The sequence below is a fragment of the Thermobia domestica genome, chromosome 7 (genome assembly GCF_964235325.1).
Source record: "Thermobia domestica chromosome 7, izTheDome1.hap1.1, whole genome shotgun sequence".
Classification (NCBI taxonomy): domain Eukaryota; kingdom Metazoa; phylum Arthropoda; class Insecta; order Zygentoma; family Lepismatidae; genus Thermobia; species Thermobia domestica.
In genome coordinates this window covers 297,663,855-297,735,943 of record NC_137460.1, presented here as the reverse complement: position 1 = coordinate 297,735,943, position 72,089 = coordinate 297,663,855, and the positions used below count along the sequence as shown (strand labels likewise).

The window sequence follows — 72,089 nt, the reverse complement described above, 5'->3', positions numbered from 1 at the left end:
ACATCATTAGGTTGTCTTATTTGATTATACAGTTTCATATCATCGGCGTACAATAAGCACTTTGAAGTTTTGGGAACAAACGGCAAATCGTTGATAAATAATACAAAAAATAAAGGTCCTAAGTTAGATAATAAAGAATAGAGAAAATAAATAAATAATGCAAAAATAAAGTTCCTTGTGGCACACCTGTGTAAACATCATATAAAGTAGATCTTTGATTATTGAACACCACATATTTTCTGTGTTTTAGGTAAGATGAATAAATAGAAGCAATTGTTCTCAAAATCCAAAACTAGACAACTTCATAATTAATATATCGTAATCCAATTTGTCGAAAGCTTTTGAAAAATCTGTATAAATTGTGTCAACTGAATCATTATTATTAAGGGAATCTGTCATGTACTGAACAAATGTAACAGGATTTGTAGCTGTTGATCTCCTGGGATAAAAACCATGTTGATAATTTGATATATACGGTTTAATATGATTAAAATTATTATAAAGTATGTGTTCAAACCTTTAGATATTGTAAAAATTATGAGATTGGTCTATAATTTTCTATTGCTGTAGGATTTCTCTTCTTTAATATAGGACAGACTTTGCTAATTTTCCAAACACCAGGATAGAGAGAAGTTTTAAATATGAGATTATAGATGTGACATAGAGATATCTCCAGAACTTCCCCACATCCCTTAACAATGTACGAAGGAATTAAGTCAGGACCAGAGGATTTAAACGATTTTAACTTTCTAATGGCATTCACATAATCCCGTTCAGTAACGTAATTGATCACAAGACAGTTAGGAACATTTAAGATGGGAGAATAATACCCATTATAATTTGGGCGACATGAAGAGGAAACGCTTTTGAAATATTGAGCAAAATTATTGGCAATGGCAGAAGAAGTAAGGATTTGATTGTAATATACCATATGACTAACTTCTAAATTATTACTTGTTTGCTCTTAAAGAAATTCCAAAAGCATTTAGGGTTTCTTTTTAAGTCGTTCTCTCATTTCCTTATATAAAGTTCGTAAGCCCTATTAATAAGAATTTTAGCTCGTTTTCGTATTTATTCAATTTATAAGGTGAAACATGCATATGTTTTCTATAGTATCTTTTTTTCTTTAAGTATACTAACAATTTCCTGCGTAAACCAACAGGGGTGACGGTGCCTTTTGAATATTGTCTTCTTGGTCACATTACTGTCGATAATAAGATTTAAAATATTAAAAAAGGAATTAACTGCTAGATTAACATCTTTTATAGCAAGTGATTCTGAACAGTTTTGTTGCCTTAAAGAACTATATAAATTAGGGAAATTAGCTTTACTAAAATTATATACAATACTAGTAGTATGCTAGATAAACGAAATAGTATTAAGGCAGAGCTGTCAATGTAATGAGGGATGATGTTTATCTTCTTCTAATAAGGGATACATATTTCTAGATACGTTAACTTCCAACTCAACACTAGAGAGTACTAGGTCGAGTTTTTCCATACGCATTCTTTACTGAGTTCATTGATCTTAAATTATGAAATGAGATATAGTTTTCCAAGGACTTACAGATAACGTTACCATCTAACAAATCAAACGAGCAGTCTATAATTGAAGGAATTTTAAAATCACCAACTATAACAATATTATGAAATTGTATATCATATATTTCTTCAATTTTTTCAAAGAATTCAGGGTATTTTTCCACTTTAGTATTCGGTGGAAAGTACACAACAAGACGTAAATATATTAAGGTGCTATTTTAACTTTTATGCATAATGCTTCAACATAATTTATAGCAATTGGAATTTCAGTAACAGTAAACTTGTTTGAAATTGCCTTAAGTGCACCTCCTTCATCTTTATGAATTCTATCATATCTAAATACATTATACCTTTCATCAATAAATTCGTTATTATATATACATGTAATTTAGTTCGAATATCCCTAAAATTTTTATAATTTAAAAATAACGTCTGATCATTGCTGTTCATATTTTACGTCAAACTTCTGACTTCATCAATAGTAGTGAAAGTATAGAAAAAAGATTAATCGGCCTATTTCCTTAACACTACACTGCTCGCGCGGATTACTATTGTAGTCCAGTAGGTTCCAGTTATCTGGTATCTGAGGGTTGGCAACACTTGTGACCTTGAGCGGTCGTCTACCTTCCTCCCCCATTTCTAGAACACCATTAGTCGAGTGATAGCACCCAAAGTCAACGCACTCGTGTTATACGGATTGTTATTTTCGCATGGACTACTATTGTAATCCGTGCGAGTACTGACGTGATAGTTTGTTTACTGTCTAACGTTTTAACTGTTCTTGTTTTGAATGTATTATTTCACATTATTCGCTCAAATATATGTGATATATGTTAGTTTAAAATGTCATAGCAAGAACAGATACGACAGTGGCTAACAGAAACTGAAAGTGACGACGAAAGTGTTTTGAGTATAGAAGACTAAGATGAAATAGAGAAAGATGTTGTCGAGTAGTGACTCTGAAGAAAGTGGTAGTGACGATTTGGAAGAAATAGAAGATAAAGAAAGGGACGGTGTTATCCAGGAAGACAGGTTTCACGGAGAATTTTACATTGGAATGGACAGATTTACCAGATGGTATATTGATCTAGTGCACCCAAGAAATACGCGAACACAGCGTCATAATCATACCCACACTGCATAGTTATTAAGATAGAACAACACTAAATTTGGAGTTGGCATATTGGACAAATTGTGTCGCCAGTGTGATACAGTCAGGAATTCGCGAAGGTTGCCCCTCACTCTCTTCTTCCACGTGTTGAACGTTGCTGAAGTAAACGCTCTCATTGTTTTTAAAGCAAATAACAATAATGCTATGATCAACCGTAGAGACTTCCTCCAATCTGTGGCTATGGAACTTATGAAACCATTTTGGGAAGATGATGAAACAAGAGTACCCGAAAAAGATGTTTCAGGTGCAGTACGTGGATCTGCTCTGACCACAAGCACAGTCTTTGTACTGACTCTTATGACTGAAACACCCAAAAGTTTGCTTACTTTTGACCTTGTTTTCAAGTGTAAAAGTTAAACTTACAAACACTTTAACAACTTCTTTTTATTTTTTGTAATAGTTTTTAACACTAAATGCAAATTTCCTCTTTTATTTCAAGTTTTAATCAAATAGTAAGAAAATAAACGAATATTTACAAAAATATAGTAAATTGCATACGCATTCTAAAGTTTTGTCTTCTAATTCTCTTTGTGCATTAAAAAACAAAATGTTTGCACTGAAATGTGTTCTTTATTGCTTGTGAAAACCCACAAAAATAATGTTAAAAATACCGATTGGATAATCACTAAGATATATATATTTATCAAATGGACTACAATCGTAATCCGCGCGAGCACTCTTGTTTCAACATTTTCATGCGAGTACTGTAGTGTTAATTGATATTACCCGCATAGTCAACCAAGAGGAAAGCAAAGTTTTTTTCTCTCTCAAACTTCCTCGCCTCACCAAAGATTATTCTACGGTGTAATATTAAACTTTGGTTGACGTAAATACTCCCACCCATTGACAGACGCAGATCTTTGCAACTGAGATTTCTTTTCACTTTTACTTTTGCAATAAATTTATCCTTATCTGATCTCTAACAAATCTAAAAATAATACCTGGTTCTGGTTGTTTGGGAGATTTCTTCAACCTATGACATACATCTATCATATCATTAGTAACACTCTTGTCCAATGCTGTACGTACTCTCTTAATTATATTATTAACATCTTTATTTGGTAAAAAGGGAGTACCTTGTATTTCAATCGAGTTTCTTCTACTATACTGGTCCAATTCATCTACTTGTACTTTTAATTTGGCAATTTGCTTTTTTGACGACAGATTTTGATTCTTTAATTCGTCAATTGTATTCATGCATTTATTCAATTCCTCAGTTTGATATTTGATGAGGTTACAATTCTCATCAAATTTTTCATGGATGGTGTTTAAGGAAGCGCCTAACTCATCCTCCAGTCTTTTATTAGAGTCTTTAATTTCGACGACTAGCCTTTTGATTGATAGTAACAAATTGTTTACTTCAGACAAAGTGGAGAGCTTACCAGCCTTATCCACTGAACTGTCACCAGACATGGATTTCCGTCGAGCCTTCTCACATCGCCATATATTATCTGAGGATTTAAGAAATTTCGCATCCTCTTCCTTCAAGTTAACCTAAACACTGTGATAAATATTGCTGCACTCCTTACACTGAATTTTTAAATTTACATATAGTCTAGACACTGATTTCGAACATTTACCGCAGATGCCCATGATGTGCCACTCAAGAGAAAAGAGAAGAGAGAAAACGATGTGCACCCGAATAATGTGCTCCCAAATTCTTCTTGTACTTAAATAATTGGGTTTCTGAGATGGAGTAAGAAACTAACGTTTTTTGAAATATTTGTAAATATGCAGATTATGTAATATTTGCTTTCAACCAGTATTTATTTTCACTACTTGAATTCAAAGTTATTGGTTGCATATGACCTGGTACTGCACACTTGTGGAAATTACCGAGAGTGAGTTAGCAATACTGAATAGTTTGTTTATATTCGATGCTAGATTATAACACAAACTGATAAGTGGATTTTATAATGACCAGTGAAATAAAATGACTATACCATATTTGTCGATCACACTGGTTCTTACTTGTCAATGCAGATACATTAGTTTCCTCTCACATGCAGAATAACCACTGAATCACATCATTTAAACTGGAGCACATTTACAATCACATACTAAAAAGGGTTGCAAACTCACTTTTTAATTTTTGTTTGTGGTTGCAGGCCTTTTAAGTTTCTAGTTTTGCAACGTAGGAAACGATCGCGTATTTTGTGTAGTATTACACATTTTCGCCACCTGTGTTTTTCGTCAATTCATGGCGTAAGGACCATTTATTTTCAGGAATGTTTGGACTAGTGACATAACTTCCTTGATTCAGACCTTCGAAAAACTTGGATAAACAATGTATAGTTTTCAACGCTTTATTAATATTTTTGTTGACAATACCCACATGTTCCGATAACTCTAAAATATTTTCTTGTTTTGGAAGTGAATAACAATTATTATTCTAGGCCTAATAACTTTTTTTTTAAGAATGAATCAATTGTTACATTGAGCATTATTTAATTAAAGTCTCGTTTTTCACATGGCGAGCAGATGTCACTTTGACCTTATGGCGTACCGAATTTTGTTCGTTCACGCCAACGAAATCAGAACTCTTTTCTTGATTTACAGGATCATGCTCGTTTACTGGAATCACTATGAACGTCAATTTTCATATCTAAGTTTATTTTTTTATTCTTGGAAAAACGATTTTTCGTTCTTTTCTTTAAACACAACACAACACACTATTGAAAAAGGACATATAAGTGAAAACTTTATTTTGTATATATATTGTCATTTTATAATGTGTTTACACTTTTATTTATTTTACTTTTTTTAACTATCTTTATAGTTTTTGAATATATTTCAGTAATATCAAAATTTTGATAATAATGTTCACATTTCAACATGTTTTAGATTTTTACTATTTGTCTATTCACATTTTAATGTTTTAAATACAGATATCAGTATTTGTTTGAAAGAAAACATTTACTAATTTCATTAATATGTTTGATATTTCTTTAAGTCAATATTTTCATGAATAGTTATTGAGTTGATAAGAATTTTACGAAAAGTATTTATAAGTGTTTTTTAAAAGGTAAGTATTTAAGTAGCCCTCAAAACGCTTTATGCGCATTTTCAGTGAAGTTATCATATAGGTATGATATGAAGTTATCATATCATACGAAACGACAGGAGATAAAGAAACCCAAACACAGCTGACATGTAAGAGGATATCATTATTTCGTGGAACATTTCATGACACTGGACACAGCTCATGCAGGAACCTCATCATGTTGTAATGAGTGAACAAGTCGTTTAACAATTTTAAATGCCCTGTTTCATGTGAAAACCCATTGAACGTTTATGCACGTAAATCTCAAACCATATCACAGCGTTTCCAAGTAAACCATTTTAAATTTTTGGTGAAAAATCTAATTTTATTCAAATCTCATTAAACTAACAGGAGTTCTCAACCTGTCCATGCAGACACTTCACAGGTCATTCCTCTTATGAATTCCAACCTATAACCGCCACCAGCTTATAGAAGTATTTTTATGGATGCTCTGTATATTTTGTAAAGACAGTTTTTATTTTTTCGATTTATACGTTATTCTGCGACGCAAATAAGTCCTTTCTTCGGTGGGAATTGCTTCACTCCCACGCAATTGAACAAGACGTCTTTTATTGTTTTTTCATATATACATTTAAGACATTGCTTTGTGGTGAGAATATTTCAGCAAGCGACGAACCTTCTCAGTGTTTCTCCCTGACTTATTAATATGGACCGTATATATTCTACAGCTATTTGAAACTGAATTAAGGGCTTTCTTTAATCGTTTATGCAAATATTGCAGTACATTAGAGCAGATCAGAATAGACCAGATGATCGTACACCAATGTGACGCAAGCCACATCGTTTTACCAGTTCGTTATATGTACTTTCACACACCCGAGTTATCGCCATGTCTCGTGCATCGTGGTCAGTGGACTAATACGTATTAACGTCAACTCAGTTTTACGTTCAATTCCTGTATACATGCAGGTGATTTAATCTGAGTGCTTTTAAGAGTGAACTGCCAATATTATGGACCGATGCAGTTCGTATCACGAACCTCTTGGTATGGGAAGTATTACTCCACATTTGGAGGCAACAACCACGTACGTCGCGTCAAGCATCATATTGTGGTAAGGGCATAAGCTATTAGCCGGTGAAGGACGTTTTCTTATGGCTGGCCTCAATCAATAAGTCTAAGGTTCATTGACCTTGTGCGATAAAATTATAAACGCGCCCTCCAGCATTAGGATTCCACTTTGGAAACTATGTAATTTCGCTGAAGAGTCGTGTTAAGTCTTCAAGACTGTAGCAACTACATTATTACGAGCGATTATCCCGGCGACACTTCCCCCAGTGCAAATACCCCAAGTGCGTTAATGGTGCGATAAAAGCATTTATAGTGAAATCTCAATTATAATCTTCTATATATAAATCAAAGTGATAGAGGGCTACAGTATAGTGAAAAGTAAAGTGCGATTTTGATAATGGAAATGATTGTACATAGTCAGTGTTAGGTGATGTGATTCTTTCGTTATTTTTCTTTTTAATAGTATTCTAATAAATAAGTATAGTGTCGTTTAACCCAGTGTGTTTTCGTTGTGTCTATGAGTGATGTTTGTATGCGTTATGGTCTGGATGACCGTCTGATCGTCCGTGAGGTTTTCAAAACGAGACATTCGAACCTCTCGGTACCTAATGCTCATCTCATCATGTGACCAAGGAGTAATTTGGGAACAATTTTGTAATCCCTTCATCGTCCTACCCAGGTAAGTCCAGGTCTCAGGGGAATACTTATTGGCAGAACCACGGAGAACAGACCACGACCAGGCGATTACAAATAAATGGTACCCGAACTGTGACCCGACACAGTTGACGGTTACACTAATACGAAGACTGTGAACGTGCTGTTACCTTACCCATGACAGGAGGAGGTAATTTCAGAACAATATCTTGCAACTCAACAAAGCTAGTATCTGTTTGTACAGGACAAATAAACTTAGAACATCCGACACTTTTACGCATAAAATTCACTTCGCATCCATTGCTCTACGCACTTTGGACAATTCCTACATAATACACATCCCACTTTTTGATGTAAAATTTAAAAGTATAATATCATCGTTTTCAACAGTAACATCAGTGTGTTTTCGTTCATGGATAGACCAACATCACTAGCAGAACTACTAAAGGACACATTAATACCATGTCCTCGAGAGAAAGTACTATGTCTTCGATTGAGGACTCTCGGTTTCTATCAATCTTTCCATTACTTGTTGGAAATAAATTTTTATACCGACATCTCTTTCGCTTTCAAAAACTTCTTTTGGTTTCATCTTTCCTGGAGTAGCTGTTAATATTCTTATTCGACCACTACTCTTTTTCTTCAACGGTTGAGTTCATTAAGAGGGGCAGGCAGCCTTCGGATAAGGACAGATATTCTCAGGGAGTAGTAACCCAGTGGAAGATATTGCTGCAGAATATAACAGATATAGTTTCTTGGATAGCTAATGTCGTACCGGAGCCTTGAGGAAAAATCTCTGATAACCATGGTCCATATCTTGAGATATGCCAGCAACATTCCGTGTGGTGAGTTGATTTATAATTTTCGCTGGTGAAACCCCTTTCTGCTCAGCGAGGGGTTTGGACGGTCATTCACTGAAGATATATGGTGTTCGTGCTTTGTAAAATGAGCAGTATTGAAAGGTTAGGTTCCAGTCTTTTCAAATCCAGATGCGATATTCTGTTGTGTCACAGTACAAGGGTATACCATCTTTATAAGTTCACCAATAGAATCAGGAGAAATAGTTTTTCCTGGATTATTAACCAGCCAGTCATTGAACACCCGATTGTAGTGGGACTTCGGCAGTTCATAAACCCATACTTGCACCAGTTGCAGTTTGGGACTGCAATGCGGGGGGGAAATATGCATAACCACTCGATTTTGATACCCCTTCTCTATCATAGTGATATTTACGTGGTTGTCGAGGAGCAGTATGATTGGATTTTCTTTCTAATATTTTGAAATTTGGATAATGCGCTTTAAGCAAACACCAAATATATCAGCAATAATCCATCCAGTAAGACTTGCTAATGCCAAACTATGAGGTGGTATTTTCTTCAGGAAGAAATCCTTATACCATATTCTCGAATACAGAAAATATGGAGGAACGCTATTCCTAATTGCATTGACGGTACATAGCACTGTCAACTGTTCAGAATGTTCCACTGAAGTTACGTGTCCGACTTGTTTCTGTCTTCGTAAAGCTTTCACTCGTGTTTAAGTGTGCACGGTACTAAATCGAGTTTCATCACAGTTAAAACTACACTTTAGACTAGAGTTATAACTATCATATGCTAATTTCAAATTGTGTTAAAGTTGTACACGTTGTGTTTATTTAAGCTGGTACTACTTGCTAAACTTTTGATTCTAGACAAATGAACCTGTGTTCGGCGTAGGTTCAGCTCTATGTGATGATGAGAACAGGGGAAGCGAAATTGAGTAGGTGATTACTGTACAGGATATGACGGATGTAAGAGTGGAAGAAGCTAATGAATAACATAATCAGATATAATTAAAAACAACGAATCCCACTGGGGTAATGTGTGCTGATAGAGCGTAAACAGTAGAGACGAAGGGTATGGTAATAGCGATATGGTGTGGGATGTAAAGCGAGGCATTGGATACTGCATGAAGTAATGTGTTGGAATCGTTTGGAATCGTTTGTTAATATAGGTGAGAAATAGTATTTCGATATAGTCTGCAATGTGGAGAACATTATGCGTTGGTATAGCTTTTGGGTGGGACTAGGTTAACGGAGAAAGAAAGCTATGTGGAAACTTATCGTTTGAGGATCAAAAGCTTTGGACAGAATTTGGTTGATGTGGCTATCCACACCATAAATACTTATGTTAAGTTTGACGGTAAGAAAACTTTTTTCGTATTTCGGATTGTCTGTGCATTAAGCTGAAAACGATGGTATCAAAACGTAGGAAAGGTGACGTTCGTGCTCCTGTTTCAGAAAGAATATTTATGCTATCTATGTGGTTTATCATTTTCCTTATGAGACTAATAGTAAGGTTACGGCAAGAGTCTGTATCCGACAACGCAACGCACAATATCTCTAGCTCGAAATGCTGCGATATACCGTTATTTTTGTTGCTAACTTAAAATAATTTAGAATGCTCAATGCTGGTTGTAAGAAAACCGTGAGATTGACTTTGACAACGTGATTTCACGCAGATGTGTGAAAAATTATATTCTGCATTTAGTGTTGCTGTGTGGCGATGTAGAGACGAATGGTTGTCCAAAGTGCAATGAACAGAAAACCTACTAAAATATACAGTGAAAGTAAACTGCTAAGATATACAAAGCATTAAAAACAAACTTTAGGAGTGTGATATTAATATTAGTTGCTTGAATGTGGCTGTTTAATGGTGAGTGAATCATAGCTGAAAGAATTATTGAGGAACAGTGTAATGCCGTTTCTCAAACAATTCGCTTTATAGATAAACGGCCGCAAGACAAGGGAGCGATGTGTTGGTATGTATTAAAATAAATTAGGCAGCAGAGCACAGAACGATCTCGTACGTGAGTGTGAAATTATCTGGGCCGGGTAAGTCTCTCCAAAAACATAAACTTGGTCTCTTGTTTCTGCAGACCACATAGAACCAGTTCTCGAAGTTGACTTGAAACATGCCACGAACCACTTCCACAAGGTATCACAAGATGAAAATGTTACTATAACTTGGGCTTAGAACAGATCGACAGTAAACATTTGACACAATCAGACACAAATGGAACACCTTTGTCGAATGTTCTATTGAACGACTCCTTTTGGGATAGCACAATATGCATAACGCGTATAAAAATAGCAGCTTAGATTTTGTCATCTCTACTTTTTTACAGAATGTGTAATCTCATATAAAAAGTTGCTTCTCTCAGACCACGAGTTTTTAGAAATGACCTTCCGCCTTCCCTATCATACTCCCATCTCCCACAGCCAGTAACCCAATTCAAAACGAAAGCTTCTACCTCACTGGAGGAAGATCACTTGGGGTGAAACTTTGAAAGTAATATTCGTGTTACCGTGGACACTTTCACTAGAAGGAAGAATAGACGAGGCGCTGGATTCCTTCACCGATGTTCTTTATGCAACAGTAAAAGGTTTTTTTTACTGTTCAATAGAGCAAAATCAATGGAATATATATGTGTGTGTGTGTAATTTTCTGATATAGAACATTACACAAAAAAGCTATTGAGATGCAAATACCTTGACTATATTTCAGAAAATTCAGACACCAGCATCAACAACCCTAAACGATTTGGTCTTTTATCTGATCTAGGTGTAAAACTTCTACCATAATGTGCAATGATGTATCAAGGACAGAAGATGAGGAAAGAAAAGAAAATTTTAATAAATACTTTGCAATGGAGTCTCAAATGGATAAGCAACGTACCTCCCTGTTCAATCCGTTTGCTCATCCACGTTATTTCGTTTATCTATCACTTCTCCAGAGGTTGAGTTTCTCTTTATTTTTTCTTCGGCATCAGAGAACCTCTGGCCCGGAAAATATAAGCTAGAGCTTTCTGCGTTCGAAAACATTGAATAGATGCTTCAGGAAAAGCTGTTTTCCCTTAAAAAAAAAAAAAAACCGCGTCTCTCCCATATATAAATCTTTAACTGAACGATCGTATGTCATCGTAGGGTAATATCTCGCTCTGTTCAAATATATCAATCCTCTGCGAGAAAATTACCAAAGACAGATTTCTCAAATTCACCTTCCCCTATACTAACACAGCCCAACATAGTTTCATGTCTCCCTTGCCTCACTAACGTCATTCACATGCTTAATTACGGTGTGCATATTCCATCGTTGCACAAATTGACGCTACCTATTTCGATTTATCTTGTGCCTTCGATTCCATTAACCATACTTATATAACTTACAAAATCTTCAATAGATTCTGTGTTCATAGGTCACACTTACCTTTCCTTACAAGGTCGCACTCATAGAATCGTTTTGTTGGGGTCGATTTGTAACTCCCTACTGGTAACATCTGCAGTAGCACAGGGAAGCGTATTTGGAGTATTCTTATTCATATTGTACATGAATGATTCGACTAGTGGGGTCAAATCACATATTAGCAGAATCCTCTTAGTAACAGAAGACTGCAAAATCTTCAGATGAGTGTACCGAAATACTTCAAAGCGAAATTGATAATAATTCCTCCTGTTATAACACATGGCCCCTGAAAGTTCATTCCAATAAGATTAAATCCATAACATTTTCCGTAAAACAAAATATTGTACATACTTCATACCATATAAATAGTGTTCCTTTCACGAGAATCAATAATGTTAAAGATTTTGGAGTTTCTTTTGACACAAAACCATCTTTCACAGAATATACACTTTCACCAAGCATTCAATGCATCTTATAACACGTCTGTACAGATTTAAAAAAAAAGTACGGAACATTTAATCCTTAGCAACTACCTACAAGACAATAATTTCAAATAAAAAAACTGGAATATTGTTTGTATATCTGGACAATGGTAGTTCCTATGAAACCTATCCCGGATTACCTCAATTCCATATTTATTCCTTGCAATAGTACGCTTTAACGTCTCGCACACGTGCATGACAAAATGCGAATTATTACGAACAACAAATACACTACTTTGTAACACTCGTCATAAAATCAGTGATCTCAAATACGTGTATAAATTCAAACATGGCCAACTATGGTCTGAAACGCTACTTTGAGAATTTTGTTTTCGAATCTTCTCGAGGCAAACAAGTTACATACATACATATATATATATATATATATATATATATATATATATATATTCATAAAGTAAAAACTAGGCATTCAACAGTTCAACGTTCTCTGTTCTACAGACCTCCTAAACTATAGAACGAAAAGTCTCATACACTCTTAGAATAACTTCATTTTCGAGCAGCATATAACTCTGCACTACGATGTCATTTTAGCTGGTAAATTTTGTCAGTTGTCAACATTTTTGTTATCATTAACAATATTTTAATATTATTCTGGCGTTGTTATTTTATTATTACTATTACTGTGCCATCGCTGTTACCATCTCTCAGATTTGTAAACTTCGAGAAAATATCCAGCCACACTGTTGGCAAGTAAGAACTTCGTCATCTTCAATATTTGTCTTAAGCAACGTGATATTGAACGAATTTTATAGCACACTTTTGACAATTATGATGTTTCGAATTTAGTCACGATATAGTCAGGTTACTCCCGTGCAACTATGATGTTTCGAAGGATATAGTTAGGTTACGCACGTGATACTTGTTATCACGTGTGTAACCTGAATATATCCTTTCATGTACAAACATGATTTTTCGCTAAATCGTTTCATGTGTATTACAAAGCCTTTCCACTAACAAAATATGGAGTTTAAGTAAACGCTTTACACACTTTTTTACACCAATCTTTTCCCTGTATGGAATAACATGTCTGCCCGGCATTCAATTTCCACTAAATCATTCTTCATAGTCCTCCTCATCTGTATTAATATATATGTTGCAAAAGACGAGCTTTAACTACATCGTTCCTACATAATTAGAACGTTTTAGTTCCTTCATTCGTGTGTAGAAATATGATTTCCTCTGTGTTTCAAGGTGTGCGTTGCAAAATGTGAGCTTCATATAAATTTGATTTTCACCTGTGTTGCCATGTGTGTGAGATTTTCATGTGTGTTAAAAAGTGTTGCCACACTTTAACGTAGACCAAATACTTTTCCACACTTTTCGCATGTGTGATGTATTATAGTTATAGATATTAAAATTTGTCTTTCCAAGCTTGAACTCGAATCAAATCCATTTCACATTCTTTGTACGTCAAAATTTTGCATCTGTGAACTAACACCTATTATAAAACTTCAATACAAACTATACCCTTCTTCTTACGATTCGCATCTGTCTGGTTTTTCACCTCATTTAACATATTTTTCGGGAATATTCCCTGGGAAAATTCCGAAAAAAGGGAATATTCTGGGAATTTATGTACAAACAGAAAGAAAATTGAATTCTATTACTTTATTATGATCTTAAAGGTAAATTCGTTTGTTATCACCATATATTATTACTGTTATGTCCAGAGAAATCTTCAAAATGTATACTTTGAACGGCATTATTTTATTAATATTTTATTATATTTAGAGAATACGTATAAATGTGTATTTACATGCAAGTAAATATGTGGGAAAATGTATAGTAATTCCAGATACTTTTAAACCGTTAAACAGTTTAGATTTATATGTAAGTTGATTCTCTAAACTTGACTCCACTATTGATATTATAAACATATTATTTTTTTATATGTTATAAACAAATTAGGTTAGGTAACTGTCAGAAGACGTATGACTCACCATGTCTCAGAAGAGACATTTGCGCATACATATTAATGTTCACAATATTTGCAAGATAAGGACGTAGTTATAATTTAGCATGTAACATTGTAACACACGACCTTTCTTCCTACCTATTTCTCGAAATTTCATGCGTTAATTCACATGTAAGAGAAGTCTAAGCACCTTTTAAGAAATTTGAATCAGATCCAGGAGACAGACCGACGTCTATTACTAACGGTGGTTTGGAGTGTAATGAAAGTACTTCATTTCTATTTCTACATTGCTTTACAAATTGGTTCCTTTTCATCATTTTTAAATTAGTACGCTGCTACTTTTTGTGCAAATGGAAATGGAACTTTAAATATTGTATTATTAAGTAAAGTACTGTCAAAGAATTTTATTTTTTTAACCTTCAAATTATCAAATACCTTGAAGTAAACAATATTAAATGAAAATAATGTAATTAGACACATGGTTCTTATAATTTGGAAATTAAAAAAAAAACAACATGGAAATAAATTCTTTCCCGGGAATTTATATGCTAGGGAAAAAACCCGGGAATATTCCCATTTTTTATTTTCCTTCCCACCGGGAACATTCCCACTGCCCATCGCTAATTGTACGCTATTCGCACGTGTGGGTTTTCACCTATTTGTATTAAAATGGGTATCCCAAGGTGCGAACGTAGACTATATAGTTTGAAACAGCCTTCGTAGTTTTGAGTTCTTTCTCCTGTTTCCATTAACATGTGTGGTCAAACATGAACGTACACTGAAATCCTTTCCACAACTTTGGTATTTGTGAGATATTTTCCTGCATGGATTAATACGTAACTAGGCAAATACCTAAACACATAAAACCTGTTTCCACACACTTGATATGTGTGAGGTTTTTCCATTGAATAAACATTTGTGTAGACATATTCCAACGTACATAAAATGCAATTCCACCCTTGGCGTGTGTAAGGTTTTTTACGTTTGTGGAATAGCATGTGATTGGACAAATATGATCGTTGAATTATCCCTTTCACACTCCAAGCACGTGTGGGTTTTTCACCTGTATACATAAACATGTATAACCAAACGAGAACGACGATTAAGTTCACTTCAACAGTCGTCTTGTGTGAAGAATTTTTGGCGTGTTTCGCCAAATTTGAACGTCAATTAAATACCTTTCCCCATCTTTGGCATTTGCTAAACTTACTATAGACAATTCCACACTCATCTCACGTATGAAATTTTTCAAGATAGTGCATTAATGTGTATCTGGCAAATGTGAACGATATCTAAGTCCCTATCTACACGCCCAGAATATTTTTCGAACTTGCACAGCCACATTTGTACGATTAAATAGCTATACGGAATCCTGGCATGTGTGAAGTTTTTTTCATCTGTGGATCAATCTGTGCGCTGCAAAACTTTAACGTACATAGAATCCCCTTAGACATACTTGGCGCGTGTGAGGTTTTCCGAGATCGTGGGTTTAAAAAAAAAATCACGTGTAATAAATACCTTTCCCCACTTTTGAAATTTTAAGATTTCTTACGGATGTGGATATACGTCGGTCAAAACTTGAAGTTTCTGTTCATTCGCGTCTACACCTTTTGAGTGTGTAATGATTTTCTCCTTTGTAAGTTTACGTGTTTACACAAAAGTTAAAGTTGGTAAATCGCTTTTATATACTCGACATATATGAACTTTTTCGGGTATGTGAGCTAAAATGTAACTAATCCAATGTGGATGATCTCTAAATCACTTCCCTCACTTTTGGCATGTTTGGGATTCTTTCCTGTGTGTATTAACATATGTTTTACCAAATTTGAACCAAAAGTAAATCGCTTACGACATTCCGGGCAAGTGTGAGGTTTCTCTTCTTTGTGGATTAACATGTGTCTCACAACACTTGAGCGTGCACGAAATTTTTCTATACACTCTTTGCTGGTGTATGGCTTTTCCCCTGTATGCATCAACAGATGTGCTTATCTTGAATGTAACCTAAATGCTTTCCCACATTCCTGCCATGTGTGAGTTTTCTCCCCTGTATGGCTTAACATGTGTTTACTCAAAGATAAAGATTCTCTAAAAACGGTACTACACTCTTAGCATGTGTGAGGTTTCTTTCCTTCGTGGATTAACATGTGTCTCACAAGATTTGAGCGTGAACGAAATTCCCGTCCACACTCTTGGCATGGGTGAGGCTTTTGCCCTGTATGTATTAACATATGTTTTGCCATAGTTGAACGAACACTAAACTTTTTTTTACATTCTTGGCAAGTGTGACGTTTCTCTCCTGTGTGTATTAACATGTGTCTATTCAATGTGTAACGTTCTTTAAATCCTTTCCCACACTCTTGGCACGCGTGCGGTTTCTCCCCTGTGTGGACTAACATATGTCTACTCAATTTTGAACGTATCCTAAATCCCTTACCACATTCCCGGCATCTGTAATGATTTTCTACTTTGTGGATTAAAATGTGTCTAGCCAAACTTGTACCTTCACTAAATCCCTTTCCACACACTCCGCATCTGTGATAAATCTCTCCTGTTTGTATTAAGTTTTGACTTGATAAAGTTGAACTTTGGCTATAGCGTTTATCACTCTTTCGGTACGTATGTCGCTTTTCACATTTATTTTCTAATAAATGCCTTAACAAAGATGACCGCTTAAATCCTCTGTCAAACTCCTTCGAAGTATGAGATTTCTCGTCTGAATAAGAACTTGTTTCCTTTAATGTAATAAACGTATTCGCTTCTCTGTGAGGAGCAAATACGTTATCTCGCCTGTAACAAATTCAATAAACAAGGAAATGTGAATTGAGGTATTTAATAAGTAACAACGAAGATATAAAATCATTCATTACATTTCATGACAGAATTATGTTTATGTTTGTTCTATTACATGGAATCACGTAGAAATATGGAACCGAGAACAATCGAAGATTTTCCATATCTCTCCATTCTCAAAATGTGCTTTACTATATGAAATTTTGCATTACTTTAAAATATATATCAGAGTTAGCTCAAGTACATACCAAAATAGATATTTTGTGCTTGTCGAATAAGCATTTCATTCTTATAAGGGAAAACAGAAATTTGTCGTCACTAAAAATATTTATATATCTGTAATCGTTGTGTCAGAAAATTAAAAATCGCAAAAACTTGTTGCAATTGCAGCTACAAAAACTGTTATTCTTATGACAATGAAACAAAGGAAGAGCCTATCAACATTTAAAATTTTGCACAAAATACATCATTTCAATCAGTATATTAATCTCTATGTGCGTTTTTAAAATATTCTGATATTTTGAGACAGTACATTTTAATAGGTACTACAATTTTTGGGGTTGTTGACATATAGCTACATGGTTACGTCTGATACATATAAAGGCCCTCTTATTAGATAATTATATTTGAGATCTGTTGAGCTTTCAATTTCTTGTAATATTTATTTATTTGTAATGTATGATATTATGATTCCAGAAATCAACGGTAAGGTAATATGGACAAGCATTAGCAATTTCGTCACACCTCTATTATTACTAATGCTTGTACATTTGTGCTCAGATCATACAATTTAAATTTTTAAGAACATAGTGTAATGTTTTTCGGAGAAATCAAAATGCTACACTTGGTTTCAAATACTCCTATTACAGGTTTTTTTGTAAATGACGCTCTCGAGTGTCATTAATATCCTCAAACACTTTAAAAATTATTGTTTTCTACGTTTAAAGTAAAAACGGTGTATGAAGATAAATGCTACAATCTGAGTATCGAAAAATGGAAGAAATATCTTGTGCGTCAGATTATGAAAGACAGGAAGATGAACTGTTTGTAATAAATTATCTAATATATATGTCGATTGTCTGCATTAAAGTGGCATTTTATCATGTTACATTCATTGAAATGGGTTTCATAAGGAAAAGAGGAAGTCAAAACTATAATCTGACGAGTCACTCGTTAAGAGACTTGAGAGTTAAACACTAGTATTTTTTTTTTTTTTTTTTTTACTTTGAAAAAACTGTCGGGTGCACCAATGTTTTGGGAAATATAACTTTCCAGAGGGTGATGACGAACAAACTGCATATTATATCTCAGTGCACAAACTTGACAACCAGGTAATCAGGCACTAGTTAAGGAAATAGTTGAATCGATTGAAATTAAATGTTACACTGCAGTTACCCAGACCTGTATCTGAGCTATAAAACTTCCTTTTCCTTTATTTACGTTACTGTCATTAGACTGAAAATCCAACACGTAAGCGATTTAAAATTTACGCTAAAAGTTGACAATCTGACGAGTGAATTAGGATAAGGAAGTGAAACTTTACATACAAAAACTTTACTCAGTAAAAGTTAGCAAGTAATCTACGCCTTAAAGGATAGAAACAGTCAATTTCCATAGATTTCTTAACATATAAATTTACCATAAGATATAAAATTAATACTTAGTGTATAGAACTCTATTACGCATTATCTAATGAAGTTAAGTGATCACAATTTTGCAAGCATATAAGAAACTTTAAGAAAACTACTTTTCAAACGGATGTTGTTAACCAGGGATGGTCGACTGTTGATTTGTGACGCGAGCGGTCGACAGGTGAGCGCGGCGCTCACTTACAATAAAATCGTTTCTATAGCTGTTTATGACTTTATACGGAATTTATTTTCAACACATTTCTAAAAGTTGACACTTTTTGATCTATTATTATTACTATTATTAAACGAAAATCGGAAATATAGTTATGATGCGTTTATATAAAACCATTTCTTATTACAATTTAAAGTTATATATATTTTTATTATCAAATGTTTTTTATCGAAATCAATTTGTTATCTCATAAACAATACCATTAGTTGATTATCATTGTCGCATAAAATTATATTCTTATCATCATAACGTATATCACATAAAGATTACATTTTCTGAAAAAGAAATATTTACATAGAGCGAGGTTTCAGTACATGCTCTTCACATGTTCATACTATTCGGATTATCTGTTGGAAATTTCTAATGAAATTTAGGATGTAAATATCTAAGTGTAAACACTGTACTTATGTCTCTTGATTTATCGAGTAGGTATTTCAATAAGACGCTGTTCTATTGCATGTCTCATTACTGTACTGATGTCACTCACTGTACTTCCAGAAGATGCTGAAAGTGTGTTTCCCACAGATTAGCACTTGACAGGCAGCATATCCTACCCTTTTCTTCTGTTTTTCGCAAGCCGTAGTTGAATCTGCCCCTTCTTTTTGTCCATGATCTCGGAAAAATCACTCTGGCCGTCGGTCGACAGGTAAGCGTGGCGCTCACAAATTACGTCACATTTATAAAGCCAGTGCTACTCCAACAGAAGAGAATGAAAAGGTTACACTTGACTCAGACACAACACACATCAAGAGACAGCTAGACGGCGCCTCAAGTCTGTGACCCTACTACGGCGGATTTGAAACGAAAACATAAACATGGGTGAACGCTGCGCTCACCTGTGGACCGTTCCCGGGTTAAATTAAGCTGTAAACCCATATAACATCAAATCAATTTATAGAACTCATTAGGTGTTTTAACACGTTCCAAATCGAAACAGCAAAAAGCAGGTAGTACACGATTTAAAAATTTTTTGCAGCGAAACAAAAGTATTTTCATCATTTCTCTTTCAAATAACACCTTTATCCTTTCCGGACGTGCTTCTTTACCTGTATGGAGCATTCTACTTTTTGCGAAAAAAAGAATCACCGTCCTATCTCAGTAATTCGCATTAATATTACCTGTTTCATTCCCGCGTTACAATATTAAGTATTTCTACGTTGTTTTAATGGCGTTATACGAAATACACCTTCTTTAAACTTGGCGGAATAAAAATTACAGAATACTATGTGCCTAATGTTTTCATGAACACTGGAAATTTTAAACCCTTACAAAGTAAAAACTACAAAAAAAAAAAAAAATAGTTTTAAGAAAATCTTTTGCCTACTTTACCAACGCGTTAAGAAGAAAGTATACATTTCATTTATATCAACTCAATCAAAGTCTATTTTTTGTGGAAAGATGCGTTCCGAATCTGGTCCACATCTCACTAAAGTAAAGACTGAGATCGAGATCCTACACAAATCCTGATCCAGGGACAATAAACATAAGCTTGCCCCCGGTTGTAATTACTGAATGATCTGTGAAATTCCAAAGTTGAAGCTAAGTTTTGGTTTTATATACATTTTGTTGCGGACGTCGCACCCTGGTGATCAGGTTTGTCTTTCGCTGGTTACAAGGCTCTAAAACGTACTGAGCACACGTTCGCCAAATTATTAATGATGGCCGAGAGATTTAATTATTGGTAACAGATATGACCTTAACTTGAAGATTTCATAGTAATTTTAATTGTGTATTTTGAGCAGCAAATATTAAAAGCTCAAGAAAATAAAATATATACTTCACCTTAAACTGTAGTACACATTCAGAAATATACGACACTCATTCACCCAGTGATTAACCAAACCTAAAATCCCACAGCTCACAAATTTAACTTTTAAACTTAATATCATTCTGTACTAAACCGTGCCAACTTGGATTATTCTCACTCATTCTTAGAGTGTCATATTGTATAATATTATCTTACCGTTTTTGATATACCAACCTTTCGCAAAAATTTTACGGTTCCCATGCGTATTACTAACGCAGTGACGTGATGCGCCTATCGTAGATATATCGATTTAATTATTTGTGTAAAAATAGGTGATGTTTTACTTTTGTAAATGTTAATTATACATATTGCGACGTAAACTTTCTTTTCGTTCATCTCACCCTAAGTAAATTATTTAAAGTTGGTAATCTTTTTCCTGCGTGCTAATTACCCTTTCAGCCCTGACCTACACAATTCTACAGGTAGATGGTATCACCAATATATGCAGTAATCGCCGAAAATATACAATTGTGCAAGTTAATTTTTCCGAAACCTACTAGTTTAAAGAAAAAAAAATATATGAGGATAAGTAGATCGTACTAGATTAGGAAAAAAATTTTCTTTTTCTTTCTTTTTTTTAAATTTAAGAAAAAATCGTCAGGGTGGAAAGGGATATAAACGGATACCCTGGACCTGTAACAATTAAGTTTAATTGAAGATGAGATAGAACAGAAAATCACAATTTTCTCAATTTTGTATTTCTAAAGAATTGTTTAAAGTTTAGATAACATTTTGTAAATCAGATCAACAGATATTCTCTACTTGCTTATCGATTGCAAGTAAAACTGTAGCTGCGTGTTAGGCCTGTTCTAACAACGAAATAAATTCCCTAGATTACAGTACCAACCAACAAATACTTAAATTATTCTACATTTAAAGCAAATTTCTCCTACAATGTAATATTGCTGGTATTTACCCTTAGAATTTTAAAAACTTGTAAACTTTGGGGACACACATATTCATTAAAGTATAAAGAACGGGCGAAACTTTATTGACATAATTATTCGCGCACTAACGTATATAACATTATATACCAAAGCGGGAAAAATATTCCATACAAATGGAAATAAGGAAAAAAAGAAGTGTTTAAAAATCTCTCAGAAACATTTTGTTTACACTAAGACAAGTAAGTGTCAAAACGTTAAAAAATTTGTACAATATTTGTGTTTGCGAACAAGTGATACGGTGTTAGCGGGATGTACGAAATAACAAACGTAAATGTGAGAATGGTAAAAACTTGTCGTGGATAAAGCATGATGAAAGACGAACCAAATAACAGTATTACTTTGGACTAGGATAATATTTCAAATAAGGATAAAGGTTTAAATTAATAGCAGTGAAGGAAAAACTGTGAGAGCGACAGACTTTTTTTAAGTACTTACATAACTTCTGCCAAATATCTGTTCCATAGATACAACTTTTTATGTATGACTAACAGTATCAATCTGGTGGGGTGTAGTAACGATGTTACACATACCCAAGTTAAACAAGTAAATATGGTTTCACAGTGTGAAACTAATCTTCCAAAATATGCGAATTCAATACTGAAACTTGAAGTAGTACATCTACAAAAACAAGTTTCCATAGAGTCATAAAACCGAAGATAGAATCTGTCCGCTTGGTCCATCTCAGAAAGGTCTTACTTGCCACTTCTTACTCTTTTACATCTATAGAGACAAACATTGAAAAAATCGTTAATTTGAGGCACTTCCAATTTGAACAGAACGTTAAGGAACGAGGTAGAGCGCATTGTTGGGACGCCTACCCGATCGCAGATCTTCTCGACATCTTATTCAATTTTAACCTATGAAAATCAGATAACAGAAGTACCGAATATTTGCAAAAAAATTCCTGGATACCTGTTACAATTTTGGATTTTAATGATAAATGCTGAAACCGGAGTCGGATAATTTTAAACCACTTTTGGTTTGAATGGAGCTTCAACGAGCATGAGAGGCAAGCTGACACGATTCTAGGAAACCATATCTCAATACATCTTACTATTTTCGCTTGACAGACATCAGTATTGATATCGAAAGTAATAGTAAATTTCAAGCACTTGCGGTCCTGATATAGTGCTGCGAATAGTAAAGATATGTTAGAACGTGTTAGATGCTAAAACATTTGCACAAAACGCTTCTCACTATCTCACCGTGTTTGTTTTGTAAGAATAAACATCGAAACGAGAAATGGTTCATTATAACTACTTCCAGTTTGAATTGAATTACACCGGAGCAATAACTGATTCTGATTATATACTATCTTTTTTGTTCTGTGGCAATAAAGTTGAAACCGGATGTAATAGTAAACTTGAACAATGTTCGTTTCTGGTAGATTTCTGTGCGTAGTTATGATACTCTTAACTTAAACATTGAATTATTTGCTGAAATCCGCCTTTCGCAATCTGTTACCTTTTTCGTTGTCTAGGGATAAATGTTGAAACCGGAAATAGCTTATTTGAAGTGCTTACGGTTAGAACACAGTTAACGGAGGAGATGGGCCTATTCTTGAGGAGTTGAATCGATTGTACGGAACCGTATCTCAATATATCTTATCCTCCTTACTCTACAGATATCAGTATTGAAATTATGTTTAGAAACTTGCCAAAATCAGCAACTTAAGATTTTTGTAAAATGCTGTGTGTTGTTATATGTTCACTCCAAACCATGAATCGGTCGTAAAAGCAGTTTGTTATTGTCTGTTACCGTTTCCATCTCATGACGAAAAATATTGACACAACAAATGGTTAATTTCAAACCCTCAGCTATAAATAGGGGCTAGTAGAAAATGTGGAACCTTATCTTAGAGCACTCAGCTATAGAAACGCAACACAATAACTCTTACCGCCATATCCATGTAGAAATAAGTATCGAAAACTTAATATTAAATTTGAGCCACTTCCAGTTTTGGTAAAGCGTTGCCAAAAGTGATGTTACGTTTGACGCTCAATTGTTTGTTGAAAGAAGTCTTCTTGCTATCTTTCCGTTCTGTGGCAAAGAAGTTCAAACCGGAAGTGGCTAGTATTGACCAGGTTTGGTTTGAATAATATTTCAACGCAGAAGATGGAATGTATGCTTGAGATGTTTGTCCAATGAAAAAACTCGCTTCCAGATAGTTTTACAGTGTCCATTCTTCGGAAATAATTTTTGAAACCAGAAATACTAGTAATATCCAAGAAAGTAGCGGTATGCAGCTTTGAGACGCTGAATTCTTTGCAGCAAAACGTTTTTCCTTCCCTGTTACCGTCTTCATTCTACGGCAATAAACGTTGGAAGCGGTATTAGTAACAGAGAATTTGATAAACTGCCAGTTTCAGCAAAGCGTTGAAGACAGTCATTATGTGTTGTTTATAGACACAGGATCATTTTCAAACAATCACTTCTCGTTATCGGATACCGTTTCGTTTTATGGTTTCGTTCGCTAAGTCTGAAACTAATGGCTGGTCTGAAGAAATTTGTTTGAATTGAGGGTCAACGGCGAAATTGAATCTATTCGAGGAACGTTGAAATATATATATAGAAGAAACAGCATCGTGACAGCATTTACCGTATATTCTATATGGAAATCAGTTTTGAAACTGGTCGGGATACTAAATTTGAACTATCTTCGTTTTCAGTAAAGTACGTTGGATATTCGTGAAAGTTGTGTTAAGACGCTGAATCGTTTGGAAACAAGTACTTCTCGCTATATTACAATATTCGTTCTATACCGATAAACGCTGAAATTGGAAATAGTTAATATGAACCAATTAATGTTTGAAAAGAGAATTAAATAAAATGATGGAACCTATTCTTTGAAGGTTGAACCAATTGCAAGAAAACGTTTCTCAATATGTTTTTTAACCATTTTGCTCTGATACCTGTTCACAGACGGACGCAGGAGCAAATCCGCTCTAGAAGACTGCCCTCACTTACACACGGCATTGTTTTAGTCCAAAAGCTGCGTCTGTATTCATCTACGTTATGAATAGGAGCATACCACTAAGACCTATGTATATGGTTTAAAAAATTAGTCGTGATAATTAGCCAGATACGAAACGAGTTTTGATATGCCTGTTTTAAAATGTAGTGTAAAAATTTGCGCGTGTTCAAATAAAGCTAAGACAATTTTAATATTATTTTTTTTATCAGGCTTTCTATTTTTTATCAGGATAATAATCCATAGGTCATTTTTGAAACAGGTGCTAATACATAATGAGTGACCAAATACGTGATTGAACAGAGCGTGTACGTCCAGAAAACTGATGCCACCGGCACCAACAGTGAGTAAAATGTTTTGCTGCATAACACATTCGAAGTAATTTTGTGAATAAAGGAAAAATAATGCATTGCTGTGTAAACAGAAAGTGCTATGGCATCGTTCTATATTTTCTGCAAACATAGTCTTACCTAATCACCGCTAACCCATGATCCCCAACATTGGAATAAATAAATAATTATTAAGAAATTCGAGCATATAGAAATTCATTTTGAACATATGATACGAAAGTGTAATTATATATAACCTAACCTAAATTAACCTACCTTTATCGATGAACATATTATCTAACATACGAGAAATGCAAGAAAAAAATATTAATAATATATGCGAAGATACACAAACATATTTAGAAATAAAAATATTTCACCTGCCGACTTGAACCCGCGACCATTCATTCCAATGTCAAAGAGTTAACCATCTGACCATCGAGTCAACCATGCAAGTATTGGTTTGTCCATTGTATTTACTGTGCAAAAAGTCGAAACTAAATCAAGATGTCGTAAATTAGTACGTAAAAATCTACGTACTATACACGGTATAACCCATTAAAGACAACATTAAGGCCACAGGAATAATTCACGCAGTCTAAGAAACAGAAGGGTGAAGATACTTGAACAAACCTAGCTTCCACTAACCACTGGTCAACAAAATTTAATATATATATATATATATATATATATATATATATTACTAACAAAATAATTTGTTTTGAGAGTACAAAGTGACTTGTAGGAGCCGATATTTGAACGATGGTTAGTTCATAGAATAATACGACACCGTACCGACGTTCTCATGTGAGAGCTTGCAACTAGCAATTTCGAAGTTTTATTAACACTGCACGTATATTACGTAACAAAGCTACTAGATGTCATTCACACATGGATCAATGGTGAGAACACATCTCTCAAGAGCTGAGACTGGCTTCTCAAATTTATGAAATCACATTTCTAATCATCCTTGAAGAACTCGTGCGAACATCATGAACTTAGGAAATCACTCTTTAAATTCTCGATTCTTTCCTCTTTACCCCAACTATAGGTTGGTGGGCAACATGGAAATTTTGAAACTTTTCTCTCCCTTCGGAGATCAGTTTCAAACCTTGATAAGGTCTCTTCTTCGTAGCTGCCTATATTATGTATCCTTGGTCTTCCTCTTCATGATATTTCTATTGTCTTTCATTCTATCAGCATGGTGATCCAATAGGACTGCCGAATAATATGGGCCAACATGCTGTTTCTTCTTTTTCCTATTATTTTCATCATCTGTCGTAGTTCATTAGCTTCTTTTAATCTTTGTTCATTCCCTTTTTTTCGATCCATATGTGCAGAACTGTGCGCGAAAACGTCATTTCTTACAGCAAATCCTCGATTAGTCCTACATATATGTAGGTGCAACAGTAAGATCTGAAGATTGTGGATTAACTTTTGCCTAATCTTGATCTACTGATCTAATGTCTTTTTCTCTAGCCAGATGTTAACCCATAGATGTATAAAGAATGTAAATAAAATTCAAACTTCAAATGAAGGGGGCAACTCCATGATAGTGTGGAGTTTTATGGCAGATTTAAACATACACTTAAGTTGTGCACGTACGGGTACACCGCGTGAGACTCATTGCAAAGGTTCTCAGCTCGATTCGCAGCATGGAAGTAGAGATTGTTTCTCAGGAATTAAGCATCGTAAATTATGTTTGCGATTGTTACTAAAAGAGATTAATTCCACAAGGGAACCCCCCAACAAAAAAGATGGGGTAGGAGGGAAATGCAGACTGTCTATGCTTATGTGTCAAAATTTTGTTGTTCTCTCCGTACTTTCTCTGTCTCTGCATGATGTATATTATTATATACAAATTCTTTGCATTAATTGTCATTTCTCACAATTGAACGTGAATGCAATTTGTCCTTTCTATCTGATGGTTATTTAAGTGATTCCGAAATATTCATTCCTTCTTGCTTCATTTGGAGAAATATTCTGGCATGTTATGTATTAATACATGCATGTACTGTCATGTTCGGTGTCCAGCTATCAGACATACACTGAAACAAGTCAACTGGAGTAAGGAATTACCATTTCTTAGAACGTCAACCTCCTTAAACTTTAGTGGTTACCTGAATGGAATAAGAGGTTAAAAGTTGGATTTAAAAGAAGGAATTAGCGAACATTGTAGAAGTAATTGGAAAAATTCCGATTACTAATGTAGCTAAACAAAATCATCGAACGAAAATGCGTAACATGGTAAAACTTAACCAGAAAGAACAAATTGGAATAATATATTCCGACTATTATAGTTATGAAATGAAGAAGAATTCAACAAAGAAACAATGGAAATTGTTACATGTCATGTTTCCTTTAATTATTAAACTAAAAGATTAAATATCGAATATGATTAAACATGTTACTACATAGAAGACAAAACGCTGGAAGAAATCAGCGTCGGACCAACGTAGCAGCCCACGGCTTTCGCTTCCTACAAGCAACGGCGTTTGGAGTTCAGGCCCAAGTTTGCACATGTTTAAAAATTTTGTTCTTAAGCGACATTCTGCACATTTCACGTTGGTAGCACTGTTCTCCCGGATGTGTAGACCTTAATCAGAAATATTCAGAAAAATAAACACATTGCTGAACAAGACTGCACTTATTTAATATAAAAAACACATTTACACGTGTTTTTTATATTAATACATTTTTTTTATATTAAATAAGTGCAGTCTTGTTCAGCAGTGTGTTTATTTTTCTGATTTCATTCGCAAGACGTTGACTATGTTTGTGTGTCAGTCAGAAATATTCGATTGAACATTTCTTTTCAAACATAAAGGTTATTAAATGGCCTTAAGGCAGTCTTGATGATTCAGTACGGTACCTCTATTTCGACCAATTTCCAAACCTGGTACAGTATTATGGAATAGCTATCATTTCGCTGCGTTCACTGTCTTTGTTTTGGAAGAAGAAGGTAAGATGTATACTGCATAGAAGGTGTACCGTATAAGAGCTGTAGAGAGTAGTTACGAACCTTAGTTTTCAAGATATGTGTCTTTTCAAGATTCCTAAATGCAATGGTGTCATGGTGGAATTCAAGGTCAAAACGTAATAGTGTCTGAAGAAAGGTAAGATCATTAGGTCGCTTGATTAATTTTGTGCTTTCAAGTTTGTTAAAGTTGGGTTCTACGCTAAAGTACAGTTACTATTGAGGGGAATACAGTTGCTATTTCTCCGTATATTTCCGACTGCGCATATACTATACATTTCACTCAGTTTGCTTGTTTGGAAATAGTTCCTCAGGTGTAGGTTCGTTTTTCTAATGATTATACTAAGAAACTAGTACCCGAATCATATGCTGACATGTCATGATTGTTATTATTTATTGTCACATCACACACAGTTTTGATATTTCGTAAACTTCACGTCACAGCAAGTTAAAATATAAAGGAATTGTTTAACAAATTTTTCATTACGATAAACAAGTATTAAAAATTTCATTCAAAAGACCTTGATGATTCCCATAGTACTTGAAAACCACGTAATTAACGTCCAAAAAGGATACCAATATCTACTTCTCATGCAAAATGAGATTAAGATCAATGGATTGTGAAACGACAATGTGCGACGAGACTCGAGCCAACAAAGCACAATTTTCGTATTTTCGTATTACTCTGAACAGTGCTTGCGTTTTCCCGTAAACAAACTTACATAATCGAAATTGCTCGCTAAGCGAAATTTTTAACATTTCCTTTTTCCCACTTCAGGTAAACCAAATAAAGATATATATATAGTCTACCATTTCTTCAAAACTATGATGTGTTGCATAAAATTACTTTGAAGTACAGAAACTACACGATGTCAATTTGTATGCAAGATCAACCAATGAGCAAACATTAACTGGTCGAGATTTACAGTAAAATTTACAGAACAAATTCGTAATATCATTTTTAATAATACCGTAGTGTACATGTTATGCACGGATTCGCACATCAAGTAGCTAGTGACCACTGAAAGCGAAATCAAGTATCAAAATTCAACGTGCTAAAACATGACATGAAACTGGAAAAATATTTGAGAGTTAAGAAATTTACGTTCTTATTGAATTACTTTAGAACACAAATATGCAAGCAGTAAAAGCATTTCAAGATGTTACCAATTATAGATTTAGAAACGTGCAAATACATATTCAACATGTAAGATATGTAATTTTATGCTATATACGGTGTCTGACGCTATCCTCGTTAACGTGTATACTTATCTTCGGTGACATATCTCATCCGAAACGACCAATCCCTTTGCATCTAGACAGACCAACATCCTGCGCTCTCCCTTAAGTTACATAGGAATCTTGTTCTTTTACCGGGTATCCAGCACATGTTGGTTCGTGTTGATTGTACATTAATTCTTATATCGTGTACGTAGTGATGGGCAGTGGGAATATTCCCGGTGGGAAGGAATTTAAAAATGGGAATATTCCCGGGTTTTTTCCCTGGCCTATAGATTCCCGGGAAGGAACTTATTTCCATTTCTGTACTTTATCTTCCAAATTATAAGAGCCATATGACTAATTACTTTATTTTAATATATTATGATTTACTTCTAGGTTTTAGAGAATTTGGAGGTGAAAAAATTTAAAATTATTTGACGGTATTTTGTATAACTAATAATATGAGTTTTTAAGTTCCATTTGCACTAAAAAGTAAGGTAATTTTTTAGTATTGGGAGGCCAAAACTAGCAAAAGATAGGATGATTTACGGAAGAAATGAGTTGATAGTGATGTTCAAATAGTCAAGAAAGTATCGAACACAATTTTTTAGCTCAGTACGGGATTTATAGAAAACGGAAAGATAAGTAGAAGTGATTTATGTGAGAAAAGAAAGTAAATTGTTGGTAACCAAGATAGAAAACAACGTGCCATGCGGGGCTCTAACCCGAATTCATTCGCTAACGCTCGCTCTGCAATGCTGTCTGAATTTAATGTTGGTAACGTAATTTAACGTATGAAACTATAAAACAACCGCATCGGAATACAATATCGCAAAAAAAGTAGGTGCAAAAGCTGGCCCCCAGTGCTGAAGAACAGCCAAAATTAGCAAAGTACTAATTTACAAATGATGAAAAGGAACCATTTTGTAAAGTAATTTAGAATTATGTAGAAATAGAGATGAAGTACTATTAATAAACCCTGAACCACCATTAGTAATAGACGTCGGTCTGTCTCCTCTCTCTGACTCGAATTTCTGAAGAGGTACTCGGACTTCTTTTACATGTGAATTAACGTATGGAATTTCGAGAAATAGGTAGGATGAAAGGTCATGTGTGACAATGTTACGTGCTAAAATATAAGTAAGTATCTTGAAAATTTTGTGAACATAAATCTGTATGCGCAAATATTGATAAATTGGTGAGACATGTATCTTCTAGCATTTACCCAATGTAATTGGCTTATAACATTTATAAATTTAATGTGTTTATAATATCATTAATAAAGTCAAGTTGATCAATTCATCTTACATATAAATTTAAACTGTTTAGTGGTTTAAAAGTATTAATTTTTTTCACACATAATTGATTGATAGAACATATTGTAAATAAATATACATTTATGCGTACTCTCTAAATATAGTACATTGTTAACAAAGTAACATAGTACCGTTCAGAATATACATTTTAAAGAATCCTCTGTGGACAACAGTAATAATATTGTGTGATATAAAAATTAATTCAACTTTGAAATCATAATATAGTAATACAATGCAATTATCTATCAGATTGTACATAAATTCCCGGATATATTCCCATTTTGGGAATATTCCCGAAAAATATCTTCCCGGAAATTTACCCATCACTACGTGTACGTGTAATAAGCCCCAAAAGTGAACCTCTAGGGAGAAATGGAAGTTCCATACCTTAGAAATGATTGCTGAAAATATAAAAATTCGACTTCCTTAAAAAGAAATGGGTACCGGTATGAAATGTACAGTTATGGGCCTCTACATTATGAAATGAGTAGCGGTGTGGACCTCTACAATTAATGAAAATCCACTGTTCGTCGGAATTCTCTTTCATCTTGTATTTTGCTAATGTCCCTCCGAAAAAGTGAGGCTAGACTCATTCTAGCTAAATCCTGAGTAATAGCACAAACGACCATCATTGTTGTTCAAGTATAACACCTTTCACGTTTAAATTTGTGAAAACTTTGGGGTAAATTTCATTCTCGCGATCTCTTATTTTACAAAATCCTCTATACAGATTAAATCCTATTGTCGAGCACCCATATTATAAACATATACAAGAATTGATTAGAAATGTGTAATCAATAATAAAGTAATCATTATTTCATTAAAATACGAACCCTATAAGATTTATATGGGTGGTATCGATCTTATTATTATTATTACTATTAATTGGTAGGATAGCCTACAGCTAGTCTATGTGTGCCATGCCGTTTCCAAATTGTAGGTTATTAATTTATGTGCGAGGTATCTCCCATACCTAAATATTTCTTGTGAAGTATTGTTTTTAATCTATCAACTTTCCGAACCCATGTAACCGTATTACCAACCTGAGCCAATTACTATATGAAAAATTCAACATTACCTTTCTGGCCGAACTGAATTTAAACTTATTAATTGTTGGGACTCGTTAGAGTACGACGTGCAAGACTCTTGATCCACTATTTCTTTTAGCGTATCTATATTACTTTTAAATGCAGATTCTTCTTTTACTGCAAATTTTGATTTCACCCTATCAACATGCACATCCAAAGAATACTTAGCACTATCCATGTCCATTGTTTGATCTTCTTCCGTTGTAGATAATATTAGATCTTTGTTGTCAGTCATCAGTTCGTATGTCCACCCTTTCCCTTCCAGTGGATCTTCCTGAGGTAAGTCATAATTAATTTCTTCTTTGCACATCAATTCCAACTTAACAGACACCTCACCAGCCATTATGACTTCAAATTTAATAAGAATTTGACACTATTCTTATACTTCCCTTATATTTTGCGCAGCCAGTGTTAATGAAATGATTTACAAGAACGTTCACAAAAGTAACTTTATACTTCGAATCAAACATATGATCAGGTGTTAATAAAATTCAGAGTAATTGATTTATGAAACAATTGGTTCTTCTTCTTCGCCAGTTTAATGCACCTGGTAGCACAGATCACATAGCCTGGTAGCTCATTGGACACTTATTGAGTGTATTAAGTGTATAATAAATGAACAAAAGCGTATTAATAACAAAGGATTTAAAGTATACAGTAGATAAGTATACGATGATATGTGTTAGCACCTCCCACACCGTGAGAGGAATCAGAACACGTTTCAACACTTTGTTGTTTCTTTCTAGGAGCCAGAATGTTGGTACAAAGCAGGGTTGGAAACAGATAGTTAGTGTTTAGTATTAGAAAATATTCAATATATATATATATATATATATATATATATATATATATATATTCAACCCGTTATTCTTGTTGAACCCATATATTTAAAAATTACATTTAATGTGGCATCCACCCGTTTATGACGACTGTATACGGTCGTCGTATCATTTTCCATGCTTTTTCTACTCTTCATCTTTCAGACTGCAGCCACCGCTTGTCTACAGTGAACTTATACGGTCGTCAGTTTAAACTCTGTTCCTCGTGCTCCTCATGTGGCAAGTTATCAAGAAAAACTTACTTGAAAAAATTGCACTGGTAACCATAAAACATACGAAATATGAAAAACGTATAAATTTTTAGTTCGAGTAAATTCCGCTTGTAGCGTTTCGATCGGAAACTGTATACGTATATGGCAGACAGCGAATCCATAGTAGCGGCATTATGGCAACCAACGCGACTGTTGGTACTCTTGCCTGTCTGCTTGAAACGGCATTTAATTATTTCATAGGACGAAATAGCGAGAGCCAATAAAAGCCTGCCCAGGCACACGTGCTCTCTAATTCTCCCTCCCTCTCTCTCTCTTTCGCTCTTCATCTGCCTTAGCCCGTGTGTGTGATCTCATTCCACAGGAAGTAGTTGGTTAATAGGTATTCGTGACGTCATACCGTGAAAAATGGAGGCTAACGAGAGGCATCTTCCGCGCTAAAGAAAGACTTTGTTTTCGAGGTTGCTGAACTCAATGGTGAAACTTAAGATCTCGTGTAGGCCTACTTTGAAATTTAATTTTCATCTGCTAAGAAAACCGACCATAATAGAGGGATCAAGAAATGTAAAAATAATTTCAAAAAATGACCGATGTTAATGTATGTCCATTTAGACCCCCCCCCCCAGCTTTTCAGACTCAATCGGAAATGGTCTCAATCGTTTGTACATCGTTTGTACAGAAATGTGTAGTCAAAATTTTCGTTTATACACAATTAGGGGTGCCGCCAGAACGAAAACAAAGTGGGGGCTATCTAAATGCTAGAAGCCCAACATTTCCAATTCAATCACAAATTGTCGCAATCGTTTGTACATCGCTTGTACAGAAATGTTCAGGAGAAATTTTCGTTTGTACACAATTAGGGGCGCCTCCAGAACGAGAATAAAGTGGGGGGCTGTCTAAATAGTAGTCCCCCCCCAACATGTCCAATTCAATCACAAATTGTCTCAATCGTTTGTACAGAAATATTTAGTCAAAATTTTCGTTTGTACACAATTAGGGGCGCCGCAGAACAAAAACAAAGTGGGGAGGCTCTCTAAATGATAGGCCCCCCACCATGTCCAAGTCAATCACAAATTGTCGCAATCTTTTGTACAGAAATGTGCAGAGGAAATTTTCGTTTGTACGCAATTAGGGGCGCCGCCAGAACGAAAGCAAAGTGGGGGCTAACTAAATGGTAGGCCCACCATGTCCAATTCTATGAAAAATTGTCGCAATCATTTGTACATCGTTTGTACAGAAAAGATGTAGAGGCAAAATTTTCGTTTGCACACAAATGGGGCGCCGCCAAAACGATAACAAAGTATAGGCTGCCTAGTTGGTAGCCCCTTCCCACGTCCGATTCAAAAGAATATTATCTCTATCGTTTGTACAGTAATGGGCAGGCGAACGTTTTGTTTCTACGCTGTCAGAGGCGTCGACAGAACGAAAACAAAGGGGAGCTGTCTAAGTGTTAGCCCCACCATGTTCGATTGAACCACAAATTGTAGAGATCGTGTATACATCGTTTGTGCATTAATGTGCAGGTAAAATTTTCGTCTGTACTAAATAATATATGGAGGTGAGTATTTTTAATATTTGACCTAGAATTGAAGAAAAGGGTTGGGGATTGCAATTATTATAATTATGTATATATCTCAGGATTTGCTCAAAGTTAGAAATATGAAAGTTGTTATTTCGACTTCTCATTTCAAATGTTAAACCAGCGTATCGTGTTTTAACGTTTTCTGAAACTTAACCTAGAAAGTAAGAAAGGGAGTGGGGCTAAAGCTGTGTATTACCGTTTTTACTGTTTAGCGATCAACGTTAATCGGTTTGAATAACGGTTGCTGAGATCGAAAATGGTACCTATTATTAGAACGCTAAATCGATTGCAAAACACCAGTTCTCAATGTCTTCTATTCCGATAATCGTGAATCTACTGTGAATGTATTAAATGGAGTGGGTGAAACACGTACGGACTTAAAAGATACCGTAGTTGGAAAAAGTAGAAACCGAGGGACAGTCTGTGAACCGAACTCAGAAGCTTTCGATTTACAAAGCGTGAAACAAACTGTGTGGGTCTTCATTATACCCATTTTAACATTAATTTGATTATTTGTATATGCCACTGTATGTCGATAGAGGCTGAACGTGGACTTAAAATGCCATTGATACTGTCACTATTTATCTGAGTCATCCCGGAAACTATTCCTTAGACACTAATATCGTCTGTTTTCGATTATTTCTCCCTCTGAACCCGCATGAATAAGATCAATGTAGTGATTCACACGATAGTGTGAACATACCAATCAACACAATAGTGACTACAAAGTCTTGGTAGACCATACCAATACTGCATAGTATGTGACACGTTTCTTTAATGTTCCACTAAGCAGTACTTTTCAAAGTTGATTGTTTCTACTATATAATAATAATAATAATAATAATAATAATAATAATAATAATAATAATAATAATATTATTATTATTATTATTATTATTATTATTATTATTATTATTATTATTATTATTATTATTATTATTGTTATTATTATTATTATTATTATCTTAGGACTAGCAGATGGTCCAACGTGCTATTGTGCGCAATATTTTGTGTTCATCCTGAGTCTTTAATATAGAACTAATCCGAAATACAAAATCGAGAATTTCGTGAGTATTTTTGTGAACCCCCAGTAGTAGTCCCCCCCGTATGGCTAGCCGAGTCAGCAAAAATTTCTCGATTCTGATTGGCTGAGAGAGGTCACGTGACGTTAGGCCCCGCCCACGCGGGAAATTCAAATTTTCAGGTCACGTGGTATGACGTCATGAGTCACCCTGCGGGGAAATCCCTCATTCTCTTTTATGACTAGGATTTTTGAAAATTGTTCCCTTTTACGGGTAAGATGTGTGTTTTGATTGGTTGACAGCTGTCACATGATCTTAGACCCAGGGATATTTGAAAATTCGTTCCCTTTTACGGGTAAGATGAGTGTTTATGATTGGCTGATAGCGGTTACATGATCTTAGACCCGCTACACGGTGAACAGGTCACATGGTATGACGTCATGTTTTACCCTTGCGAGGAAATCCATCACTAATTCGTTTCCTTTTACGGATAAGATAAGTGCTTTGGTACCTTGATTCTGATTGGATGATAGAGATCACGTGATTTTAGGTCCTAGGATTTTTGAAATTAGGGTGTCCTTTCTGATGTATACTTTGGTACCTCGATTCTGATTGGTTGATAGAGGTCACATGATTTTAGACCCGCCACACGATGAACAGATTACATGGGAAAACCCCTTACTTATTTGTTTTATTTTATGTGTAAGATGCGTGTTTTGGTACCTCAATTTTGATTGGTGGATAGAAGTCACATGATCTTACCCCCCCCCAGTCCATGATGGAAATACAGAGCGATATGACGGCGATCCATCCTAGACCGGAATTTTTTTTTAATGGTTATGCGTAAAGTTCCCATGAAGGGTTCAACCTCCTCCTTAAATAACCCTTTTTTGGTATCATGATATTGTACTGAAGTTTACATTAAATATTATCGTTCTCTTTGACAGATAAGATGATTACCAGCTTTTTTTACCTTGATGGAGATCCTGTCCTTGAATTAGTAGCCTATGTCTCTGGAAGTAACAATGGTGAAAGAGAGGTGTCGCTTGTAGATTTCTTATAACACATTGTTGTGAGTTTAAGCGATTTTTTAAACGCTCAGTAAGCGCTTCATTAATGGAAACAGTGTTGCCAGATTTTTCTTACCTAAACTGCTCCGATTCTTTTCGAAACGGTTCCGCAGAGTACAAGAAATTTTAAACTAAAAAATTTTTCGAACTAAAAAAATTTCAAAACTAAAAAATTTTCAAACAAAAAATTTTCGAACTAAAAAATTTGAAACAAAAATTTCAAAAAAATTCGAACTAAAAAATTTAAACTAAAAACTTTCGAACTAAATTTTCAAATCAAAAAATTTTCGAACAAAAATTTTCGAACCCAAAAAAAAATTTCGAACTAAAAATTACAAATAAATTTCAAACTAGAAAATTAAACAAAAATTTTTCGAACGAAAAAAATTTAAACAAAAAATTTTCGAACCAATTTTAAAAACAAGTTTCGAACTAAAGATGTAAACCACATTTGAAAATTTTCAAATTAAAAATTTTTCGAACTAAATTAGAAATCAAATTTTGGACACTAAAAATTCTTTAATTATTTTTCGAACAAAATCATGTAAACCAAATCTTGAATATATTTTCCACCTTAAATTTTCAAGATTACCATGATTTGAAAACAAGTGTTCAGGGTTTCAAGAAATAATAAAACACATTTTTTTTTTCAACTTGTTGTATTTAACGAAAAGTATGTGGTCTTCCTATACATGTTTATTAACATAATAAATACCGGATCTAGTTTAATGAATATGTTGGACGCGTCATCATCTTCGAATCTTGTAGCCGTATCCTGTAAAGAAAAAGAAGAAACGACGGATTACTTTATGAATTTCTTTTTTTTCTGAAACAATAAAAATGAGTCAATATTGATAAGAGAGAAATAAAACTTACTCGTAAAAGATGGATCTGTTTAGGTTCATCTTCCTCCTCGGGTACGAGATGACAGCTTTTCTTCCACTGATGGATGTTTATGAACTCTTCTGGGTACTGCATTTTTTCTTGGTGTTGCTGCTTTATGGTCAAGGTTCCTCCTTCGGTACGAGATGACTGCATTTCTTCCACTGATGGTGGTGTTGATGGTTTATGAACTCTTGTGGGTACTTCATTTTCTTCTTGGTGTTGCTGCTTTGTGGTTAAGGAAGGGAAAAAGGAAAAGGAAAAAAGAAATGGCGGTCTTATTGGGTATTTACAGTTTTTTCTTCTTCATCTTCTTTTTCCAGTTCCATCTTCTGTTTTTTAACGTACCCGTATGGAACCGTATCATAGGAATTGAATTCTTTAAATCGACGTTTTGTGTACTGGATGCTGTACATTTTTTCTTCTTTGCGTGTGACGATGGTATGGTCTTTGGTCCTGCATATTTTATGGGGGATAGTGATGGTGACTTGTCCACGGCATTGATTTGTAATCATTTCTTTTAGCGTGTTGAAATTTAATTATTGTCCTGCATTGTAATTTAATGTAAATCCTCTAATTTTACATATGTAGCTGGTGACGTTGGTATCCGGATTGTATATTTCTAGGCTGTAATTTTTTGGTCCTCCACTGACAAATGTCTTGATGTATGCTCGTGGTCCGTAAGATTCCATCTCATTCGATAAGCATCCCAAGTACGTTGAAGGTTCAATGGTTGGCTCCCCGGGCTTCTCCGTAAATATCACAGAATCCGTGTCGAAATATAAAACACGTTCCTGCAACATTTCCAGGTACTTGTACAGTTCCAGACGTGCCTGACATGTTGTAAATGCACCTAACACGACATTGGTGTTTCGGTTTTGAACAGGCACATGTTCATTGTACTCCCAGAACGCATACAACATCGTATCATTGATGGGTACAATTTGATGGAGTTTAATGTCGGGGGAAGTGAGTTTTTCATAAAATTCTTCCGGCCTATCAATAATTGTGGTCTGGCTAAAGTTTGATCTTTGCGAAAGTTTTCCCCAAAGAGCATTAACACAAAGCTTAGATAAACTTCTTCGTGCAGGATTATTTTCAATTTTGGACGGATCCAATGCAATACCTTCACGCTCCAGGACGGTTTGTATGAATTTTGATTTGTCTTCTTCGCTGACACAGGAACTGGGCCAGCCAGACGCTTCCATTTTTGATTTTAAAAATGTATTGATATATTCCGTGAACAAGCCACCTGTTTTCGTGATGGGATCATATTGTTCAATGTCATAATCCCAAATTTCAAAAATTTCCACTGGTTGATATCCTAATTCTAATGCTTTCTGGATTTCATATGATACCCATGTTCCAGTGAGGCATCGCTCCTGATCGTTGTGCGTACACGTTGTTGTAGGGTCTGGGTTCATTTCTTCGGCACACGCAGCACACAGTGGAAAGAGTAGTTTCTTGTTACATCGGTAAGGCAGGAGACCATGATAAAGATGGCGACTTGGTAATATCGTCATTTTGATTAGACCATTGACTTTATTTATTGGTGGTATGTTTTCATCACCCTGTAGATAAATTCTAGGATGGCCTACCGGGTATTTAGCACACTTATTGATGTAAGGATAAAGCGAGACAATATCGTAATATTTTATTACTTCCCCCGCTTTTTCAGCGACTTGGTGGTACAATTTCACGCAATTGGTCCTTCCTCCAAAAAAGCTATCTCTTGGATTTAATGGTCTGCGGTTCATGTACGGGTGATTCTTCAGATACGTCGCCATTGCAGGATTTTGTTTTAAGAACTGATTAAATTCGCACTCCCACATTTCATGTACAATGTACCCCAATTCACGCAGTCTTGCATTTTTTCTTTGCGTTCGTTCATAACGGAATTCCATGGTGTCTTCTGGATTGCTGTAGATGGCCTGATTACGGCCTGTAGTAAAACATACTTTACACCCGTGGTAAAAGCAACCGGCATGCTCGTAGACGTGCTCCTCTAACGTCTCAGGATCTTGGTAGTAACCATCAACACGGAATCCCGCAATAAACACTTCTTTTTGTCGGGCCGCATGTAAGATTTGTTTTTCTTCGGTTTTTTCAATGTAGGCCAGCCATTGCATTGCAGCGATCGATTGGGTACTTCTCCATCGATAGCCATGTGCCGGTAGAATTCCAATAGTGTTGGGTTTAAGGAAATTCCGGCGAAATACTAGATTGGAAGCACTTGCAATCGTGATCGTCTCCAAGAAGGGATTCACTTTGGTTTCTGTTTCAAATGACGTCATAAACGAAACGCATGCTTGTCGCAGTACATTGACATCTTGAATACAATACTTGAGAATTTCTTTCTGAAAATCAAAGGTGTCATTACGATGATCGTTGTACCAATGCATGAACTTGTTTCTGTCTTCGACGGCCATTTCATCTGCACCATAATACTTCGTTTCTGGAAGTGGTCCAATATACGATTGATTCTCCTTGGTGTTGAAGAAATGCGGGAAGTAGCCTTTGGTTGCGGGTAAATTGAACGCTTTTGACAATTTACTTAATGCCATAGGTAGGAAGTTCAACGAGTCAATGAACGTCAGATTATTCAAGGTTAAACTCAGTATCTTGGTTCCATTTAATATGACGTCAGGTCTCCATTGACATTGTTCTACCATGGTCTTTAGGATAAAATGTCCATCGTATCCCTTAGCGTTGTGCGCGACACAGAAAATCCTATTTATATTGGGACGACGTTCCCGCAAGTACTGGAGAAAATCATAAACTGGATCCTCTCCTTGGAAAATATGCTGGCGCTGACCACACGTACTGCAAGACTGCTGGATATTATCGTTTTCAACACATGCATAACATACTTGTTGTGCAACCAATAAATTTGGAATGTGTACATACGTATTATCGCCAATATTCGTGTCCTGCATAGACTCTATATCATAGAATATCAACAAGGCTTTCTTTGCGTGCATGAGTGAAGGAACACCAGGTTTCAAACATTGTCGATCGGGAAGCATAAAACATTGATGGGATCCTGGAACAATCTTCTTACAAACATTGCAAAAGATCTCATTACAATCATGAAGGCGTTGTCCTGTATGCACAAAAGAATAAACTCTGTAACATCTAGTACATTGCTTCACCATTTTGCATATAGGTTCCCCTTGATGATATACAATATTACGATGATTATTAAAACATTCTTCGCCATAAAATTGACGATTGCAGTCGTTGCACAGCACTAGCGTTTGATTCTTGTCGCATAGGGGTCTCTGTAGACATTTGGAGCACGTTACAGGACAATTTTTCACATGTTCATTGCGTTTACTATACTTTTTATGGCACGCTTCACAGTAGAACTTGGTTGCAAAACAAGCAGTTAAAGATTGAATGATGTCAAAATGGCCAGCTAAACAAATCAAATTTATGGGAGTGCGATTTTCATCGTTGGGCCCCTCGTACATGATATCACGGCCTGTGAAACTGGTATACACAGTAATTTTATATTCTTTGAGGTATGCCTGGAATTGTCGTATTTCATTTACACTGGCACCATGATCCAAATTCACTCCTGCATTTGCACATAATGCATTCACTTCATCGTCCACAATACATTTCGATTGATTTTTATACTGCTTATGTCGTTTCACATCTACATTCTTGTATGCCTTCAGGCCAATAGCAATAACAAGGGCGTACGCCAGGCACCTTGAATCTTGATTTTTTACACGTACAATCCCTCGCTTGCAACGTAATAATTCTTCGTTTTGAAGTACTCCTTGCCGCAAACCGCCATAGCCACGTGGAATATCCACACGATGAAAATGCACGGTGAATGGTTCGTGCAGGAGAAATGCATTGTTACTTTGTAACACTCTTTCGAATGAGGCCCACATCGTTTCCAGTGTCAAGTTTCGTGCTTGGCGAAAACTCACCCAAAACGGTTTATTCGTGTTGCGTGGTGATATTACTGATAAACCAACCATCGCCTCATCGTCGACATTGGCTAACAAATGGTCCAGCATTGCTTGGAAACTGTTGTGTACATACTGTATGATATCGGTTCCTACGGGCGGTGCGTTGAATTGAATTTCGAGCATTCTGCCCTCGATGTTAAATCGTCTATAATGACGCGTGATTTCATTGCGAACAATAAAACCCGATTCGGCCATGTTAATAAAAGGAGAAAACAAACAAACAGGTACGGTAAAACAAATATGTAATGTGGGGAAAAAAGGAATTGAGCAGCGTGAATTTACTACAAAAGAAAGAAGAAAGAAAAAATCTTAATCACCTGATAAACAGGAAATCATAACATTCATGATAAATTCTTAACTAAGCAACTCATGTAAAGGTCCTAAGTTTGATTCCCTGTCGGTGACGTTCAGAATCTCATTATGAAAGCACGTGTACTAGAAATCAAAGTTAAAAAAAAATAAATAATTATGTTACTGAAATGAGTGTTTTATTGCTGTCAAACTCGAGACCATTACATCAGCATTTAACTGACCTACCATTCTATAGTGATAAAAAGAATGCATGAAATGAATGAATGTTTCATCAGTACTGAGATGTGATAAAACACGCGTAAGCATTTTTTTTCCCTACTCACAACGACCTTTACATGATGCGTTTGCAAGTTGAAGAGATTCATCAACCATTAACGTAACACATACGTAATTGTCGAAACAAAATCTGTATAGCGTATTTTTTTTTATTATTATTGTGACTAAGTGGTTAGCGTACATGGTTCGGACGTGGAAGGTCCTGGTTCAAGCCTCGGTGGGTTTGCTTTTCCACGTCGGGGCATGTCAAGCCTTTTCTGTAATTTAATATTCTCACACGTTATCATACATTCTTTTCAAAACTAAGCTAAATGGTTGACGTGCACACCTCATAATACATAAACGTACATAAATCGTCTATAATGACGAGTAATTTCATTGCGAACAGTAAAAACCCGATTCGGCCATGGTTAAAAATGAAAACAAACAAACAGGTACGGTAAAACAAATATGTAATGGGAAAAAAGGAATTGAGCAGCGTGAATTTGAGTTGATTTTTTGATTTTTTAGTTTAGCGTCCCTTTCAGCAGCGAGGCTATATGAGACGTGGACCTACTGATTAACGTGGAATCCGAACCACATGAGCTCCCCGCCGGGAATCGAACCCTGGTCTCCCACGCCAAAGGAACGTATGCTAACCGCTTAGCCCAGGAAATCATAACATTCATGATAAATTCTTAACTAAGCAATTCATGTAAAGGTCCTGAGTTTGATTCCTGGCGGTGACGTTCAGAATCTCCTTATGAAAGCACATGTACTAAAAATCAAAGTTTTTTTTAAATAATTATGTTACTGAAATGTGTGTTTTATTGCTGTCAAACTCGAGACCATTACATCAGCATGTAACTGACCTGCCATTCTATAGTGATAAAAAAAAGAATGCATGAATGAATGAATGTTTCAACAGTACTGAGATGTGATAAAGCATGCGTAAGCATTTTTTTTTCCACTCACAACGACCTTTAAATGATGCGTTTGCAAGTTGAAGAGATTCACCAACCATTAACGTTACACATACGTAATTGTCAAAACAAAATCTGTATAGCGTAAATCTCTTAACCAAATATTCATGCACTCGTGGCTAAGTGGTTAGCGTACATGCTTCTAACGTGGAAGGTCCTGGTTCAATCCTCGGTGGGGTTTGCTTTCCCACGTCGGAGCGTTGTCAAGCCTTTTCTGAAATTTAATATTCTCATGCGTTATCATACATTCTTTTCAAAACTAAGCTAAATGATTGACGTACACGCCTCTGGCCTTGGTTCAATCCCGGGCGGTTGCTCGAATATCACGTTAAGCTGAAGGGGCCGCTAATGCTTTCAAAGGGAATCGAACCATATTATTCTCAGGCATAGTTTCTGAAATTTTGTAATGTATTCTTTTCAAAACTAAGCGCACACATCTTTGACCATGGTTCAATTCCCGACGGGAGTTCACTGAAGGGTCGCTAAACATATCATTTATCGTGCTTACTTCTAATGTGTGGGGATCCTGATTCGTACTCCCACTTTCCCATTCCACTAATTTCTTCATAGTCTAAATATTTCGTACTAAAAGTAAAACAGTGTATGAGTGATCCACCCCCACAAATATAAAATAAAAATGATTTTCGAATCTTGGGTGACAAATAAAATCTCACTGAACTTACCTCAAATTCAATGAACAAAAAGTCGGTGCAGTAAAGCTTAAATGAAGACACTTCTAAAAAAAGCAGATCTTCTTCACTTCACAGTTGAGAGCGATGTAGGCTTTGAAAAATGAAATTTAGATTTTTATTTAGGTCGTTGTGAAAACGATGTCACCGTCAACCAATCAGAAACGAGGAAATTTATAAAATGACATCACAACGAACCAATCAAAACGCTCGCTGCTTTTGTCATGAATCACGAACCAAAACGATGTGTAACAATCGATCGTGACGTCATTCACGTTTCTCAATAGTATCACAGTTCTGATCCCAAATGCTTTCTGTCAGGATCATGTCACTACTTGTCGTAACTGTGACGACATTTCATTTCCTCATATTCCATACGAGAATGTCAATGTTTGCTTTTTTCATGAATCATGCTGACACGTTCGTAGTAAAACTAAAGTAATGCGATTCGCAGACGTTTGCATTTTTTCAATCATATGTACTTCTATGTCGTCACACAAAGAAGTCTATCAACATTTTATTTTAATCCATGAACGGAAGCGTTACACTGTCAGATTTATTTTCTTAAAGTATAAGTGTATCCTTTTCAAGAACCATGGTTCGAAACCCACCAAGCACGATTAAAACCGAATTCATTCATAGCTAAGCGGTTAGGATACACATCTTTGGTTTGAAAGACCTGAGTTCGATTCCTGGAGAAACATTTCTTAGGATTTTTCTAAAACTTGTTTCAATTTCTAGTTCGAAAATTTTAAAAGTTTAGTTCGATAAAAAGTTTGATTTGAGAAGTGTTACACTGTCAGATTTATTTTCTTAAAGTATATGTGTATCCTTTTCAAGGACCATGGTTCGAAACCCACCAAGATCGATTAAAACCGAATTCATTTAAGCGGTTAGCATACACATCTTTGGTTTGAAAGACCTGAGTTCGATTCCTGGAGAAACATTTCTTAGGATTTTTTCTTAAACTTGGTTTCAATTTCTAGTTCGAAAATTTTAAAAGTTTAGTTCGATAAAAAGTTTGATTTGAAAATTTTTAGATGTGATTTACATCTTTAGTTCGAAACTTTTGTTTTAAAAATGTTTTAGTTCGACAAAATTTTGTTTCAATTTTTTTAGTTCGAAATTTTTTTTGGGTTCGAAAATTTTTTGTTTGAAACTTTTTTGTTTCAAAATTTTTTAGTTCGAAATTTTTTTTTGGGTTCGAAAATTTTTTGTTTGAATCTTTTTTGTTTCAAAATTTTTTGTTTGAAAATTTTTGTTTAAAACTTTTTTTAGTTTTGAAATTTTTTTAGTTCGAAAAATTTTTTAGTTTAAAATTTCTTGTACTCTGCGGAACCGTTTCGAAAAGAATCGGAGCAGTTTAGGTAAGACAAATCTGGCAACACTGTTTCCATTAATGAAGCGCTTACTGAGCGTTTAAAAAATCGCTTAAACTCACAACAATGTGTTATAAGAAATCTACAAGCGACACCTCTCTTTCACCATTGTTACTTCCAGAGACATAGACTACTAATTCAAGGACAGGATCTCCATCAAGGTAAGAATCATCTTATCTGTCAAAGAGAACGATAATATTTAATGTAAACTTCAGTACAATATCATGATACCAAAAAAGGGTTATTTAAGGAGGAGGTTGAACCCTTCATGGGAACTTTACGCATAACCATTAAAAAAAAAATCCAGGTCTAGGATGGATCGCCGTCATAGCACTCTGTATTTCCATCATGGACTGGGGGGGGGTTCATGTGACTTCTATCCACCAATCAAAATTGAGGTACCAAAACACGCATCTTACACATAAAATAAAACAAATAAGTAAGGGGTTTTCCCATGTAATCTGTTCATCGTGTGGCGGGTCTAAAATCATGTGACCTCTATCAACCAATCAGAATCGAGGTACCAAAGTATACATCAGAAAGGACACCCTAATTTCAAAAATCCTAGGACCTAAAATCACGTGATCTCTATCATCCAATCAGAATCAAGGTACCAAAGCACTTATCTTATCCGTAAAAGGAAACGAATTAGTGATGGATTTCCTCGCAAGGGTAAAACATGACGTCATACCATGTGACCTGTTCACCGTGTAGCGGGTCTAAGATCATGTAACCGCTATCAACCAATCATAAACACTCATCTTACCCGAAAAAGGGAACGAATTTTCAAATATCCCTGGGTCTAAGATCATGTGACAGCTGTCAACCAATCAAAACACACATCTTACCCGTAAAAGGGAACAATTTTCAAAAATCCTAGTCATAAAAGAGAATGAGGGATTTCCCCGCAGGGTGACTCATGACGTCATACCACGTGACCTGAAAATTTGAATTTCCCGCGTGGGCGGGGCCTAACGTCACGTGACCTCTCTCAGCCAATCAGAATCGAGAAATTTTTGCTGACTCGGCTAGCCATACGGGGGGGACTACTACTCCCCCTTTCTTAATTTTTAGGTTAAGTATCAGAAAACGTTAAAACACGATACTCTGGTTTAACATTTGAAATGAGATGTCGAAATAACAACTTTCATATCTGTAACTTTGATCAATCACGAGATATATACATAATTATAATAATTGCAAACCCCACCCCTTTTCTTCAATTCTAGGTCAAATATTAAAAATACTCACCTCCATATATTATTTAGTACAGACGAAAATTTTACCTGCACATTAATGCACAAACGATGTATATACGATCGCGAAAATTTGTGGTTCAATTGCACATGGTGGGGCTACCACTTAGACAGCTCCCCTTTGTTTTCATTCTGTCGATGTCCCTGATAGTGTAGAAAAAAAACTTTCGCCTGCGCATTACTGTACAAACGATTGCAACAATTTGTGTTTGAATCGGACATGGTGGGTGGCTACCATTTAGACAGCCCCCCATTTTCTTTTCGTTCTGGCGGCGCCCCAAATTGTATACAAACGAAAATTTCTCCTGCACATTTGTGCACAAACGATGTCCAAACGATTGTGACAATTTGTGATTAAATTGGACATGGTGGGGCTACCATTTAGACAGCCCCCACTTTGTTTTCTTTCTGGCGGTGCCCTTAATTGTGTGCAAAGGAATCTTTCGCCTGCACATTTCTGTACAAACGATGTACAAACGATTGCGACACTTTGTGTTTGAATTGGATATGGGTGGGCGCTAACCATTTAGAGAGCCTTCCCACTTTGTTTTCGTTCTGGCGGCGCCCCTAATTATGTACAAACGAAATTTTCGCCTGCACATTTCTGTACAAACGATTCAGACCATTTCCGATTGAGTCTGAAAAGCTGGGGGGGGGGGAAGCTGTCTAAATGGACGTTATTAGTTTCAACAAATAAAACACAGTTCTGACCAGAGCAGAATGAAATATATTAAAAAATATACTTACAACGTGTTACAGTTTCAAGGACCTAACGTCCTCTTCATCAGACACCAACACTGTATCACGTTGTAAGTATATTTTTTTAATATATTTCATTCTGCTCTGGTTAGAACTGTGTTTTATTTGTTAAGCTACTTATCCAGAGCCATGGAGTTTGTTTATTAGTTTCAAGTCCATAGTTTTCGCGGTCGCTGAGATCAATGCTGATACTCCGATCGCATTAAAAGGGGGGCGCAGTGGGTCAGTCGTAGAGCGTTCACCCTCGGTGCTTGGGGTCCCTGTTTCGATCCCACATCGCGCCGTGTGGACTTTGTGGAGGAAAAACACCGTGCTCGTGGGTTTTCTCGGAGTTCTCCCGTTTCCTTCCACTTACTTCATTCCACCATTTTCATTCATCTCTCATCGTCACTATCTCCTTTAGCCCAACCGGCATAAACGTGGGGCGTAAAACTTAAAGATTTCTTTTTTTTTCTGTCGCATTAACTACTAAAATTACCTCATTCGGCTGCGGGACGCGGTTACCGGGAGGATACCGAGACATGTAAAAATAATCCAAACTGACCGATATTAGTGTCAAATCCATAGTTTTCTAGGTAATGAGATCAATGGTAAAACTGGGATTGCATTAACTTCCAAATTCACCCGATTGGGCTACATACAGAGGGTTATTGGGGGGAGGGGCAGATATCGAGACGTGTAAAAATAATCAAAAATGACCGATATTATTGTCAAATCCATAGTTTTCGAGGTTGCTGAAATAAATACTGATACTGCGATCGCATTAACTTCTAAATTCACTCCATTCGGCTGCGGGCGGGGTTACCGGGGAGGATACCGAGACATGTGAAAATAATCAAAAATGAACTATATTAATGTCAAATCCATAGTCGTCGAGTTGCTGAGCTCAATGGTGCAAGGGACCCCTTCAGGGCCACCAGCTAGTTTCTTATATAGTTCTATTATTACAATTATTATTATTCATATATATTTTAAGGTAACTATATATAAACATAAACATGAATATATTCTTGTATACGTGTAATTACAATAAACCAGCGCTGGTTTCAAAGGTAAAAGGTTATGTGATATATATTATTAATATTATTAGTATTTCATGTAAGATATATTGTATTTACCATGTATAATCCATATATTAATCTTGCATATTCTTTTCTGCAGCACATAAATGAAAAAAAATCTTCTTTAATAGATAACGAATGTTAGTTGGAAACAGTCCGTTGCGAGCAACGTTTAGGATACAAATAGAGGGGAGCAGGGACCTTATTTTACTTTCGTTTTCTTTTATTCCGCCTATGACATCTATATGGGTCAATAGGTAGTTTTGCTAGAAAACAGTTGGATATCTTTCCAAACCTCTTATATATATAGAAGGCATTCTCTTGAGGCGGGGAACCATTTAGTGTTCGAATGGCGGGAGAGGCAGTTTTGACCTTCTCTGGTTCCATTTCAGGGGATGGGAGTTCCTTCGTTAGAACAGTCTAAATGATGACTGTCGTTCATGTATCTTCGAAATAAGCCGAAAAGTTCATGTATAGTAAAGCGAGTGGGCAAGTGAGTCCACGGGGTAGCTTAAAGCTTTATTTGTTTCACTTCTCAATCTAAGGAAATAAATAATTATATTTTTATTTTGGATAATGTTTAGCTCGCAATTTCTCCTTAAGCATTTAATTAAGATATTTAGTGTTTGTAGTTTGCATTAGAGTTTGCCTGGGCTCCTAGATTGGGTCCAGTGGATAGGCTTATTGATTTTGAATTGGAGGGCTCCGGGTTCGAGTCCGGCCGACGTCTGGCTAATGAAGGTCAGACCGATAGATTGATTTTGAGAAACACATTTAGTTCCCGTCTAGAATGCTAGGGGGCTGGAACAGGGTGAAAATTAACCTATACCTATAGATCTGAGTGCTGATCTAGAAAGGCCTCTTATTGGGGTCTATTCCTATATCCTCACTGAACCTAATCTTAGTAAATTTTGTTAGATAGAATCCTTCTTGAGGAAGGTCTGGTTCCGGACTTTTCCTCGCTTAGGTTTAGGCCAGGTGCTGGATAAGTGGTGAAGGCACCTTTAGAACAGGAAATTGGTTCACTTCATTAGCTTGTAAGACAATGCTTCCTGTTTGAACCCTGATTATTTAGAGTATTAATTTATGTAATCTTGTGTTAATGACTGAAGTAGGAATCTTAGATCCATTATAGTAGGGACTAATTCCCTATTCTTTAGGAATTAGGATAAAGATATACTTAAGTGCCTCTCAGTCTCCGGGAGGGCAAATAGAGACAGATAAATATTTTATCTAGAGATCGTAGACTATTTTCTCAACTATCGTTCGTACTTTATTGAAATAAATATATCTAAAAGAGGAAATTTGATGAGCTTCATTATAATTTGAATTTGTATGCTAGTTGTAGTAAGAACTCCCCTTCGATTCTTGCAAATAGGGTGAATAAATTGGTTAATTTAGAATTGGTCGACAGAAAAGGATGAACGAGGATATTTAAAGGATTAAGAGATATTTAACCCATCTTTTCTCTCTGCCTCCCTTGAGTAAATTAAAGGAAATAAGGGAGGGAGGGAAATCTTAAACCGATCTGGCCGTAAACAACCTTTCGTGAAGTTATTTATTTGTAACAAGTGGTTCTATCAATCCTCCAGAGGAATATTCTTTTGAAAAGATAGCTGTTAACTGGTGGGTGAGGTAATAACTTTAGATACAGGGAGTCTAGTAATGGCACTCGCACGCAGAGAGGTACCTCCATAACCTTTACAGCTGAGGGCTCGTAGAGGGAGCCTTAGCAATACAGTGGGCGCGTAGACAGCACTTACAAACTGGGGGCTCGTAAGGAGCGTCTTACAATAGTGAAACTGAAGATCGCGTTAACTTTGAACTTTAGCCACCATCAGTTAAGGAACGGGGCCAACAATAGAGGGGTCATCGAGACATGTAAAGATAATCCAAAATGACGAATATTGGTGTCAAATACATAGTTTTCGCGGTCGCTGAGATCAATCGTGAAACTCTGATCGCATTAACTTTCAAATTAACTGCATTTGGCTGCGCGCTGCGGATCACCGGAGGAGGGAGATACCGAGACATGTAAAAATAATCAAAAATTACCGACACTAGTGTCAAATCCATAGTTTTAGGGGTCGCTGACGTGAATGGTGATACTCCCACAGGCGATGATTTCCAAATATAGCCCCCAACAGCTGGGGGCCAGATGCGTCAAGGGTCTCATGGAGCGTTTACCGATATTTTTTTTCCTTTCGTTGTGTAGTTTGTTTATACAGATATTGTATCTGACCAATGCGAAGAATGGGTATTTCAGCTTGTTATATGTAAGAAATTTTCAGAAACTACTGAACGTATTTCAAAAATTGTTTCGCTGTAGGAAAACCTACCTAATGACAGTAATGATACGCTATATTTTATTCCGAAAAATGAGCAACTAACGCTGGGGGCGTTGTTTTTGTTTCAATATATATAAAATAAATTTTCATAAACTAATGAACCATTTTCGAAAATTCTTTCGCTGTTGGAAAACTTGTCTAACGCCAGTGATGATAAGCTACATTTTTCCCGGAAAATGGGTCCTCGAGCACTGGAAGCGCCATTTTTGATTTATTATATACCTAGATATATATGATTTAAAAAAAACTATTCAGCCGGTTTCAACAATACAGAAAAACACGGACACTAAGCATTAACATGAAGTTAAAAAATGTGTTTGGTTGGTCTACTGTAATGGATATTTTACAGCTTCGTGCGTCCTTTCACTACTTACGGTAGTGTACAATCTGGGCTAGTTACCTTTTTCGCTGACTTATTTATTGCCTGTTCTCTCTCATATCTATCTGAGAAACCGATAGGCTATCCACACAGTTATCAAAATTACTAATTCCCATTCCCATTCCCATTCCCATAGGCATTCTTTATACTCCTTCTTATGTACACCCAACTAAAATAGTCTGCAAAACAGTCGGCTATCTCTTCGACAGACATCTCGATATCAATATTTTTTGGAAATGAAAATCATTCCCCTTCCTTATTGTTGAATAATATATTGGAAATCAAGAGAAGTAAAGCTGCTGAAAGTATTTATTTATTTATTTATTTCATTTTCCGCCGTAAGAACTTAGCGTTCATGGCTTCGTCAAGAGATACAGTTACTATTACAAGTTATAATAATAATAATTGCAAGAGATACGCTACAATTAGTATTACAATTATTAAAAAATAATATATAATAATACAATATATAAAGTAATAATATAAAATATATACGTAACAATAAAACAAACTAAGTGTACTTTTAGAGAAAATATAAATTTACCTTGTTTTATGTATTTTAAAATTCAAATAAATTTTGATATTTAAATTATAAAGAAAGATCACAGTGAAGATATTCATCTAAACCATAGAAAAGATGTTTGAGTAACAGTAACTTGAGGTGTCTTTTAAACTGCAAGTTTGGCATTCGTTTGACACGATCTGGTAATTTATTATAAAGTTTTATTCCTATGTGGTGTAACGAATTTTGAGTTCTTGTTAGACGGAAATTTTGGATATGAATATGATTGGTTGTTCTTGTGTTGTATTCGTGCAGGTCCGAGTTGAGTTGAAAGTTTCTTTTATTCATATGTATAAATGATGTTGTTTCTAGAATGTATATACACGGCAATGGTAATATTTTAAGTTTCTGAAACAGTGGTCTACTTGGTGTATGAAACGGTACTGATAACATTATTCGTAACATTTTCTTCTGCATCGTAAACACTTTCTTTGCATAACAGGTATTACCCCAAAAAATGATTCCATACGATAGAATTGACTGAATCAATCCGAAATAAATTGTTTTCAATGTTTCTGTAGTTAGAATCTTACTAACTTTACGTATAAGATATATTTTTGCACTTAGTTTCCTCAACAAATCATTCACGTGATCGTCCCATGTTAATTTAGAGTCCAATTTTATCCCTAAAAATTTACAAGAGTCAGATACCTGTATGAGTTCCCCGTCTATACGTATTTGATGTATATTTAGAGAGTTCAGTTTTCCTTCATTGAAACTCATTATAGTTGTTTTCGCTGCATTTAAGTTAAGTTGGTTTGCTTTTATCCATTCTGTAATTTTATCTGTCGTGTTCTTAAATATGATTTCCTCGGAGCAAATGTTCTTTGGAATTTCAACTAAAATATTTGTATCATCCGCAAAAAGTACGCTTTTGTTTGGAACTATATAATCAGGAAGATCGTTAATGTAGATAAGGAAAAGTATAGGACCTAATATTGATCCTTGTGGAACTCCGTGCCTAATGTGTCTTACCTCTGACTTGGTTGGACCTATTTCTACATATTGCATGCGGTTAGTCAAATAGGAGTGGAACCATAAATTAGCATGACCTCTAATACCATAACTATGCAATTTATTCAATAAAATTTTGTGATTAACAAGGTCAAAGGCTTTTGTGAGATCCAGAAAAATTCCATATATTTTATTTCTTCTCTCTCTCGCTTTATATATATCACTTAGAAAAGCAACTACAGCATTGTTAATTGATTTGCTCTTCCTAAACCCGAATTGGCTCTTCGTGAAGATATTATTCTTTTCCAAAAAGGGCACCAATCTGTTATACATAACTTTTTCTAAAATTTTGGAGAAAACAGATAGAATAGAGATAGGACGATAATTTCCTGGGTCAGTAGTTGATCCTTTTTTGTGTATAGGTCTTATTTTTGCAAGTTTAAGATCTTCTGGAAATGTTCCCGTTTCAAGAGAGGAATTGCATATATCAGTCAACGGTATAAGAAAATATTCGGCACACATTTTAAGCAAGTAATAAGGAATATCGTCGGGCCCAGATTTTTTCGTCTTCATTTTTTTAATAATCGATCTTATTTCTAACTCTGTGGTAGGTATTAAGTATATAGATACAGAATTACTAGATAATTTTATGTTGTTAGTCTTTTCAGACTCAGAATTTGAGTATGTTTTCGCAACGTTGGCAAAAAAATCATTAAGTAGGTTTGCAATATGTTGTTTATTTGTTATTTCTCGGCCATGCTGAATTATTTTTTTAATTTCTATTTTTTGCGTTTTTGATGCGGTTGATTGTTCATTTACTACTTGTCATAGTGTTTTGTTCTTGTTATCAGATTTAGATATCCTATTTGATGTGTGCATTTTCTTTGCTTCTTTTATTACACCTTTAAGAATACTTCTATATTTATTAAAATATTCTTTTAGTTTCCTATTATTCGTCCTTTTTACAATTGTATGTAGTTGTTTCTTTCTCATGCAGGAATTAATTATGCCTCGTGTTATCCAGTTGCATCTAGTTTTGTGAGAATATACCTTTATCTTTTTAAGTGGAAAGGCTATTTCGAAATAGTGCCTAACTGTATTAATGAACTGTCTGTATTTATTGTTTACGTCATTTTCTAGTAGTGTGTCCGTCCAGTCTTCCTTGCTAAGAAGATATTGAAAGTACTCCACGTTCGTTTCATGAAAGTTTCTTGCCCACTTACATTCTTTTCTATCAATTTTCCGATCTTGGGGTTGAAGTGTTATGTTTATTTGAACTGCATTATGGTCGGAGAGTGATGTGTTAAGATTATTTGCTTTAAAGGAAGTAGTTTCATTATCTATTATAATTTGATCTATACAAGATTCTGAGTTTTCTGTAATGCGGGTTGGAGTGTTTATAGTGTGTTGTAGGCCGAAGGATTGCAAAGTGTTTGATAATAATGTTAGGTGATTTGATGGTGTCAGGAAATCAATGTTTAGGTCGCCACATAATACGATTGGTTTACTTTCTTTCTTAACTAGAGTTAACAGTTGTTCTAATTTTTCAATAAAACGGGGAAAGGAGCTGTCAGGTGTTCTATACATGACTATTATAATGAACCTATGTCCTGATTTTTCGATTTCTATTACTGCATGCTCAAATGTCTGTTCCTCATTCAGATACATGCTGTTGTTTTTTACCTTATACTTTAATATTTTTCTCACAAACATTAAAGCACCACCGCACCTACTGAATGTCCGGCAAAATCCACCAACACATATATAATTTGGTAGGACTGTATACTCTATTTCATCTTCCCTCAACCAGTGTTCGGTAATACAAATTACATCTGGGTTCATCAGCTCAGTGTCGTTTCTGATTAGTATGTCTAGTTCATCTATTTTATTTCTAATGGATTGTATATTCTGATGTAGTACCTTTAGTTCAACTGTATTATATTGGTTTGATTGATAGCATACTGACCTAGAAGAGGTATCAGTGTCGATGAGTGGAGCATTTGTTATCTCTTTGATGCTTAGATTTTCATCAAACTTAGATACATGTTCCCCATTAACTACTTTATAAGTGATATTATTGTCTCGTCGCATAAAAAATCATTATTCCTGAGTTTCTCGGGTAATCGCCTTTGTCGATTGGTCACACGCGTACTACTACTTGGGGCGCCTATTGTTGAATGTGTATGTTTCTTTTGTGGTGTCATGCATTGAGAAATTGGGAGGATAACTTTTGCGTTTATTTTGTTGTGTTCCGAAACGTTTTCATTGCCTTCTGCGTTACCATTAAAGAAAGCCAAGGATTGCGAACTCTCAGTAGATGTATCTGTACTCCTTTTTTTAATGTTACATGTTTGGTTATGTACTGGCTTTTCACTATTAAGATTTACTAGTGTCACTGATGTACGCCCCAAATTGTGAAGCATCTCTTTTGCTGCAAACATTTGGCTATCCTCACTGTGCATTTCAAGCAGTCCATTCCCCATAGCTAAACTAAAACTTACGTTGGAGAACTGAAATGTGTTCAAAGCTCTAGAGGCATCTTTTACAACTGTACATTTAGACGTTACCTTTGTATTATTAGTAACCTGTTTGCAGGCTAAAGATTTTGTTTGCCCATTTCTATACTGTACTGTACTATATGATTTTGCACTGGACTTATTACTTATTAATTGATTTACCTTGTCTACAATGAAAAGCTTACCTCTGCGGTTTAAATGTAGACCATGCTGAGTATGGTGCGTTCGGTCGAGAGACGCAAGATCGACAATATGTACATTAGTATACTTGTTACATAATTTCCTGATTTCCTGATTGGTTTTCCTCACTTCTAAATTGACACAAGATTTATCAATTAAGTCGTACCGGTGAGGGACTGTACAAGCCAGAACATTGGTATTACCTAATTTACCTAATACACTTTCATAAGCAGCTATTACACTATTTGCTTCGTTTTTAGATACATCATTAGTTCCAGTGATTATTAACACATAATCCTCTTTTGTGAGTTTTTCTGTTTCTTGTACGCAGTCCTTCAACACTTGCTCAGATCGAGCTCCTGGCTTAACAAAGTTAACTGTTCTTACCTTGTTTAGTTTGTTGCTCATAAGTGTACCTAACCCACGACCTTGGCTATCTGATAATATAACTAGTTTCTTCAGGTCACTTTCCTGTCTATTACTTCCTTCAGCATTCCTATTTCTTCTGTTGTTTTGTCGAGTCACATTTACGTCTAATTTTGTTCTCAGCTTGTTATGGGTTTCACCATCTTCAAAGAATTTCGGAATACTTTTCCTGTCCTGCGACGTACTACTTTTAAAATGTTCTTTGACCATTTCACCTTCAAGCACTACAAATCTATTCTGAGTTCTAATGCCTTCTGGTGAACCTACCTGTTGATATTGTGTGGTTTTTACATTACGCATAGTTTGCGACTTCAGATTATATCGCGGTTTACTTTTATTTGTTTCGACCTTTTCTTTGTCCTCCAATAACTGCGTTTCGTATTTACTGTTGTATATTACATTTACATTGTTTTTCTTCTGCCGAACATTTCCAACAAATTTCGATGAGTTTTTAGCTATTGGTTGGTTGACACTATTATGCACTGAATGAGGGACATTGTTTCTTTTCACCTGTTCAAGGGTGTTGCTTTCTTGCGAGTTGGGGTGTACATTAATATTGCGTTTTACAATTTCACTCCAGGATGCACTTGTATTTTCTTTTTGAGAGATCTGTCCATTATTTTGCAGAATGTCTTTAGATAATATGTCTATTAATAATTGTTTCGATAGAATTTCTTCTAGTTTTGCATTCAGTTCTCTTTGCAGTTTTTCACAATTAATACAAAATGAACCCTCCATTGTATAACATAAACAGAATTCTAACACAAAGAAGCTATAATTTTCAATATCAATGCGATTTTTCTGAAACCATAATTTTAGCGTAAACCGTAAAGTTAAAACAGGGTAAGCTGGCAACGCTGACTTTCATAGAGATTGCAGCTATGAGATTGCAAATGGCCGCCAATTTATTGTAATATATTTTTCAAAATTCTGAGAATCCACTACGAACTAATAAAATGAAATCTACACAGCTATTATTGTTTTGGCACAGCTTTACACTTTTATCCATTGGAGACTGGATTCAACATTTCTTTTTCCTCCAGAGGGCTAACTCGCATTTAAAATACTAACATAATACTTCTAGTGGAAGCACAAAATACAAGTTTTGTTTACGTTTCACAAATTATTCATATCTCAGTTTCTATCACTACGAAAGTACATTTTCGATGTTCTTCTTACCACTGCATAATTCACAGATAAAATAGTGTAGAGTAAGTTCTTCTTAGAATAATATTACCACTAAAATTCTCGCTGAGTAGCTGATACATTGTCTCACAATATGTAAAGATAAGTACTGTATGAAGACTCAATTTTAATACATGACGGCCATATTTGCAAAGTTAACAGAACTATTAAGCGCTTCGATTTGCTAAAAGTTTATTTGATGATTTATCAATGATGAAAATAAAATTCTACAAAATTCCCATATAGATTGAATTATTAAAGTCTGAACCCTATGCAAAGAAGAATTTCAATAACGGCCATTTTAAGAAATCGTGGTCATATTTGTTAACCATATATATGTGGGTTTGTTTACGTTTGAAACGTTATTTTATTCTTAACCAATTGCAGCAGAAGAAAAAGAAAACAACCCTATGTCGAGGGCCATTTTGGAAATGGCGATCATATTTCAGTTCTATCGAGAAATTCGAGTAACTTCATATCAGTTTTTTTTTTACCTGCTTATGTGCAAAAGGATTTATTTCCTTCATTAAGTGTTGTATTTTAACATTCTCATATGAGAATGCCGCTCTATTAAATCTCCATATTAGGAAATGGCGGCTATACATAGCCTACGTAGATTTCAAGTCGTTGGAAAGCAATTTTTATTCTTTGCCAATACTTAGAGAGAAACGTTAGAGAACTCTGACGTAAATTAGGTTATATGCAAAAATGTGTGAAGGATGTCTCAGGAAGGAGGTCATTTTGATAATACTGGCCATTTTGGATTTCTAGTAAGAAATTCGAGTGGCTTTATTTCAACCGTTTTAATTTTGAAAAATGACTAGTTGGAGAAATAGGCGAGAGAGAGAGATAGGTTTTGATTAAAAGATAAAGGATGAGCACTAGCCAATTAGACTGGTGTCGACCTGGTCATCTGGATGATGAATGGTTTTCCTCGGACTAGCCTGGATGTTCTGGAATCAGCCAACAATTGGATCTTAATCCTGCTGGACTGCTAGGGGCGTCGAGTTCTCTCTGCGATGATGCACCTTTTACGATGATACTCTTCTACACCTTCATGTCACTACTTAGATGTCGAACTCAAAATGTGTCTGCGGCGATGAACCGGCAAAATGGTATTCTCGGGACATGGAGTGGGTCGTCCTCCAATGGTAGGATCTGCTTGCCTCCGATGATCCTGTACCTTCCTAAACTTCGTGGCTAATACCCTTAGTTGATGTGTCCTCCGTGGTTTTGTCTGGCTGCAAAATGATGACTTGGGAGTTCAATAAATGGGGAAGTATCAGGCTGTGCGTAAAGGTATGCGGAAAATGAAGAAGGAAAGTAGTTGTGTTTATTAACAAATATGTGATTACAGAAGCTGTCTGGATATGTACAATCTTAATAAAAGGTTTTTATTCCTTTGGATTAGAAAATGGCGGCAATAATTGTTACCTATACAAAGACCTACGTGGATTTATATTCGTTGGAGAGCTTATTTCATTCTCTAACAATACATAAAGAAAAAAGTTTTAAAATTCTGATATAAATTAGGTATTTGAATAAATGTGTGAAAAAAATCTGGAAGAAGAGGCAATTTTGGAACTGGCGGTCCTATTGGATTTCTAGTGAGAAATTCGAGTGGTTCCTTTGTACTTTTGACTGGCATTTGGATAGCTACTTGTGGGCAAACGAATTTGTTTCATTAAATGCAGTATTTTGATCCTGTTGTACTGAAATGCCGCTGTACTAGTTTGCACTGTCCTTCAATTGCCTCACTGCGAAAATGTTAGAGAGGTAAGGCAGAACTTAAAAATAAGAAAGAAGTTGGGGTAGGTGCTTCTTGGCCCGGTATGGAGGCAACATTTTTCGTGTAGCTTTACGTTTCATTTGGTTCAGTTTATTACAGATGACATGGCATTATACGTAAGAAAACTGTTTATTTCACCTTTATTTTTGGAAGAGCATAATCCGTCATGAGAAAGTCGGCGGCTACAAGAGGGCGAGGCAATGGCATGGACAGCTCCACGTTGGCACTGTGACAGCAACCATCACTCAACCAATCATCAGAAGGGGCACGGTGGCTTAGTGGTAGAGCATTTAACTCTGGTGCATGAGGTAATTGGTTCGATCCGAGCTCACACCAAGTGAACTTTGTGGTAGACACCTCGTGTGCGTGGGTTTTCTCGGGGTTCTCCCATTTCCTCCCACTTTCTTCATTCCAACATATCATTCGTTTCTCATCTCCGTCTTATTTAGCCTAGCCGGCATAATCTTGGGACGTAAACTTAAAGATTTCGTTTCATTTCATTTCAACCAATCATTGGCTCCCAAGTGGGTTCTGTTCCAAAAACGAGTCAGACTCGCCTCGGCCGCCAAAGCTGGCACCACAAACTGTACGCGGCCATATGTAGAGGCTCGCCGTTAGCACCTGTAGTTTTACTCATGGGGTTGTTGACAAGATATTTTCATATGTGGTATTCATACTTTCATATATAAACATACGAGGTGAGGGTGGTTTGTGTCAGGAGAAGTTGATCGGGTATATTACATAGAAACTTTCCGGAATTTCTTGCATGAAGGCACTGGCGGATCCACGTGGGAGGCGGACGGGAACCCTCCTCCCCGAAGATCTATTCATCTATTTTTTTTAACATCCAGCATTTATCTTTGGAAAATACAAATATGGTATTTTAGCGACTGATCCAATCTGTGTGACATGTCTAGCGGAGTCTAATAAAATATGTGGTACTTAATAGTACTTAATACAGACATATTTGAATTGTGAATACTTCTGTCCCTAGTTCTTTGAGGTAGCCACCATAAGCCTCAAAGGAGCAATAATATGATTAATTCGTTGAATGAATAGCTGTAGGAAGGAGGACAAGCTGGCTCATTCTTTGAACTAAAATTGTATATTTTAAAATTGTGTCCTAAAATATGGATAGGCCCTATATAAATGGAATTCAAAATCAAGAAAGACGAACTGAAAAAAGTTTTTTTTAAATTGCTTTTTTAAAGTTATATACTCTATTATACATGATATTTGATATGTTTGTTTAATGTGAAATGATTTTGCCAGGATGGCGAAAGGAGACATGGACCTACAGATTATGGTGGAATCCGAACTACTTTTTTCGTTCAACTGAACTCCAATTGGGAATCGAAACGCGGGATCACGCGCACCAAAGGCAAAGTGTGTTAGCCAGTGGGCCAAACGAGGATCCATATTATATCTGAGATGAAAATAAAAGAACTAGTTAAACGTACATTTTTCTCAATTGGTAATTTCGTTGAAAGATGAGAATTTTTCAAAATTAAATTTTAATTAGCATTTTTTCTGCAAACATCTGATATTATCAAATAATATTGCCAGTCGGCGGGTTAAAGGAAATATAGTTTCTGTGCAGTAATGAACGGAAACGTCACTTTGGTTTTACATTTCTGATATTTCGTTCATTTTATTGCATGCTTTGCTAATCGTTCAGTGGATTTCATTTTCTTTTTAATTCTTTATGCATTATAATGGCTTATATTTGATAATATATAATTTTAATTCATGTACAATATTTCTATTGAATTTGTGTAACAGAAAGTATCGTATTTGTTTTGTTATTACATTATTTGCCGTATTTTATTGAATAAATTGTGCATTTACCTTCACAGTGACTAGTGATTTATATGGATAAGGAGTACTGCAATATAGTATATTCATACAGGATTTATATTCACAATTCATTTGTTCCCAAGTAGTCCAGTTGCCCCGTGCTTGGCTTTTGACTTTCTATGATTGCACTTTAAACGCATGGTTTCGTACAATCTGCCTTTTGTTGTACTTGCTTTAGACACTTCGCAGAGCGTAATATTATCACTCCAGCGTAAAATGTTTGCGTCAAGGTTGAATGGAAAACTGAATGCAAGGTTGCGCCCATGTAACTTCGTTACTGGAATCCAGCTTACAGCATGCTTGCACGCTTTCCAATATAACAAGCAAGATGGTTGACTTGCAATGCAAGCTTACAGCAATCGGTTTTCAAGTTATCTCTGCTGCTAGGGTTTATACGTTACTATTGTAGGTTATCTTCGAACCGCTCGTTGCTCCGGGTTCCTCTTAGTAGTACAGTACAAGGTTTAAATGCAGAGATGATTAGTATTATGCATTAGAAGGTGTATTCATTTCACTCTTCTCTACAAGATCTATGCCCTTGAGTGAGGAAGCTTTTTTGGGGGGGGGAAATCATAATATTCTTATTCGGGGGAAAGTCACGAAATTCATGTTCGTGTAATCACTACTACAGGGAATAATCATGGAGTCACTAAAACATCCTTGTAGTTCAGTTTGAATATTATATTTTTTTCAATTTTCAATTTGCTGAATTATGTCCTGTTATAAACAGAAATTAAAGCAATATGAAAGGATTGCTTACCTACATTTTGGCCCACTTGAACACTGTGTGCCATATACTATTAAACATCATTTGAGTTTATAATTATAATTAATTATTATATTATTTTTAAGCTACCAAGAAATGTAAATAGAAAGTCATAATATATTTTATTTCTTGACGTTGGGTATTATTCTTTATGCATGCATACTTTTGTTATCTGTTTTTGCGTAGACCGAGCCTGTCTTGTTTTTTCAACTGTTGTCCCGCAATTGTTATTCAAAATATAAATGATAAGAGAAAATTGCAGATTAAAATTAACACCATCGTCAATATAGTATTTTCTTTTGTTCAAGTACTGTGCAAGACAGCGCGTCTGATATATCGGGAATGCGGCGTAGGATCCACACTGCGTACGATCGAAACTGCGTAGGATCAAAAAATTCAGCTCAAAACCTGTTTCGATCCTACGCAGTTTCGATCGTACACAGTGTGGACCCTACGCAGTGTTGATTCTACGCAGTTTCGATCCTACGCAGTTTTGGTCCTACGCAGCTGCCCTGAAATAATTTAAGTTTTAATCATGCGCTCAATATATATATATATATATATATATATATATATATATATATATATATATATATATATATATATTTATCTCTTTAATTTGTTTAACCTGTGCAGCTATCAATTAGGGTTATATTCATGGACTCCACACGACCTAAACTGCGTAGAATCCAAACTGCGTAGGATCGAAACTGCGTACGATCGAAACTGCGTAGGATCCAAACTGCGTAGAATCCATACTGCGTACGATCGAAACTGCGTAGAATCCAAACTGCGTAGGATCCAAACTGCATGCGACCAGGGGCGTCGCTAAGGGGGGAGCAAGTCACCGACTTCTGATCGAGTTGGCATTTTCTTAGTTACCCAGTTGTTGTGGATTATCAATTCTTTTACGGACCTGGCAGTTGGCACAATTGAAGATTTATGTAATTAGTCTAGGTTTTTGGCTAGGTGGGGCTTCGTCCCAAATTTACCAACTTCTGAACAAGTTTGCAAATAAAAATGCCTAAACATAAAATAAAATGCAAATAAACATTTGTTTAAGACAAGTCTTCAAAATACACGTGTTTAAAACAAAATGTTTAAAACATAAACAAAATTTGTTTTAAACAAAATCAATTGTTTAAAAAAAGTTTTAATCATTTGTTTTAAATATTTTGTTTTAAACAAAACAACCCTGGAAGTTAGTAAATTTGGGACGAAGCCCAAACTAGCAAAAACTTGAACTAATTACATGAACCTTTGATTGTGCCACCTGCAAAGTCTATAAAAGAAGTGACAATTCACAGCAACTAGGTAACTAAGAAAATGTTAAGCTAAGTCAATTGAACTTAACGGCAATCTTCTGAACAAGGAATTTGCCAACTTGATCAGAAGTAGTGGCTTTTGGGGGGAGGCTTCTCCTTTCTCCCCCTTTCTCCCTGCTGAGACAAGACTTAGCGTTTTTGTCCCTCCTGAATAAGTCACAGTCCCCCAAGAAAAACTTCCTGGGTATACCCCTGTATGATTATTTAATTATATTTGTCACTATTTTATTTGTCAGTTTCGTTTCTATGCAGTTTGGATCGTACGCAGTGTGGATTCTACGCAGTGTTGATTCTACGCAGTTTCGACCGTACGCAGTTTCGATGTTTCGATCGTACCAGTTTGGATTCTACGCAGTGTGGATCCTATGCAGTTTCTACCATACGCAGTTTCGATCGTACGCAGTTTGGATTCTACGCAGTGTGGATGCTACGCAGTTTCGACGCTATGTAGTTTCGGTCGTATACAGTTTTGATCCTACTCCGGTTTTTCCCTATATAACTTCAAAAAAATACTATTACTTAATATTCTGTGATTATAAAATAATTTTTTTTTATTGTTCGATCATATGACCTTATCTGTTTTCGATCCTACGCCGGTTTTAGTTTCGATCGTACGCAGTTTCGATCGTACGCAGTTTGGATGCTACGCAGTTTCGATCCTACGCATGTAACCCGATATACCGCGGTGACTATGAGTGAAGTCAATCATGACTGCTACGCCTCCGAAACAGAATTACGTATTTAGTTTAAATCTACAGAAAGTATATAATTTCATTTAAATGAAACACACACACACACACACACAACATTTCGGGTCCCAAAATGGAAACTGGGAATCAGGTTTACACCTCCCTCCAGCCTCGGATTCAAATGCGACCCATTCTTTCAAATTAAAATTCTGGTCATATTGAGGTGACGCTCATCCTCCAGGAAGCTAATCACTTCCTTTCCCCAAACGATCATTCTGGATCCGCTAGTGCATGAAGATCTCTTCAATATTTAGCTTTCTAAAACAATCTACGATACCTTTAATAAAATGCATTATATTCACTACCAGCATCTACGACTTCTTTCGAATCCACGTGATTGCTCTGCTTAGCCAGCTGAGCAGAAGGCGTTGAATTGTGTGTGTTTGGTCAGTGCGTGACGGCATGTCAGTTAAGACAACACACAATTATAGACTTCGGCTCCACAACTGCTCTATCCCTTCCTGCCCGCTCGATGACTAATATTTCATGAGACGTGCTACACTCGCAGCAATGAGTTATACAGTATATATAGGCCTACTGTTTGGTATTGTTTTCCAACACCTTCCTTCTGTTGGAAAATCGTGAGAACTAAAACAGATACTTTTAGAATAATTCCACATAAAAGAAAAAAATTGAGATTTGTAGTTCATTGCGAGAGAGAGAGAGAGAGAGAGAGAGAGAGAGAGAACAGAGGTTATAGTTAATACATAAAACGTTAGGATATTTTTATCACACTGAAATAAAGAATTATAATTAATTATGGAGTAAGTTATATCTTACTACCCGTCTTATCTTTATTATTCTCCCGTAGTGCAAGTCATGGGCGTCTCTGGCGGGGAGACGGTGGGACGCATTCCTCAATATTTTGAGTACAAAATATTCCATATTTTATTCTAATTTTATTTGTTTACTATCGACAGAATAACAAATAATAATAATTATATTTATTTGAAATATAATATTCTGGCTGTGAAACAATTAGGCTTATAACATAGCAGTGGCAGCCGGTGGATTGTGGTTTCGGGTGTTGCAATACAAACAATCGGAGACAGAAGATATAAAGTGGACTCATTGACTAATCAGCATAACTTTAGATGCAAATGCTATGTGACATGTTAAATTAAATAAAATTCTCTTTTTAAAAACTAAAACATGCAGAACATTTAATCCGAATAATCACCTTATTTAGTAAGACTATCCATGGCTTTGGATTGATTATTTTAGCAAAAGAAACACTGACCAAAGCTTATAACACACTTTATTTTAAATTATAATTTAATTCATCTTATTTAATTAGTAAAATCATTCTCCTCTCTTTGATTGGAGCAAATCTGCCTAATACATGCTGGTTGAACTATAGTATTCTTATTGTCAGGTCTTTTTCAATGGAAAGCATAACCAATGGTGATAACCTTTCTTGGGACATTCAATTTCTTGAAAGTGTCAATTCTTTTTAATGTGAAAAAAAACTATTCTTCTTTTGCTGACGCCATAGGTACAGTTAATATTAATTTCAGAAGCTTTGTAGACTCACTAAACATTTTTCTAGATTATTGCGAACAATTCATTCTAGCAAGCTCAGTCCCTGACAGTGATCCGAATTCCTCTTCAGTCGTAGCAGAAATTAGTGTTATATAAAAAAAAATGTAAATTGAACACGCTTTATTCACAATTTATCTAGGAAAATTTCAAATAAATTGTGGAAATGTATCTAGTGCATACAAAATTACTGCCATAAGATGTACTGTAAATTTAAACGGTTTTTTTTTTTCGAACACTCTCCTGAATTGCGCTTTGCTTGTTTTCTCTAAGCCTTAAGCTTTTTCTCAGTTGAAAGCTGGGCATTTTTTTTTTTTTTGTAATTTATTTACAGAAGTAATGCTATGCAATTCATTCAGAATTTGTAGGTTATACACTGAGAAAAAAATGTAGGTGGCATACTTAAAAAGATAGGTTACATGCTTAATTCCTGTAGTTATTGGACAACGTATAGCAGACGTATAACCGAAAACACATGTTTTATAATACTTTCTGTATAAGTGTTCCATCAATACGTACTTTCCGTATGAAACAATATAGGCGGTCAGGATCTCACATACAAATGGACGTATATAACATATAGCTGACGAAGGTAATATAAGTATATGCATGTGATATACGGAAAACTGTAAGATGTCAGACATCCTGCAACGCCATGATGTAACATCGAAGGACAGTGCCTATGTAGCATACGGATAACGTATGCTCCGTACTGATTTCTACAGTAAGCAAGAACATGGTAACCCACAATTTTACTATTTTAAGAAATTAGAGATTTTCTGCTGCACAATCCATTTTGAAAGTCGGATAGCGGACTTTTCACATAAGACAATAATGAAGGACTAAACGAAGCGGTATGCGTTGCTGTCTATCTGGTGCTGCATAACTCAGCAATTGAAAATTTGTTGGTTACCATGTACTTGGCTCACACCCTTCATATCATTACGGAACTCTCCTCATCCCACCACTACAAAAAAAAAAAAAAAACTATGGAATATATTTAAGTTAAGATAAATACAACTGCACAACAAACATGACTGAGTGGAGCTTTTGCGCTTCCATCGGGGAGTACGGGATTCAACCCAGCATTCGACTATTCTGAAAAAGCTTTACTTCATTCCATCTGTGAAGTAGAAACAGTGCGTGTACTGTGAGATGGCCGACTTCCTTTCTTATTGTTTTGAAATCATTATTACTAATTACCAGCAGTGACGGTTTTGCGAAGGTTAGAGGGGAGGTCTTTCGAACTGAAGCCTGTTCCCCAAAATTACGGAATGTCTAAAACAAAGGAAATATCTATTAGTTATGCCTTTACTCATAAACTTTAAGCTGCCGTCAAATAAAAATTACGAATGTTTAGAAAAACTAAATATTAGTAAGAAAAAACCCTCCCAAAATACTCTTCCAAATCCGCCACTGATCCTCAGTATAAAATGATTTTCAAGGTTGTATTCGGAAGATTATCGCTAAATATATAAACCAAACGAAATATTATGCCTGTACTCATAAACTTCAAGCTCCTCCCAAATAAAATTAGGACATTTTAGAAAACGAAACAATCAGAGAAACCCCTCCCAAAGTACTATTCTCAATCCGCTACTGATTATTTGTATAAACTAGTATTCAAGATTGTATCCGGAAAATTATTGCTAAAACGTTGCACAGCTACAGTATAACAGAGATGTGGAAGTACGGTTTGACGGATATACTGAAAAACGTACGCTTTGACGGATATATAGAAAAACATAAGTTTAACTTTTGCGCTAGAAGCTAGAGCTCTTAGAAATGAAACACGGATGACGAACTATAATGGTCTACAGAAGAAAAAAAAATGTCGATAACTCAAAAATTAAAATAAAGTTAAATAGCCTCTAAAATTGCCCTCAAATACTACATTCTTCATGTTAGCTTTAATTCGTAAAACATGTGCTCCATCCATCTTGATGGTGAATTTTAGAGCGAAATATGGCATTTAGGTCATGGAATTCTTATCTAAGTATAGAATATACTATAAGAAAGCTATTTAGATAGAAAAATCATTAAAATGAAAAAACCCTAAATTTCCAAAATTCTCGTTTTTTTCACATAAAAAGCCGGCTTTTTTGAAAAAAAAAACGAGAATTTTGTAAATTTTGGCTTTCTTCATTATCATGATTTTTCTGTTTAAATAGCTTTGTTTTAGTATACTCTAAAGTTAAATAAGATTCCATGACCTAAATGCCATATTTAGCTCTGGAATTCACCATCATGATGGATGGAGCACATGTTTTACGAATTAAAGCTAACATGAAGAATGTAGTATTTGAGGGCAATTTTAGAGGCTATTTAACTTTATTTTAACTTCTGAATTATCGACATTTTTTCTTCTCTACACCATTTCTTTTTAGTCATCCGTGTTTCACTTCTTAGAGCTTAGTACTCTAGCTTCTAGCACATAATTAAACTTATGTTTTTCAATATATCCATCAGAGCGTACGTTTTTCAATATATTTGTCAGAGCGTACTTCCACATTTCCGTGATACCGTAGCTGTGCAATGATTTAACAATAATCTTCCGGACACAACCTTGAATACCATTTGATAGAAATAATCAGCATCTGATTTAGAAAAATATTTGGGAGGGGTTTTTCTGAATAATGTTTGGTTTTTCTAAAAATTCCTAACTTTTATTTAAGAGATGCTTAAGTTTATGAGTACAGGCATAATAAATATTTCGTTTCGTTTGTATATTCAGCTATAAGCTTCCAGATACACCCTTGAAGACCATTTTATACTGATAATCAGTGGCGGATTTAGAAAAGTATTTTGAGAAGGGTTTTTCTTATTAATGCTTAGTTTTCTAAAAAATTCCTAATGTTTTGAGGACAGCTTGAAATTTATGAGTAAAGGCAAAACTACTATTTAGTTTGTTTTAGAAATTCCGTAATTTCGGGGTAGAAGCTTCAATCCGAAAGACATCCCCATCGTAACCTTCTTCATAAATCCATCACTGCTGGTAATTAGTAATAACAAAGGTTTAAAAAACGATTAGAAAGGAAGTCAGCCAGGACTCACAGTACACGCACTATCTCTACATTCAGATGGAATTACGAAAAACTTTTGTCAAAATGGTAGAATGCGGGGTTGAATCTCGGACTTCACGATAGAAGCGCGAAAGCTAACCACTCACTCACGTTTGTTGTGTAGTTGTGCTTAACTTAAATGTATTCTCTCTCTCTCTTTCCCTATGGCCACAAAAGCTCTCCATTGACTTCTGTCCTTATCCAATTCAATCCAGTTTCTACTCTGTATTCCTATTTCTGCTAGGTTCATCTTAATATTGTCCTCCCATCTGGGCCTAGGTTTTCCTAATGGACGTTTCCCGATTGGATTTCCAGTTAAAACTTTGAAAGCGTTCCTACTTTCTTCCATTCTGGCTACATGACCTGCCCACCTGAGCCTCTTAGACTTGATGACTCTAACGATGTAGGTAAACCGTATAAATTATGTAGTTCCTCCTTATGAAGTTTCCGCCATTCCCCATTCCCGTTCCTCTTCGGTCCAAATCTTCGTCTCAGAATTTTATTCTCAAATTATTACAGTCTGCTTTCTTCCCTCAGCGTAAGCGACCATGTTTCACAACCATAAAGCATAACAGGCATGATTATCATTTTATATATTTTAAGCTTTAAAACCCTTGACAGAATTCGCGACGATAAAATATTTTGAACTGAATAATAACAAGAATTTCCTGATTTCAGTCGACATTTCATTTCTTTGTGGGTATGATTTTGGTCTGATAATACTGATCCAAGATATTTGAAAGTATCCACTCTGTCGAAAGTAATGATTGGTATTTTAACGCATTCATAATTTGCCGTATTACGATCCTTGTGAATTTCCTTGTATTTAGATTTATCTGCATTTACTCTTGTCCCTGAAGCGTTTAGTAAGGCCTCTGCATTTCTTTCGATTATTCTGTCAGATTTACGTCATCAACATACTCCACAACCTAGTGAATACCATTCAACTCTAGACCCTGGTTCCTATCTTTTATTTTTCTTACAAGCGTACTCCGGAACAAAGTTGAATAATAACGGCGATAACGACAGGGGCGGATCCAGGACCGACTTCTGGAGGGGGCGGTGGGTTGTCATACTGCTAGCTTTAAGGGCTCCAAACTTTGGGATGGGTTTTATTTATATATATAAAATAAGAAAGTTTCCTCTTCTGGGGGGCGATAGCCCCGATCGTCCCCCCACACGGATCCGCCCCTGGATACCGCATATCCTTGTTTCAGGCCAATCTCGACGTGGAAGCTCGCATTTTCTACTCGGACTTTACTCTGGGATTCATGTGAACACTTAATAAATCTAGCTTTTTCGGTATTCCAAATTCTGTAAAAATGTTGTACAATGTTTTCCTCCTAACCGAGTTGTAAGCCTTTCTAAAATCAATAAACAGTTGATCAGATATTCCCATTTTTTTCCCAGTATTTTTCGAATGGTAAATATCTGATCGATTTTGACTAAATGCACACTGATAATCTCCAATAATTTCATCTGCATATGGGGTCAATCTTATTACTAGAATGTTAAGAGAAATGCCTCTATAATTTTTACAATCAATTTTGTCGTCTTTCTTGTGAATTGGAACAGATATTAATTCTTCCACTCTTTTTAAATGTATTCCATAGTTTTTCTTTTTGAAAAAAAAAAACTAAACCGTGATGGTGATTATATATTGTACAGCCTAGGAAACCATACGCTCAGATGAACCATCTATTACGTATATGATTCATAAACAGAAAATTCGATACTTTCCCGATTCTGAACAACCTTAAGGAACAGTCAGTGCATTACAGAATTTCGAGTTTTGCTGATAGGTGGTAACAGATGATTACGTATATGATCAATCAGTGAAAAATTTGTTCGAAATATTCATACAATGTATATGAAAGTTAAAACTTACCTGAAAAATTTCAAGAATATTCAGAACCACCCGAAACGAAGCTCTTGATGTGCAGATTTCTCTCAAGTTTTTCTTTATTTTGCTTCAAAAAGAGTGTGTGATATTTTGAAGTAAAAATACTACATACAATTTTGCTAGTTATTTGTGTATCATTTTTTAAGTACCGGTACTTATTGTATATAAGAGTCTAAAATATTATTACGTATATTGGTTAATCCTTTGGAATTCATAATGTAAATATGTTAAGAATTTTAAAAAATCTTCTAGGTTTCATATTATTATCTGCATCAACCACTAATTAAATGAGTTTTTTTTTTGTTGTTGTTGTTGTAGAGAAGCGAAACAAAGTCTGCTTTATCAGTTTAAAGCAACATTTTCAAAAAAGCCCAAAATTTCGCAAGCAAAAAAGAGAAGCAGAAAAAACCGAGTTTTTTCCCAAAAAAGCCGGTTTTTTCCGAGCCCTTGCATCTCTACAAATGACTATTTAAAAAAAACGAAATTTAGAAAAAAAACGAGAGGCAATGTTTTTCTTCTAAAAAAACGTACATTTCTTTTAAAAAATTCGAACGTTTTTTTTTTTTCATTTACAACACTACTCATAATACATCAAAGCTACTCAGCTGCTGACAAGGAAATTTAGAATTGCATTTCATAACTGCAGTTTGAAATTCCAATGTCACGCTTTCTTCCGTTCTTAAAGCCCGATAAAGGTTCGTTCTCATTGATCCATTCTCGGGATTGTTTCCATTACGTATTTCGAATATATTTCACGTCATTATGTATACATTCTTAGTGGAAATTGCATTTTTGTTCCTAGTGTTGCTAGTTTCAATGGTACAGATTTTTTTTTTTAATCTCGCTCCCATATTTTAACAAAAGTTTGTTTAAATACGATAGTATTGACCTTGCCAAAACAAAACAAAACAAGTATACATATAAATTATTTTTTCTTACTGAACTGTATTTTTCTCGTCCTATAAGAATTTTTCCTTTCATTGGATAACCACTTTGTATGTATGTCATTACAGGGATTAGTGATGTGCAAAACAAGAGCAAGACCAACTGGAAATCCTAATTCAACACTTCGCTGACTTCGAAATTAGAACTTCTTTGTACTAGGAACCTATTATTATTATTATTATTATTATTATTATTATTATTATTATTATTATTATTATTATTATTATTATTATTATTATTATTATTATTATTATAGATATAACTATTGAATAATACAATCTCGAAAAGAGTCACACACAATAAGCAACTATTTGTGAAAACAAAAAGAGGGTGGCGGCAAGAAGTACGCAAGGTCTCAGAAGAAAGGCGTAACAATAGAATTTAAAAGAGTGTTAATCTCTGGTATACGCAGATGAAACTCGCAGGGCCTACATATTCTAAAGTGGCTTCAATCCACTCGGGAATAGTAAAAGCAGTGCTCTCAACGTGTCAGGTCAGGTCAAGATTCAGCCCCACCCGACTCATGACCCGAGTCGCTGTGACCTGACCCAACCCATTTCAGAGCACTAAAAAAGATTAAATTCGGACTATGGGTATGTATAGAGTATAGGTAAATAGTCATTTGTATATACCAGGGGTTCCCAATCTTTTAAATCTTGCGTCTTCCTCCTTAAACCTTCCATAGGCCTGCTTCGTGCCTCCGACATCTCTTTGTTTTACAACATTCGTACTTATCGTGTGTGAGTGCTTTAGAGATTGAAGTATTCAACAGTTATTTCTCAAATGAATAATAATAATAATAATAATAATAATAATAATAATAATAATAATAATAATAATAATAATAATAATAATAATAATAATAAGTTTTAGTACAAAGAAGTTCTAATTTCCATGTCAGTGACGTATTTAAGAAGGGATAGAAATTTTTATCGCAATTTTAATTTTTGCGTTTGTAATTGTTTTCAGGCAATACAGCAAAACATCTATATTTGAATAAAGGCACAAAGTAAGTGAGAAGATGGGCCTTATGCTCCGCCGCTTTTATTCTAAAAGTCTTCTTTCCCATGATAAGTATTTGCAAGTAGCATGATTAATTGATGGGAAACTGACAGTGAGAGCTAGGTATAGCAGCTCTGAGAAACTATCTTCTACCAGAATTCGTAAGCGGTGGCGTGAATAAATGTTATTTAATGCATATTGACATCTGCAGTTGATAAATGAATTGCACTAAACTATAGACCCTGCAATAAGATTTTTGCTTCGCAAGGCGTGAACGAAGTAAACGTGATCAACAAAGAGGTCACGTACCGGCATCAAAATGCGGATATCAGCGCATATGAAATTTTCTTGAACAGCATTTTGACAGGCGTCTGCGAGGCGCACGATACCGAAGCAGAGTCTCCTTTATCATACATGTTTTCATAATGTGGTCCGATCGCTTCTTTCAATTTTGTCGTATTCAATAGTTACATCTCAAATTAATAATAATAATAATAATAATAATAATAATAATAATAATAATAATAATAATAATAATAATAATAAGTTTTAGTACAAAGAAGTTCAGTGACAAATTTAAGAAGGAATACAAATTTTTATAACCGCTGCTATCCTCCTCCCCAGATTTTGTTAAGTTGCGGCGAGAATTTGATCAAATAACAAGGATTTATAAACGACCTACTTTGGGAAACTTTCAAGTAGGTAACTGCAATTTTTGCATTATGATCTTAGTCTTAGTCTTGGAAAAGAAACAAAAATATTTGTCCCTCTTTTTGATTTATCTCTGTCCTTTTGCACAACTAAAATAATTAGCAAGAAATATTGCAAATTCAAAGGTTGGTAGCCCTGTGCATTGAATGGTTTCATAATCATAATGGAATGAAATTTGTGGGAGCGTATATTTCGGGTTTCATAATCGTATAAAATGA

General features: G+C 35.3%; 1 protein-coding gene across 1 annotated transcript; it reads right to left on the bottom strand.

Moving 5' to 3' along the window:
- Positions 1-12,872: 12,872 nt before the first annotated feature.
- LOC145691088 (uncharacterized) lies at positions 12,873-32,086 on the bottom strand. The gene is made up of 2 exons (XM_081766763.1): positions 31,380-32,086; positions 12,873-16,867 (listed from the first exon to the last, which is right to left on the bottom strand). Exons 1-2 carry the CDS (start codon positions 31,730-31,732, stop codon positions 16,186-16,188), a joined length of 1,035 nt encoding a protein of 344 aa, XP_081622889.1. The 5' UTR covers positions 31,733-32,086; the 3' UTR covers positions 12,873-16,185.
- Positions 32,087-72,089: the final 40,003 nt, after the last annotated feature.

Coding starts and splice junctions, on each gene's coding strand:
- LOC145691088 (XM_081766763.1), bottom strand. CDS start 31,732: ATGGCTGGTGAGGTGTCTGTTAAGTTGGAATTGATGTGCAAAGAAGAA. Junction 16,868..31,379: donor AATTCAGTTCGGCCAGAAAG/GTAATGTTGAAT, acceptor AATTTGTTACAG/GCGAGATAACGTATTTGCTC.